Genomic DNA, 72,089 nt, shown 5'->3' with positions numbered 1-72,089 from the left:
ATATAAACATTGGTGGGCAGTGCGCCCCCCCCCCCAACACCCCAGTATAATAAATATATAAACATTGGTGGGCAGTGTGCCCCCCCCCAACACCCCAGTATAATAAATATATAAACATTGGTGGCGCAGTGCGCCCCCCCCAACACCCCAGTATAATAAATATATAAAAATTGGTGGGCAGTGTGCCCCCCCCTCCCTAGTATAATAAATATATAAACATTGGTGGGCTGTGCGCCCCCCCCTCCCTAGTATAATAAATATATAAACATTGGTGGGCAGTGCGCCCCCCCCCCCCCAACACCCCAGTATAATAAATATATAAACATTGGTGGGCAGTGCGCCCCCCCAACACCCCAGTATAATAAATATATAAACATTGGTGGGCAGTGCGCCCCCCCAACACCCCAGTATAATAAATATATAAACATTGGTGGGCAGTGTGCCCCCCCCTCCCTAGTATAATAAATATATAAACATTGGTGGCGCAGTGCCAATGAGGGTTAAAAAAAATAAATAATTAACTCACCTCCTCCAATTGATCGCGTAGCAGCCGGTCTTCTGTACTTTCTTCAGGACGCAGGACCTGTGGTGACATCACTGTGCTCATCACATGATACATCACATGATCTATCACCATGGTAATGGACCATGTGATGGAGCTCAGTGACGTCACCACAGGTCCTGAAGAAAACAGGAGACCGGCAGCTACGCGACCAATTGGAGGAGGTGAGTTAATTTTTATTTCTTTATTTTAACCCTCATTGGCACTTCCCACTGCGCCACCAATGTTTATTATACTAGGGGGGGCGCACTCAATGTTTATTATACTGGGGGGGGGGGGGGGGCGCCACCAATGAAGATAACTGAGCTGTTAATACAAATGCAGGAGGCGGGTGCCGGAATCAAATAGCCGGCACCCGACCTCTATGACAGGGAGCTGCGATCAGCGGCAGTTAACCCCTCCGGTGCAGCTCCCTGTCATAGAGGTCGGGTGCCGGCTATTTGATTCCGGCACCCGCCTCCTGCATTTGTATTAACAGCTCAGTTATCTTCATTGGCCACAGCCCCTCCCCCTGTCCCTCTTCTTATTGGCCGCGGCAGCAGCAGCAGCAGCAGACAGGGAGGAGGGAGAGACTCTTCCACTGCGCTGCTGATAATAAATAATATTATTCTGCGGCGGGCCCCCATCCCGCCCGGGCCCTCGGACCATGCCCGAAGTGCCCGACCGGTCAGTCCGGCCCTGTCTATATGTTGCAGACTTCAGGCTGTAATTGACTGCAAAGGATTTGCAACCAAGTATTAAAAAGTGAAAGTTTGATTTTTGATTATTATTCTGTCCCATTACTTTTGGTTCCTTAACAAGTGGGAGGCACATATGCAAACTGTTGTAATTCCTACACCGTTCACCTGATTTGGATGTAAATACCCTCAAATTAAAGCTGACAGTCCGCAGTTAAAGCACATCTTGTTCGTTTCATTTCAAATCCATTGTGGTGGTGGATAGAGCCACAAATGTTAGAATTGTGTCGATGTCCCAATATTTATGGACCTGACTGTATGTTATGCTTTCTGAGTGTTCTTATCAGTGCGTACTTTATATTTACAATGGGCAATAGGGGTATTGCACTGTTTATTATATGTATACAAGCTGTATTGATAACCGGGAGAGGAGCAGGAGGATGTGATGCAAAACAGTCCAAGTAGAGTTACTAGTACAGTTGTTGTTGTGGGTTGATCTCGTTTTGGCTTCTAGTAGCCGATTGCCACCTCCCGCTATTCCGGGCGACTAGCTCTCTAGCTACCTGGCCTTGCTGACAGGCGGTTCTGTTTGGATCCCGAGGACCTCTAGCGGGGTGTATTTCATCTGGGCCTGTCGGGGAGGCCAGCGCCTTCATATTTTCAGTTTAAGTGTTATTAGCCTAATTTAGGCACTGTTTTTGGGGATTATTAGGGGTTACTATCATACGATCAGGGCTGGCCTTAGGTGTTCAGGCGCCCTGTGAGAGCTAATCTCGTGGAGCCCCTCCCTGTTCACCTAAACATACACAAAGAGGAAAACAATCTTTGTAACAAACAGTTTTCTTTAATTACAGATAATTTAAGTGCAAGTGCAAACAAGTACAATCATACCCAGTGTCACCCAGAGCCAGTCCCCTGCCCCCCTTAATCATACCCAGTGTCACCCATAGCCAGTCCCCTGCCCCCCTTAATCATACCCTGTCACCTTTACCCAGCCCTTCTTAATCATACCCAGTGTCACCCTTACCCAGTCCCCTGCCCCCTTAATTAGACCATGCCCCCCTTAAATTAAGGGTGACAGACACTGGGTATGATTAAGGGGGAAGGGCACTGGATAAGGGTGTCACTGGGTATGACAAAGGGGCAGGGGACTGGCTTTAGTTGACACTGGGTATGATTAAGGGGGGCAGGGGACTGGGTAAAGGTGAAAGGGTATGATTAAGGGGGGCAGGGGACTGGCTATGGGTGACACTGGGTATGATTAAGGGGGGCAGGAGACTGGGCAAAGGTGACACTGGGTGTGATTAAGAAGGGCAGGGGACTGTGTAAAGGTGACAGGGTATGATTAAGGGGGGCAGTGGACTGGCTCTGGGTATGATTAAGGGCCTTAATCATACCCAGTGTCACCCATAGCCAGTCCCCTGCCCCCCTTAACCATACCCTGTCACCTTTACCCAGTCCCCTGCCCCCCTTAATCATACCCTGTCACCTTTACCCAGTCCCCTGCCCTTCTTAATCATACCCAGTGTCACCCTTACCCAGTCCGCTGCCCCCCTTAATCATACCCAGTGACTGTCAAGGTGTCACCCACCTTATCCAGTCCTCTTATCCCTTAATCATACCCAGTGTCTGTCACCCTTATCCTTATCCAGTCCCCTGCCCCCAGGCCCCATTTAAAGAAAGATATTTGAAAAAAAAAAAAAAAAAAAAAAAAAAAAAGAAGAGTACCGCACCATACCTGTTACATCCAGTGACATCTCCTGTGATGTACACTTTCCTCAGCATCTTCATTCGGAGATAGGACCGTCATGATAACTTCTTTCAGCCGCGTCTCATCTCTGTAGAGTTTCACAGAAAATGTTGTGGATTTCTCACTTTACTATCATCCTCAGATTACAGACCTCCCCTCCCCCGTAGTGCCCATAACTATAATGCCCTCTGTATAATTATAATATATACTGGCCCCTCTATATTATTATTATTATTTCCTCCTCTGTATTATTATTATTAAAATGGCCCCTTCTGTAGTATTATAGTAATAATTATGCCCCCCCCTCATACAGTCCCATGTAAGATACAACCTTCCCCCTGCCTTCAGCCCCTCCAGCATACAGTCCCATGTAAGACACATCACTTCCCTGCCTTAGCCCCTCCAGCATACAGCCCTATGTAAAATAATATCACCCCCTTGCCTTCAGCCTCTCCAGCATACAGTCCCATTTAAATAATATCACCCCAACTACCCTCTCTTCAGACCCCTCTAACATAGTCTCCAGTACAAAGATAATTCCTTCTCCCTTCAGCCCCTGCAAAAAGCCCCCCCCAAGTAAAAATAACAGTCACTATTCTCCTCCACATACTTACCTGCAGACTTTGCTCCTGCTCTGTAGAATCTCCTGCACATCGTTAGGCCCCGCCCCCTGGATGACGAGACTCCGCCTCTTTCCCGGACATCATACCTCCTAGGATCAACTACATTCTAGACACTACGCTCGCTCTACTGCCTCATAGGCTTCAGGCGCTGAAGCCTATGAGGAAGAACGGAGGGGACTGGAGCCATAGGCTCCCATGATCCTCATTTTAGTGTTTGCTGCCTGGCGCCCCCTGCAATTTTGCGCCCAATCTCGGCTCAGGTCGGGCCGACTGCGAGCTGTGTCGGCCGCCGGGCGCCCCTGTTGCCATGGCGCCCTGTGCGGCCGCACAGCTCGCACACCCCAAAGGCTGGCCCTGCATACGATCTGCAGTTATAGGGAAAGAGTCCATGTGGGGATTGTATATGTTAGCTGTGATGATGAATAACTATAGGTCACAAGTACTCCCCCAAGGGGGGAAGGGAGTGGTTTCATATACAGTCAGGTCCATAAATATTGGGACATTGACACAATTCTAACATTTTTGGCTCTATACACTACCACAATGGATCTGAAATGAAACGAACAAGATGTGCTTGAACTGCAGACTGTCAGCTTTAATTTGAGGGTATTTACATCCAAACCAGGTGAACGGTGTAGGAATTACAACAGTTTGCATATGTGCCTCACACTTGTTAAGGGACCAAAAGTAATGGGACAGAATAATAATCATAAATCAAACTTGCACTTTTTAATACTTGGTTGCAAATCCTTTGCAGTCAATTACAGCCTGAAGTCTGGAACGCATAGACATCACCAGACGCTGGGTTTCATCCCTGGTGATGCTCTGCCAGGTCTCTACTGCAACTGTCTTCAGTTCCTGCATGTTCTTGGGGCATTTTCCCTTCAGTTTTGTCTTCAGCAAGTGAAATGCATGCTCAATCGGATTCAGGTCAGGTGATTGACTTGACCATTACATTACATTACATTACACTTCTTTCCCTTAAAAAAACTCTTTGGTTGCTTTTGCAGTATGCTTTGGGTCATTGTCCATCTGCACTGTGAAGTGCCGTCCAATATGTTCTGAAGCATTTGGCTGAATATGAGCAGATAATATTGCCTGAAACACTTCAGAATTCATCCTGCTGCTTTTGTCAGCAGTCACATCATCAATAAATACAAGAGAACCAGTTCCATTGACAGCCATACATGCCCACGCCATGACACCACCATCACCATGCTTCACTGATGAGGTGGTATGCTTAGGATCATGTGCAGTTCCTTTCCTTCTCCATACTCTTCTCTTCCCATCACTCTGGTACAAGTTAATCTTGGTCTCATCTGTCCATAGGATGTTGTTCCAGAACTGTGAAGGCTTTTTTAGATGTTGTTTGGCAAACTCTAATTTGGCCTTCCTGTTTTTGAGGCTCACCAATGGTTTACTTCTTGTGGTGAACCCTCTGTATTCACTCTGGTGAAGTCTTCTCTTGATTGTTGACTTTGACACACATACACCTACCTCCTAGAGAGTGTTCTTGATCTGGCCAACTGTTGTGAAGGGTGTTTTCTTTACCAGGGAAAGAATTCTTCGGTCATCCACCACCATTGTTTTCCGGGTCTTTTGGTGTTGCTGAGCTCACCGATGCGTTCCTTCTTTTTAAGAATGTTCCAAACAGTTGTTTTGGCCACGCCAAATTTTTTTGCTCTCTCTCTGATGGGTTTGTTTTTTCAGCCTAATGATGGCTTGCTTCACTGATAGTGACAGCTCTTTGGATCGCATCTTGAGAGTTGACAGCAACAGATTCCAAATGCAAATAGCACACATGAAATTAACTCTGGACCTTTTATCTGCTCATTGTAATTGGGATAATGAGGGAATAACACACAGCTGGCCATGGAACAGCTGAGAAGCCAATTGTCCCATTACTTTTGGTCCCTTAACAAGTGGGAGGCACATATGCAAACTGTGGTAATTCCTACACCGGTCACCTGATTTGGATGTAAATGCCCTCAAATTAAAGCTGACAGTCTGCAGTTAAAGCACATCATGTTCGTTTCATTTCAAATCCATTGTGGTGGTGTATAGAGCCAAAAATGTTAGAATTGTGTCGATGTCCCAATATTTATGGACCTGACTGTATATCAACCTTAGATGACCATGACTAAACCAACAAGTTTCTTAAGCTGGAATGTCAGAGGGATTAAAGAGAATAAAAGAAAGGCCATAATGGAAACTTTGAAACTTTACCAGCCCCTGGTATGCTGCTTGCAGGAGACACATTTAACGTCGGATCAGACCCAGCTACTTAAACCTCAATGGGCGAGTCATGCCACTTACTCCACCTACAGGGAGTGCAGAATTATTAGGCAAGTTGTATTTTTGAGGATTAATTTTATTATTGAACAACAACCATGTTCTCAATGAACCCAAAAAACTCAATATCAAAGCTGAATATTTTTGGAAGTAGTTTTTAGTTTTAGCTATTTTAGGGGGATATCTGTGTGTGCAGGTGACTATTACTGTGCATAATTATTAGGCAACTTAACAAAAAACTAATATATACCCATTTCAATTATTTATTTTTACCAGTGAAACCAATATAACATCTCAACATTCACAAATATACATTTCTGACATTCAAAAACAAAGCAAAAACAAATCAGTGACCAATATAGCCACCTTTCTTTGCAAGGACACTCAAAAGCCTGCCATCCATGGATTCTGTCAGTGTTTTGATCTGTTCACCATCAACATTGCGTGCAGCAGCAACCACAGCCTCCCAGACACTGTTCAGAGAGGTGTACTGTTTTCCCTCCTTGTAAATCTCACATTTGATGATGGACCACAGGTTCTCAATGGGGTTCAGATCAGGTGAACAAGGAGGCCATGTCATTAGATTTTCTTCTTTTATACCCTTTCTTGCCAGCCACGCTGTGGAGTACTTGGACGCGTGTGATGGAGCATTGTCCTGCATGAAAATCATGTTTTTCTTGAAGGATGCAGACTTCTTCCTGTACCACTGCTTGAAGAAGGTGTCTTCCAGAAACTGGCAGTAGGACTGGGAGTTGAGCTTGACTCCATCCTCAACCCGAAAAGGCCCCACAAGCTCATCTTTGATGATACCAGCCCAAACCAGTACTCCACCTCCACCTTGCTGGCGTCTGAGTCGGACTGGAGCTCTCTGCCCTTTACCAATCCAGCCACGGGCCCATCCATCTGGCCCATCAAGACTCACTCTCATTTCATCAGTCCATAAAACCTTAGAAAAATCAGTCTTGAGATATTTCTTGGCCCAGTCTTGACGTTTCAGCTTGTGTGTCTTGTTCAGTGGTGGTCGTCTTTCAGCCTTTCTTACCTTGGCCATGTCTCTGAGTATTGCACACCTTGTGCTTTTGGGCACTCCAGTGATGTTGCAGCTCTGAAATATGGCCAAACTGGTGGCAAGTGGCATCTTGGCAGCTGCACGTTTGACTTTTCTCAGTTCATGGGCAGTTATTTTGCACCTTGGTTTTTCCACACGCTTCTTGCGACCCTGTTGACTATTTTGAATGAAACGCTTGATTGTTCAATGATCACGCTTCAGAAGCTTTGCAATTTTAAGAGTGCTGCATCCCTCTGCAAGATATCTCACTATTTTTGACTTTTCTGAGCCTGTCAAGTCCTTCTTTTGACCCATTTTGCCAAAGGAAAGGAAGTTGCCTAATAATTATGCACACCTAATATAGGGTGTTGATGTCATTAGACCACACCCCTTCTCATTACAGAGATGCACATCACCTAATATGCTTAATTGGTAGTAGGCTTTCGAGCCTATACAGCTTGGAGTAAGACAACATGCATAAAGAGGATGATGTGGTCAAAATACTCATTTGCCTAATAATTCTGCACTCCCTGTATGCGAGGGGGGTTAGCATACTCATTCATAGGAATATAGCTTTTCAATATATATCTGATAAGATAGACGATAATGGGTGTTACGTCTGCATATATGGCACAATTCACAGTACACCCTGCGCTATAGTCGGGGTCTATATACCACCTCCATACTCACCATTGCTCATTAGAAAAGTTCTGTCATTTCTTGCTGATATACCCACTGTTCCAACGATAATTATGGGAGATTTTAATTATGTGATTAGCCCGGCATTGGACAAAATGGGTACATCCACCCATTTGATGTCAGAGGAGACTACCTCATTTGGAAGGCTTCTAACTGAAGCATCCCTGTTAGATCATTGGAGGCCGAGGAATCCATACACAAAACAATACTCATGTTACTTCAGTGCTTACGAATTGCTATCCAGAATAGATCTAATTCTAGGAAACGCTCAAATGGGCCGCCTCATTGAGGATATACAATACTTACCTAGACGACTCTCTGATCACTCTCCAGTTTTAGCGACTGTTAATTTTCTTCCCCCAACATTGGTTAGAGGTAAATTATGGAACTTCAACCCATACTGGCTCTCTATTCTACCTGACCTGTCGGGAGTGGGAGAAAGGTTGAGGGAATTTTTCCACTATAATCTACCTACAGCATCCAGGTTAGTAGTGTGGCATACCATGAAGGCATACTTGAGAGGGCTGCTCATAGCAGAAGTTAACGCGAAACGTAATGAAACTAGAGCAACCGTACAGAAACTAGTGATGGGGGTGGAAAAGGCAGAGTATGTGGAGCACCCTTCTCTGGAGAACGCAACACTATGGAAGGAAACGCAGCAAGCTCTAAATGAACGCTTGATCCGTAATGCGACGAATAAACGCATTTTTTCAAAAGCAGTTGTATTATGAGGAGGGGGAGAGAACGGGGAGGTTATTAGCACGTATAGCTAAGGCCCAACATCCATCAGCATACATACCTGCTCTGCGTAATTCAGCTGGGGTCTTGTGCACGGCTACAGATCAGATCCTAGAGGTCATGCATGAGTTTTATTCCTCATTATATAAATCAAAGGTAGACATTGCAGACGCAGAGATTACAGGTTTCCTAGATAGATTGCAACTCCATACTTTAAATGAGGAGCAGCGAAATTTCCTGGACGCTTCTATAAATATAAAGGAAATGGAAGATGCCTTGGGGACTATGTAAAATAATAAGGCACCAGGCGGGGATGGGTTGCCGTTCGAAATATATAGAACTTCTGCCTCTACACTATTACCTCAAATGTTAGAGGTCTATGAATGGGTCTATGAATGAAGCTATTATTGTAGTCATCCCCAAACCAGGGAAGGATAGTTTGGAGGCAGAATCATATAGGCCTATATCCTTGCTACAGGTAGATGTTAAAATTTTAGCTAAAATATTGGCAAATAGGTTAAATTCAATGATAGCCTCGCTTATACATACTGATCAGGCAGGTTTAGAAAGTCTGCCGTTTATTTGGATTCTTGCCGTGGGGCAATTATACATTAACTATATCCATTGAACGAATATTGGTCCAACTCCCATTTTCTGGAGCACCAGCCATAAATATTGCCATTCCACGCTATCGAATGCTTTGGCCGCATCAAGAGATGCGACTGCCGCATTCAAGGCATGGATCTGGCTCCCTTGGATATTCAGGAATAACCTCCTAATATTCACAGCGGTTGACATGGCTGTGAATATTAGGTTATTCCTGAATATCCAAGGGGGCCAGATCCACGCCTTGAATGCAGCAGTCGCATCTCTTGATGCGGCCAAAGCATTCGATAGTGTGGAATGGCAATATTTATGGCGGGTGCTCCAGAAAATGGGAGTTGGACCAGTATTCGTTCAATGGATACAGTTAATGTATAATTGCCCCACGGCAAGAATCCAAATAAACATCACACTTTCTAAACCCTTTAAATTATTTAGAGGAACCAGGCAGGGATGTCCTCTGTCTCCGTTGCTGTTTGCAATGGCAATAGAGCCCCCAGCAGAAGCTTTAAGGAGAGCGGTGACAGTGAAGGGACTTCGGTATGGATCATTAATGGAAAAAGTGGAGCTATATGCTGATGACCTTCTCTTGTTTTTAGATGACTGGAGTTCTTCTCTTCTGGAAGCCATGAGCATTATATGAATGGTTTTGGGAAGTTATCCGGTTTGACTATAAATTGGACAAAATCGGTACTGATGCCGCTCTCTAATAATAATGGAGGGACCTCTCCAGCGCAAGAAGCAGATTTGCATATAGTTTTTACCTTTAAGTACCTAGGCATCCAAATTCCGAACAATGTGCAGGAATATGAGAAATCTAACTTGACACCGTTGATACATAGGTTTAGACAAAAGTCCAGGCTTGGAATCGCTTGCCCCTTACCATGATTGGGCGTACGAATCTACTCAATGATTTTCATGCCCCAACTTCTATATATGCTACATAATGCCCCAATTTGGATTCCCCTCCGCCTTTTCTATACCGTAAATGCGATATTCAGAGACCTAATTTGGAAAAAGGGAATACCGCCTATAAAGCTAGCTACCTTGTGTAGACCTAAAACTCAAGGAGGTTTGAATGTCCCAGACCCATGGATCTATTATCTGGCAGGTCAGCTGCAGCATATCAGGGGATGGGGAGTGGATGATGGCCTCAGTACAGCAGGCAGGATTGTAAAACACTGGACTAATAATAAAAACCTATTGTCAGCCATAGAGGACTGTACATTCCTGGAAATAGGGAAGAATGTTGGTTTTACTCAACACTTAACACAGAGTATGGTGGAAGGCCAAAACTGTAGTAGGGCTCATTGGGTATACTCAATTCACTCCCATGGAAAAGGTTCATATCTTCATCTGTATGGAAAGCTATGTATACCAGAAAAGAAACAGTCCAAAAAAAATTGAGAAGATATGGAGACCGTGGTTGCAGCATTATAACATTGTTCTATAGGTGGCTGGGATAACTCCTAAAGAAATATGGAATACTCTAGGGGTACTAGTTCTCTCATGCCAAAATTAATGTATAACACTATGTACGGGAGTGTTTGAATGAAGGTGTTGAAAGTATACTGGCTCTGAGAAGACAAATGCTACATACAAAGAAGTACTACCCTGTGACCAAATATATTTCATTTTACAACATTAAAGGGATTCTGTCACCAGGATTAACGATATAAATATCTCCATATGTGCCCATTAGTCTTAATACAGGGTTTCCAATCATCCCTCTGATTATTACCTGTGTGCCTTATATTCCTATAAAAATCGATGTTATTCACATGTCAATCACCTCTGTCAGGAGCCCAAGAGGTTATCCCACGATCTCCTGGAGCCCGGCCACGCCCATCGATCCGAAGCCCAGCACTGCCTACTACTTGATATTCACTGCACTATCTGACGTCATGTTACCTCTGCGCCGTAGTCTCGCGCAGGCGCAGTGGACACTGTAGTCTGCGCCCGTGCGGACTACTGGCATCGGCTTCCACTTGTCCACTGCGCATGCGCCGAATCCCAACTATTTGTATCTGTTTTTCTATTTGAAAAATGCCATTAATAAAAATGATCTGATTTAAAAAAAAAAAGAGTGGACGCTGCCATAGCCACAAAAGGCTCCCTAACTCCATATTAACGATCAAGGTTTTGGAATGGGATGTCCACAAGCTTGTATAGGTGTGATGGTCGAGCTTCCACATCATTCTGCTCATTCTAACCATGCAAGACATACTCTACTGCTCCATATGGGCTGCCGAGCCTATAGTCATGCATATGCACCACATCTCTGTGCTGATTAGGTGGTCAGAAGGTACCAGAGTCCCCTAACACTTATTCCCTATCTTTTGGGTAAGGGATAAGTGCTGTTGGGGGAGAAAACCCCTTGCCATTTCCATGAACTGGCTCTTTAGGATCCTCCTTTAAAGAGGTATTACAGCTTCAGCAGATAAAGCTTATGCTTGTCCATTAAAAAAAGTTATAGTTTTCCAGTATGCAATCTGTCAATGTCTTGTGGTTTTCAAGAACTTTGCTTGCAGTCATTCAAAGGGAACCTTCATGTCCTGTACACACGTCTCCGATAACCGTACTGTAATGTCTTCACCCTTGTAAAAGGACACTCTACACAATGAATAGTTGGAATCATTACCATTTATTGTTTCGATCACTTTATAAACACTCTCTCCAAAAAATAAAATAATAAAACATGCACGTTCTAACCTTTCAAGCCATTTCATCGATAAATACTTCAAAATACCTGGTAAGACACAAAAGGAAATGGGGGGGGGGGGGGGACAAGGACCTCCAGCACCACATGGTTTATCACACACATTTCCATCATTATGAATTGCATAATCAAAGTTACATGTAGGTGAAATGCGTACACAAGTTTCCAGATGCACGACGACAGGTATGAACTGAATGTGCAAAATGGAAGAGAAAACCTTGGGGCCACGTTTGTGTTACAGCAATGGAAGCACACGTGAAGGCAGTTAAAACGCTGGACATTTTGGAACAGAGAAGAGGCACAGCACAGGTTGTCAGGAACCACAGCTGAACAACCTGCAGACACCCAAAGCTCAGAGCCCTCCCGCTACTAACTAGACATGTCACAAATCTGACCAAGAGTTTTCATGCCTGGACAAAGGTGTTGGAAACAGATTTCTGTTCAGAAGAGTAGATATGTTGTGTGTGGATTATTTATATGTACAGTTAGATAGGAATCCTGACGGCCTAATGTGGGTGCAGTTTAGCTTTCATATTAAATCAGGAAAAAAAATACCAGCATCTTAGACTACTTTCCCATCTGCAGCACGTAGATCCGGCAGATTCTCTGCATTTTTGCTGAATGCTGCTGGATCTCTCCTATTATACTTAATGGGGCCGGGGGGCATTCTGTTTACATCCAGCAGTGCCGAATCCGGAGAATTCCAGCAAACTGTTCTCTGCCGGAACGACCTACCACCTGTGAGTGATCTTAGTTCAATAGTAACCAGTGACATCAATACATGGAAAGTCCATGGTCTCCAGTAAACTTGATTTTACTTTTATTACAGCAAACTTGTACTACGCTGTAATGTGGGCAAATTTTGGTGTCTGTATTGCAGCTGCAAATCACGGCCCAACTGTGAGTCTAATGACTCCAACCACCAGCATCATAGGGATGCACAAATTGGACCTCCAAAGTGCTAATCAAAAAGAGCAGTGATCTTACCCACTGGCATTAATTAGAGTCTGATTTTTCATATTGTAAAAGTATTTTGCTGGTCCAGGAAGGCCAGATTCACGTGTCCAGATTCAAGACCAACTGCGGCTTGAGTCACCTGAACTCACAGCACCATAGGTATACATGATGCAGCGCGTTCAGGTTATTAAACCAGCGGACGGGCCAGGACGTACATCTGTAATCTGAATTCAATTATTCCCTGCTGATGGAAATTAAAACCTTTCAATCTCTCTGCTTATGTTATCTGCTTGGGCTTAGCTGTTCTCAATCAGATTTATAATCAGGCACAGCACACAAAGTGGACTCACTCGGAATATATTATATATCATGTGTGTCACAATCAACCATTTCATACACAGTGTGAAAGTCATGACTATCGAGCACCACCTCCTTAACGTGTAGCAATCCGATTACCGTATATTACAGGGTTATCATGGATGGTTATCTAGCTGTTCTGTTAACAGGCGAAACATGGCATAGCTTAAATTACTGCATCAGAAGATTTCAAGCTTCATAAACACTGACAGGGCGGTGGTCACTGAGGTAATCTGAAAAAACATCGGAACTTAAACCACAAGTTATACATGTACATGCTAATATAAAAGTAAATAAGGTAACAGCAGTGTGATCTACGCCACATATAAGGTCTCAAGTGAAAAGTCATAGCAATATCCATAACTATAGGTCGTTTCCCTGCATTCACCAATCACTCCAGGAACTGTAGGACTTATTCCAAAGTGAGCATTAGGAGATGATGATAAAGCAATATTCACAGTGCAGTTCTCATTTTGGAAGAGCAAAATAAAAAAGAATCTTTCTGCGGCCAGTGTGGAGCGTATGTAAGCACATGATGCATGTCATGGCTGTGACCAGCGTAAAAGTGCAAGCTGGTGAATCACTCCGAGCAACTGCCGAGGGCACGGGTGTTAAATTACAAGAGATAAGTACAGCTCCTCTGCCTTAGGCCTCATGCACACGACCGTTCTGTTTTTTGCGGTCCGCAAATTGCGTAACCGCAAAACACGGAAGCTGCCCATGTGCCTTCCGCAATTTGCAGAACGGAACAGGCGGCGCATTGTATAAATGCCTATTCTTGTCCGCAAAACGGACAAGAATAGAACATGTTTTATTTTTTTGCGGGGCCACGGAACAGAGGAACAGATGCAGACAGCACACGGAGTGCTGTCCGCATCTTTTGCGGCCCCAATGAAGTGAATGGGTCCGCACCCGAGCCGCAAAAACTGCGGCTCTGATGCGGACCAGAACAACGGTTGTATGCATGAGGCCTTTAGCATGCTATTTTCATCAACCACAGCACACATATATGCCTACAAGCTGATGGCAAGTCTTTATCTGCCCAAGACCCACACAAAAAAAACTGTACAATGTCACATGATCTGGTACAAGATAGCACGCCAGGGGCATTTGTGAATAGGGGGAAGTCTTCCTGTACGAGGGGTTTTCCGAGACTATATTACTGATGACCTATCCTCTGGATACCAAGGACCCCCACTGAAAGGCTGTTTGAGAAGGCACTGCCCTCCTGTAAGCACTGCGGCCTTCTCTGCATTATATAGTGGCTGTGCTTGGTATCTCGCTCAGCCCCATTCACTTCAATAGGGCTGAGCAGCGCCTAGGTCATGTGACCGATGAACATGTCGTCACTGGCCTAGGAAAAGCTGAGAGAAGGCAGTGGGGCTACTGAGAGCGCTGCTACCTTCTCAAACAGCAGATCAGCGGGGGTTCTGGGTGTCGGACCCCCACTGATCAGATACCGATGACCTATCCAGAGGATAGGTCATCAGTATTAAAGTCTTGGAACACCCCTTTAACTTTGGATGGCAGTTCAGTTGAGCAAGATACTTCATGTTATGTGCAACCACAGGAGGATTCAATAAAAAAAAAACTAAATACAATACTGAATATGTGGTAAGCCACAATGGTGGAACTTACAACCGATACACTGATTAGATACTTGACAGACCTATATATATTGTACAGAGGAGGGAATGATACTGAACATGAAGGCCAAGTGCTGCTAAGCTCCTTGAACCAGTGATCAGCTTATTTGCTTACCACTGCAGTCACCATTATCACGGGGGCCAGAAATCTAGTAGATATCAAAATAGACTGGAGGGTGATGTGAATACAATTTTCTCCTAACATTATGGTCAAAGACTACACACATCTTTGCAACTATCTAAAGAAGTAAATTTGCAACGTCTTCATCTAGAGCACCTATGCATCGGGACGGTACAGGACTACAAGCAGAACCCCGTATATTCTGCAGTCATACTGTCCACTCTGCCCCCTATTCTTCCTAATATACATTTGCAAGGTTATCTAAAAGTAAGAAACGTATGGAAAAAGTATGACTAAAAGAATTAGACTACAGCAGATTTAGGTTGTAGTCTGTTACCATGGTGACACATAGGTATGCATAGGAGCTATAGACCATCTTTTTTTCAAAGACTATTTGCAAAAGTGTTTCATTTTAGTTGCACTGGAGAAATAAATGGTTGCTAAGATGGACATCGTCTTTAACTGCCCAGTAAGAAGGGAGGAAAATCAGAAACCATACAAGCTATTCCTCATCCAAAATGTATGACCAGCTCATTTACACAATGTGACTATAGCTCACTTCCAGTTATAAGGTCCATACACATTAGTATATTGTCGGCTGAACCAGCTGACAATCTCATGTGTATGGGGAGCTCCCCACTGTCCCCAAATGAGAAAGGAGCCGGGAGAGATAGCGGTTACTGAAGGTGTACAGACACATAAAGGTGAACCTGTCACATTTACAATACGGTCATAATGTTATGCAGCTAATTTTGTGAGAGAATAGCCAAAATAACTTAAAGGAAACCTGTCACGGTGAACATGGTGTCTGAGCCGCAGGCAACATGTTATAGAGCAGGAGGAGCTGAGCAGAGTCATTTATAGTTATGTGGGGAAAGATTCAGTATAACGTGTAATTTATACATTTAATTCCCTGCTCATTCTGAGCTTTGAAGTCCGGGAGACGGTCCTATCAATGACTGACAGCTTTCCCCTATGACGGTCCATACAGAGACAGCTGTCAATCACTGCTAGGACGCCTCCTGGACTTCAAAGCCCAGAATGAGCAGGAATGAAAATGAATGAAATACAAGTTTTACGGAATCTTTTTCCACAAATCTACATATTAATCTGCTCAGCTCTTCCTCCTCTATAACAAGCTGCCTGCAGCGCAGACACCATGCTCACCATGACAGGTTCCCTTTAACAACCAGCTGTCTTTAAATGGCTAGGATAGCCCCCACTGAACTCCTAAGCACAGAAGCGGCAGGGATTTCAAACAGTAACTTACAAGTTAAACTGAATATATCCCCATAAAACTCTACGTCAATCTGCTCAGCTCCTCTTGTTCTATAACATGATTCTGTCAGAAAATATTGCATATTCAAAGTGACAGGTTCCCTTTAAGAGTTCGTAACAGTAACTGCCCAATGTACATCATCAACTATTGTTCACCATTGTTAATAGATAAAACTTTGATTCTCCCTTGCATCATCTTGATTGTCATCCATGTTTGCAAAGTAACTTACAGACAATTGTACGTATATGGGCCGCTAAACGAAAAACAGCAACATACACTCCTTGCATGTGTCATCTGCAAGCAAGGCAGTGGTGGACAAATTACTGCAGACATTCGCCGCCGGTTCCGATTCTCATTCACACACAGAACTACCCCAATACCTCGAGGCACATTCACGTCATGGCTCCTGGGATCTGTCCAGCCGTGGTAAAGTATATTTATGCCACCGGAAACATATTACTGAATGAACAGAGAAGTGAGAGGAAAATAACTGAATTATGGGCATCTTTTCTATAATACTCCCATTAACGCATTCCTTTTACTGGAAATTATTTTCTATGGGAAATGATACAGAGACTAGGGTTGCACCAGGTATCAAAGTCTCAATACATTTTCGATACCCAGGTTCAGTTCAATACCGACATTTTTCGATACTAAGTGCACAGCGCAAGCAGTGTTCTCATCAGCAGCCGCACAGTGGAGAAGGAGGTAGTGCATCCCTCCCTTCCTATTGTGACGTGGCCGACCACTGCCACCAATGAAAACGAGTGCAGACTGAGGGGCGAGTGTGAGGGGGCAGTGTTAGAGGGAGTGTGGGGAATAGTGTGCACATAGGAGTGAAGGGTTCAATTTTCTTCCAATGATCAGCACCACAGCCAGCCGGCAGCATAGAGGAACATTGGGATTAATGTCTTATTAATCTCAATGTTATCATTATGTCAGATAAATGATGGGGTCACTTATTGTGAGGCACATTGTATAATTACTTTAGTAACTCCATGTGCCTTATATTAATAGTAAGTAACCCCACAATGTACCTCTTCACATAATGGGCAACATGGGGTTAATGTGAGACACATGAAGGGGTTATTTACTATTAAATGTGAGGCACATGAGGAGGTCCAAATTGATAAAACCCGTAACTCCATCACATACCTCACGCATTTACCTCATGTTGTCCATTATGCGAAGGGTACTTGATGGGGTTACAATTGCTTCACAATAATAGTAAGTGATGCCATCAAGTACCCTTTCCACATAATGGGCAATCGATACTTTGTATATAAAAAATAATAATATTACACATCAACATGGGGTTAATGCGTGTTTTTTATTTTTTGCGTGGTATAAATTTAGTATCGAGTATGGCAATACATTTATTGGTATGGAAATCAAATTTAAAAAAAATGATGGTATTGTGCCAACTCTTAACAGAAACTCTGTTTAAATCCTTTTGGGACATTATGTTCATGGCTAAAGATATTGTGTGTCATTTACTATCAGTCCTTATGCCAGTTTTAGGTACAAAAAAATAAATAAATAAAAGTTCCTGTTTAGCAACTTTTTAACACCCACGTAACTGCATTTTTTCGCACGTTGCATTTTTATGCTGGCCTGGATACTGGGGAGTGGTAGGAGTGGTGTGTGGGTATCAGCTCCAGCAAATTCATGAACATTTACACCAGGAAACTCACGTAAACGATGCTCGAAATCTACTTCATTCAGGGTCTGGAGCAGATTTCACTCCAGGAGCACAAACTGGTGGAAGATGTGCCTAATTTAGGACAAGGTCTACGCCTTGTCATAAATGCAATGCATCCTCCGGTGTAAAACATCCACCACTGCCTTCCTGCAAAGTGAAAACAAGATAATACATAAATGGGGAAAATATATGTATACAAATAATAAAAAGACTAATGTCAAACCAGATATGAAAAAATAGCCAGGTAAGTAACCAGGGAGACCCTTTTGTAGTTATAGTTATTAAAACCACATCATCTTTCCTTGTCATAACGCATTTGCTTGAAATATGATCATTCCCCTGTCCTAAGAAGCACCTCTGGCTCTGATAAGCAGCAGTAAAGAAAATATCCCATCTCATCCACTTCATCTGGTGTAAGTTCAGAAAACAAGTTCACCTTTGGGTCTACTGCAGAGGGTAAATTCCCAGTCTCTAGGTAACCAACAGTTTCCCGAAGCACTTGAAGGAAACGGTCTGCCAGTGCACCCTGTGACCAGTCCTCCTCTTTTTCACAAACATGAAGAAGTATGTTGGTTAGGTGGGAGGCTGTAAGGTGGGTCAGAGGTAAATTGTATCGACATATAGCCTTTAGAATTTTTAGGCAAAGACATCGGTAACCTGAATCTTGTTGATCCCTCCCTATTAAAGCAGCGATTTCTGATCCACGCTGGCTTAGCCGCCACATGTTCCCAAAACGTGATAGTCTGTGAGCTTTAGCAACGGCTGTACGGTTCTCAAGGGCAACCAATGGCAGGAAGTCTATGAAGAGTTTCCGATCCTCCTCATACTGAACCTCTAAGATGAGGCTTTCTGATGGCACAACTGGCCTAATCACGTAGCCCAACATGCTGCCAATGGCTGGCCAGTTAATGGAACCTGCTACCACTTTCTCAAAGGTGGCTACCACAGTCTTGGGACAAAGGTAACCTCCCACCACACAGCGGTCCCAATAACTGGTCCCACGAGGAAAGTACTCAACATTCTCTCTACGCAGAAGGCAGAATCCTGGCAGATTTAGAATTGTTTCTTCGCCAGGGACACATGACCACAAATTATTTTCCACCAGGAGAGGTACCATGAGTTGAATGTGATCCGCTCTAACAACCTAAAAATTAGAAACAAAAAGCAATTATTATAAGCAGTAAGGTTGGGTTTCCATACTGCGGTAGGCGAATGTGGCCAGTACCATACCCACTTGCCATGGATGGGGTTTTCAAATGGCATATTAATCAAGAGGCAAAATTTTGGCAGCAATACCACAAACTTACTGACAAAAATCTGTGACCATTAACCCTTTTAACCCCGGGCCAGGTTTCACCTTCCTGCCCAGACCATTTTTTTGAAAATCTGACATGTGTCCCTTTATGGCCTCATGCACACGACCGAGCCGTTTTTTGCAAACCGCGGATCCGCAAAAAAAGCCGCCTGTGTGCCTTCCGCAATTTGCGGAACAGAACGGGCGGCCCATTGTAGACATGCCTCTTCTTGTCCGCAAAAAACGGGAAAATAATTATTTTAACATGGTTATAAAGGGAAAATAATAGCATTCTGAATACAGAATGCATAGTAAAATAGGGTTGGAGGGGTTAAAAATAAAAAAATTATTTAACTCACCGTAATCCACTTGTTCGCGCAGCTGGCATCTCTTCTGTCTTGTTCTGTGAGGAATAGGACCTTTGATGACGTTACTACGCTCATCATATGGTCAGTCACATGATCCATCACCATGGTGATGGATCATGTGATGGACCATGTGATGAACGTAGTGACGTCATCAAAGGTCCTATTCCTCACAAAAGAAGACAGAAGAGATGCCAGCTGCGCGAACAAGTGAATTAAGGGGAGTTTAAAAAAATTTTTTCTTTTTTTTTTAACCCCTCCAGCCCTATTGTACTATGCATTCTGTATTCAGAATGCTATTATCTTCCCTTATAACCATGTTATAAGGGAAAATAATAATGATCGGGTCCCCATCCCGATCATCACCTAGCAACCGTGCGTGAAAATTGCACTGCATCCGCACTTGCTTGCGATTTTCACGCAACCCCATTCATTTCTATGGGGCCTGCGTACGTGAAAAACGCACAAAGAGGAGCATGCTGAGATTTTCACGCAACGCACAAGTGATGTGTGAAAATCACTGCTCATGTGCACAGCCCCATAGAAATGAATGGGTCCGGATTCAGTGCGGGTGCAATGCGTTCACCTCACGCATTGCACCCGTGCGGAAATCTCGCCCGTGTAAAAGGGGCCTAACAGAATTCTTACATAACCCAAACCTGAACCTTGTACACCAAACTTGAAACACAAGTTCATCATCCATAGTTGCGACCACAGGGGTGAATAAAGGGTTTTTCTTTTCACTCATTTTTTGTGACAGTGCTGCCATTTTTAAAAATTCTTATATTGTCCTGGATTTGTTGCCGGATCCATTGGCCTGCACTTCCATATTGATATTTGGCCTGATGTGTGTTGTTATATATTATTACGGTTATTCCTGCAGTATATAAATCTTTTGCTAGAGAAGAAAAATTCTCCTCTTAACAATTTTGAGTAGTATTTTTAGCCGAGGAGGAGTACAAATTTTGCGTTAATTCACATATATAATGCATAGGCCCACATAACGTTATGAGGCTAATATTTTTGCAGGGAAACCATTGCTAGTCTCCCATGCAGAAATAAACGTAGACAATTTTACATTTATCCAATATCATACACTAAACATAAGACCGCTGCTAACATACACAGGGCCCACCTGACGCTGCCATACACAGGGCCTACCTGACGCTACTATATACATATTACATACACAGCTCTACCACATGCCCATTACACAGATAGTTTACTATATACACATTGCACACACAGCCCTGATACATGTCCATTACACAAACAGAACTACAGTGTGCACATTACACACAGAAAACTGTACAATAGACTGGTTACACTGACATAGCCCTGCGCTATACACACCATCCATACATAAAGTACCTCTGCATTCTCCACCAGCACAGTCCTACACAGAGCCTGTGTTCCCATAACTCCTCCCACACACATAACTGATCACATGACTGTGACATCACCACAGGTCCTGTAACCACAATGTAGTCGGGAGCTTCTCCTGGTGAGAGAGATGTCTGCGAGGGGAGGGACTTCTCGGAAGAGAGGCGGGGCTTCATGTGTGCCAGACCTGGCAGCTTCGGATACAGCGCTCCTGAGTGGGTGAGGAGGAGGAGGAGGGAGAAGGAGACAGGTGCGGGCTCCCTGTGCACACAGGAGGAGTTACAGAAAATCCATCAGATGACACTGAGAGCAGCCTGTTGTGCATAGGAAGCACAGCAGGCTGTAGAACGAAAACGAAAAAAAGCTAAATAGAACCAATTGGAGAAATTATTTTCTCCACAAAATAAATTAGTGTAAATTTTTTTTTTTACAAAGGTGTTCATATCCTTTAACAGTAATGTTAATGGCCAGGTGGATTTGCAAGTTAAACTGCTGTATTACTGGCAAAATCACGGAGCACGCTATTTGAAAACCCCGTCCACAGCTCATGGCTGTGGTTTTGACAGCATGCAGTAATTGCCACGTGGAAACCCCTCCTTACGCAGGAAATGATCACAATCAACCTGTTAATTTTCTGTAATTACCTTATAGCTTTGAGCTCAATTAGATCAAAACAGCATTAAATAAGCATTCTCGGGGCAAACATTAAGAGCATTGCACTTTGATTTGCGGGATATTAATTAGGGCTACCTTGCAGGTGCTGGCAGTGTAGGACGGGTGTTTTCACACTCTTGAAAGAGCAGAAGAAGGGCTGTTGTGCTACCTGTCAATCAGGGTGTTTCAGTTCCAGCTGTACTTGGCTATCTCCGGCGCTCCCATAGAAATGAATAGAGCGGCAGTGGACTTTTCAGACCAGCTGCTCCATCCATTTCAGGGGGAATCCACAACCGCTTCAAACAGTTAATAGGTGTCCCCCACTGCTTGGATATTGTGATCTATCCTGTTTCACTGTTGCCATATTCTGAGAGTCTTAACTTTTTATTTTTCTGCTGAAGGGGAAGTGTGAAGGTTTTTTTTTTGTTTTTTTTTGCAGACAGGACTAGTTAACATTTTCATTGGTTCCAAATTGTGGTAAATATGACTTTTTGATGGATTTTTTTATTCGGTTTTTGGGAAAGATGAAAAGTAAAGAAAAATAATTTTCACCACCTGCTCTATGCAGGTTTAATAACTTGATAATAAAATAGTTTGTAGACACAGTAACACTGATTATGTGTGTTTTTTTCTTGTCTGTTAATATTTTGAAACTTTTTTTATTTTTTATTAGGGGACTTTGTATAATATATTGCAATACTTCTGCAATACACTGGCATGTCCTAACAACAGTACTAAGATAGCATTCCTGAGAGCTATTACAAACCATCTGCACCTTGCAATTGTGCCAATGACGACAGATGAGGCGAGAGTGAGTCACATGCAAGTTTAACCACCTAGATGCCGCAGTTACTATTGACGCCAGCATCTAAGGGTTAAGCTGCATTCTTTGCAGTGGGAGACCAGCTGTCAGTCACAACTGGGCTCCCATGAGGATTACACAAGTACAGCTTCTGTGACTGGTGTACATGTATATAATTCTGCAGCAACAAGAATCCTGCAGATTATGCAGATAACCGTCATGTCAATGTTTTTCCGGATGCAGTAAGCGCTCTCTAGGGTCAGCTGTACGTTTAACTGTGTCTCTGCAGTAGTTGAGAAGGAAAAAGGCCAGAATAGGCCAAAGTTTAGGTGGTTCTGAGATACTGAATACCCTAAATGTTAGCAGTCACACATCTAATGATGAAAATGAGCGCCAGTGAGAGATCCGAATATGTGGAAAACCTACAGAAAAAACATTACCTGTAAGTCATCATACAAGCTTCCGCTCAGGTGCATGTCTCTGAGGGGCATGTCTGGGAACTTGCTGTGTATGAAGTTGCGTAGCTCGGCACAGATCTCTATAGCGGCCTGCTTGGCATGGCTCTGCTCTGCAGGTGGAATGGCAACAGACTTTTTGTAGTAAGAAAAGAGCTTCTCCTGAAGTGATAATTTCAAGCGTGTCTTCTTCAAATCAGACTGGGACTTGCGACTTGGGGCTTTGGGTCGAATGAAATCTAGAGAGAGTTTTTTTTTATTTATTAGGCAATAGGATTGTATCCATTCTTCAAGCAAACTAGTCAATTCAAATACAACGTGTGCCTTATTTGTAAAGACTACTAAATAAAACACAGTAAATTCAGCAGTTCTTAGAAATTCATGGCATATCCACAGGATCTGCCATAAATGTTTGATAGATGCAAGTTCTCTAGACCCCTTCCCACCCATTGAGGTGGCCATTGGCAGCAGCATCCAGGCAGAAAACAAATCGTGCTCGACTGCTTCCATGACTTCCACACACAGACGAGCAGCCACTTCTCCACTCATTCTCCGCCAGGATGTTGCAGCCAACAGGACCCCTATTCTGGAGATCGAACCCGCAACCTTGCAATGTATTCAGTATTCACCCTACTCTGTGTTTATCCTATTTTGTTGCATTACAACCAGAAACTAGAATGGATTTTAATTTCCATTTTCAGTAAATAATTCAAACTACTACAGTAAGTAGGTGTCCCCCCCATATGAAACCTCTAAAATCTGGTCCAACCAATTAACTTCTAAACTCACATAATTAGTTGAATAAGGGTGCTGACACACATTCTGGTCTTCAAAAACCTTTGGCTTCAAAAACTGCTTAAAAAAGCCTGAACGTGTGTCAGCACACTAAGGACCCCTGTTATACAAAGTATCACATGATGTGAAAATACACCTGTTCTGAAAGGTCCCTGAGCTGTAGAGAAGTAGATATCAGGGTTGGGTAACAAAAAATACGCCAAACCAAATATTCAAAAGAGCATTATTAACCCCTTCCTGACCTCCGCCGTATATGTACGGCAGAAGTCGGGTCTTTTAACATAGCGTCCACTCATAAGTTGAGCAGGTACCATAACCGCCGAGAGCCTGCTGTTTTACACATCATACACACAAAGGCAATGTCTACGATAGGCAATAACGACGATCATGGACATTTAACCCCTCACTTGCCGTGGTCAACTGCGACCACAGCATCAGAGAGGTCTTTAAAACTGGAGCGCTCCGCTGCGCTCCTGGGGCCAAAATGGCTTACCCATGCCGAGATTGAGGGAGCCGTTGCTGTGGCAGATTCAGGTAGGCAGGTAGTAAAAAAACTAAAAATTGCGGGGTCTTAAAGGGGTTAAATCCTTTATAACCAACTGAAAATCTTATAACATAACTACAAAACTAACAAAGGCTGCCATCAAAACTCACAGACTGGGCAAGGAGGGCATTAAACAGAGGTTTCTATTACTTAACCAATCATCAAATTTCCCCCCCCCCACTGTTTTGGGGAACATAGGGTACGTTGTTAAAGCTACTTGCACAGTTGTGCGGTTTTTAGTCAGGAGAGAGACTTTTTGCATGAACAGGAAACAGGTTATTTCAGTTCCCTGTCAAAGTACAGAATCAGGCTTTTCAATGGCAGAGACTAACATTAGCCTGTTAACTATGTGGGGTAGGTGAAAGTAGGTAAACCCCACAAATTTTGTGTTATAAGATGCCAATTCCCCACCTTGTTCAAATCCAGAAGGATCAGTTGAAAGGGTCTGCAGGCTGCGGCTCACAGACGTCTTCATATCTTTGTTCAACAGTCGTGTGGATGAGCCCAACCAACTTGGTTCCTCCCAGCTCCGCTTGCTAGACTGACTAGATCGAGATGGACTAGCAGGAGCGCTAATAGCGCGATCATACATCTGGAGAAATATGAGAAGATTCATATTAGTTTGTTGGTACCATGGACCTTGTATCAGTTCTCCTGTAAAGTGACAATGTACGCAAAATTAAAAAATTACCTGTTTGGTACTGGTAACAAACTCCTGTCAATGAAGCAATGCATCCAACAGGGTACCAAATAATTCCTCACATGGGTGAATACTACCGTACCCATGCTGGGTAGCCTATTTAGTACATTCACCAGCAAATGACAAAGATCTGATTACAAGACTGAAGTTGGTTTTGTCATGACATTATGGAGCAAGTACATCTATCTCCTTCTAACTTTTACGAAGAAAAAAAATAAAATTGAAGGATGCACCTGGTGTTGAGTGCCATCTTGGAGTATGGTTCACAGTGCACTGTAATGACACGCTGGTCACACGGCAGGAATAATCAATATACCCCTTGCTTTTTAGGGCACTACCACCAAACCAGAGTAAAAGCACCTGTGTAGAGTATAGGTGCAGCTTAGCAATTAGCAGTAACTGGAGTGCAGTACCCGCACATATGATAGCACCCATAAAGTGTTTTCCAACTCAATGTTTTTTTTGCAAACAGCTTACAATGGTATAAAATAACAAACGGAGCAGTGTTCACCTTACCAATTCCCTGCTGCTCCTCTGCCGATGCTTCCCTGGTCACCAGCCAGTCTGTTTCAATGGCTGTAGCAGCAACATGTAACTACCACTGATGTCTCAGGAGCTGCCAGTGATTGGCTGCAGCAGTCATGTGTCGTGTCGACGCAACACTGCTGGACCCAGGTGAACAGAGACTGACAGGGGACCAGGGAAGTACTAGAACAGGAGAGGTAAGAGGAGCAGGACTCATTTTGTTATATTATAAAACCATGAGGCTGGAATATCCCTCAGACTTTTGCCACAGCATGTTTTATTCTTTTGGGCCTTTTTGGCTTTTTTTTTTTTTTTTAACACCCACAGGGGGGGGGGGGGGGGGGGGGGGGGTGGGGGGCGACTCTAACTGTATCATCATCCTAAGGCCTCGCTCACATTTCTGTGCCTTCCTTTAACGTCCGTGAAAAAAATGTTTCATCTGTGAAGATGTCCATGTGTCCATTTTTTGTTCATTTCCAAAGCATATCCTATCAGTGAAAAATGTCCTAATTTTTTCACAAACCCATACATTATAATGGGCTTTGTTGTCCACATCTCAGATCAAAAAGGTAGTGCATGTCTCACCCACGGACAGTAAAAAAACTATAAAGTAAAAAAAATAAAAAAATAAAAAAGATAGGTGAACAGACATCAACCAAAATCAATGGGTTCATAGAAAATGCACTTCAGTGAAAAACGGAAACGTGAACACAACTATATACAGTGGGATGCGAAAGTTTGGGCAACCTTGTTAATCGTCATGATTTTCCTGTATAAATCGTTGGTTGTTACGATAAAAAATGTCAGTTAAATATATCATATAGGAGACACACAGAGTGATATTTGAGAAGTGAAATGAAGTTTATTGGATTTACAGAAAGTGTGCTATATTTGTTTAAACAAAATTCGGCAGGTGCATAAATTTGGGCACCACAAAAAAGAAAATAAATCAATATTTAGTAGATCCACCTTTTGCAGAAATTACAGCCTCTAAACACTTCCTGTAGGTTCCGATGAGAGTCTGGATTCTGGTTGAAGGTATTTTGGACCATTCCTCTTTACAAAACATCTTTAGTTCATTCAGGTTTTATGGCTTCCGAGCATGGACAGCTCTCTTTAAGTCACACCACAGATTTTCAATTATATTAAGGTCTAGGAATGAGATGGCCATTCCAGAACGTTGTACTTGTTCCTCTGCATAAATGCCTTAGGGGATTTTGAGCAGTGTTTAGGGTCGTTGTCTTGTTGAAAGATCCAGCCCCGGCGCAGCTTCAGCTTTGTCACTGATTCCTGGACATTGGTCTCCAGAATCTGCTGATACTGAGTGGAATCCATGCGTCCCTCAACTTTGACAAGATTCCCAGTCCCTGTACTGGCCACACAGCCCCACAGCATGATGGAACCACCACCATATTTTACTGTAGGTAGCAGGTGTTTTTCTTGGAAAGCTGTGTTCTTTTTCCTCCATGCATAATGCCCCTTGTTATGGCCAAATAACTCAATTTTAGTTTCATCAGTCCACAGCACCTTATTCCAAAATGAAGCTGGCTTGTCCAAATGTGCTTTAGCCCACCTCAAGCGGCACTTTTTGTGCTGTGGGCGGAGAAAAGGCTTCCTCTGCATCACTACTCAGCATCTCCTTGTGTAAAGTGCGCCGAATGGTTGAACGATGCACAGTGACTCCATCTGCAGCAAGATGATGTTGTAGGTCTTTGGTGCTGGTCTGTGGGTTGACTCTGACTGTTCTCACCATTCGTTGCTTCTGTCTATTTGAGAGTTTTTCCTTGGTCTGCCACTTCGAGCCTTAACTTGAACTGAGCCTGTGGTCTTCCATTTCCTCAATATGTTCCTAACTGTGGAAACAGACAGCTGAAATCTCTGAGACAGCTTTCTGTATCCTTCCCCTAAACCATGATGGTGAACAATCTTTGTCTTCAGGTCATTTGAGAGTTGTTTTGAGACCCCCATGTTGCTACTCTTCAGAGAAAATTAAAAGAGGAGGGAAACTTACAATTGACCCCCTTAAATACTCTTTATCATAATTGGATTCACCTATGTATGTAGGTCAGGGGTCACTGAGCTTACCAAGCCAATTTGAGTTCCAATAATTAGTTCTAAAGGTTTTGGAATCAATAAAATGACAACAGTGCCCAAATTTATGCACCTGCCTAATTTTGTTTAAACAATTATAGCACACTTTCTGTAAATCCAATAAACTTCATTTCACTTCTCAAATATCACTGTGTGTGTCTCCTATATGATATATTTATCTGACATTTTTTATCGTAACAACCAACGATTTATACAGGAAAATCATGACGATTAACAAGGTTGCCCAAACTTTCGCATCCCACTGTATAATTTTGCAAATGACGCCCGTGTGGCATCCACTTTTTTGTCAACCTATTGTCAATTGTTCACATTTTGCAGCCAAGAATATGACATGGTCTATCTTTTTGCAGACCAGACATACAAATGCGGAAAGCACGTCATCTGTATTTTGCAGATCCGCGTTTTGTGGACTGCAAAATACATAAAGTCATGTACATGAGCCCCAATAGCTTTATTTTCTCACTAGATAGAAATAATGGCAACATTAATGCACCAAAATGTTACTGTTATCCTACCCATACATACCCGCTTCACTGCAAGAGTTGCTATTCCCAGCATTGCCGCTCCACCAACTCCAAGCACCAGACGAGCATTGGACAGCACAAAATCTATGGCGGTCCCAATGCCATTGTCATCTTTCTTCCCTTTCTTCTCTCCAGCCCCTGCCATGTTTCCTGTAAAAACAAGAAATTACAGGTCACTACAAAAGATGTGGTAGTCAGTAAAAGACTAACGTTCAGGGCTCTTGCTTTCCAAAATATTACATACTTGATCATCATGATATCATATGAGCTTGCTTGGAGCGGAGGTTGTGTAATCGTACACATGCTAAACTAGGTTCAAGAAGCCACTGTCTATTAAACAATAACCTATTACACTGGCTGTGTAAATGACTCAGCCTGAATAATTAATTGCCTCCGAAAGCAAATGCTTAGCGAACGCCATAGTTATGAAATATCCAGAATGTTTACCTGTAGAGTAAAACGAGGACGAATCGCAAGTTTTACACCAACCCTCCCAGTTTGGTCCTCAGGAAAAACTGTCCTTTCTCCAGCTGTTTTTCTTTGGCTTCCTGCTTTGTAAGGCTCTGATTTTTCCTAAATTCTCGGCGCACATATGAAGCGTAGTAGTCACGATCAGTAAACTCTAGTTTCCGCCCTTGGCGCAGGAGGGCTCGGTAAAGAGTCAAAACTGCCTCACGAGACCAGCCTGCCATGGCAGGTATCGACAGAGAAGAGATGGTCCAGCCAGTCTACGGACAAGAAGGAAAGACAAATGTTATACAGGAAACCAAGTCGTGAAAAAAAAAGGGTTTCCAGACCCATAATATTTTTTCTTACAAATAGCTGACAATGGTATAAAGCAGGGATGGCCAACCTGAGGCTCTTCAGCTGTTGCAAAACTACATCTCCCAGCATGCCCACAGCTATCAGCCTACAGTAGGGCATGGTGGGAATTGTAGTTTTACAACAGCTGGAGAGCCGTAGGTTGGCCATCCATGGTATAGGTCATCAGTATCTGATTGGTGGGGGTTCGACACCCGGCGATCAGCTTTTTGAGAAGGCAGCGGCGTTCCTGTGAGCGATGCTGCCTTCTCGCTGCTCACCAAGCACAGCGCCATACATTGTATAGTGGCTGCGTTTTGTATTGCACCCAGTCCCATTCACTTGAATGGGGCTGAGCTGCTCCTAAGCCTCATGTCATCACTGGCTTAAGAAAAGCAGACAGAATAGCTGATCGGCAGGGGTCCCGGGTGTCAGACCCCCACCAGTAAGAAAATCTCAGAAAACCCCTTTAGGCCCCTTTCACACGAACAAGGCCCACGCATTTGACTCGAATCATGTGTCAGAGGGAGCACCCGTCCTGACCTCCCAGCACTGCCGGGGTCACATAGAATTATATTGATTTATGATGCTATGTAACCCTTAGGCCCCTTGCAGGCCCCTCAGCAACGCAGCTCCCGGCCTGACCTCCCCAGCATTATATTGATTTATGATGCTATGTAACCCTTACAGTTCTGGAATGTATTGGATAACACTGGCATAATGCTGTCAGTGTTATCTACGGTAATACATTACAGAACTGTAAGGGCTACATTGCATCATAAATCAATATAATGCCATGTGACCCCGTCGGTGCTGGGAGGTCAGGACGGGAGCTGCTGCATACTCATGCTGCGAGTCGGATGCGTGGGACTCGCTCGTCTGAAAAGGGGCCTTAAGAGCCTGTACACATGGCATCATTTGCTGTACTGTTGTCATGAATTTCACACTAAAATTCTGGCGCCCATGAAGAAAAAAAACAAAACACTGACAGTTTTATGGGTTTCATTTTTACTGCGTTTTTCATGCTGTAAAGCTGACCTGTTACCTTTGTCTCCTGTCCAGTACAATTACTGCGATACCACATTTATATAGTTTTTCTTGTGCTTTAATACTGGAAAAAATTATTTTTTCTTTGCATTGCCATATTCTGCCCCCAATAATTTATTATGTTTAAATCTATGGAGCTGTGAGAGGGCTAATATTCAGCAGGGCGAGCTGTGGGTTTTAGGGATACCATTTTAGAGTGCGTATGACCTTTTGACCACTTTTTCTTTTTGGAAGGTGAAATAAGTTTTCGCATTTTTGGACGTGGTGATGCCCATGATCTTTTATATTGTGTATTTTTAAAATGGAGTAAGGGGAGGAATGATTTGAATTTTTATATTTAAAACTTTTTTTTTATCTGATCACTTCTCCCATAGACTGCAATGATTTAACTTCCTATGGAGCCCTGCCACAGGCACAGCTCCGCAGAAACATCTCTGTACAGTCATCAGATGCTTCAGAGGGCTCGAGGCTGCCACAGCAACTGAGCAACTCCATCAATCTTGTTGCAGGGCAGCCATTTGGGCCCCTGGAGCACAGCGAGCCCAGGGAACCACCGCTCAGATGCCTGAGGAGTGAAATGTCTTCTCAGCATTATCGCACACCATGGACAATGCCTTTGGGTGTCTGATGTGTAAAACAGGCATCTGGCGGCTAAGGCGTCCGCTCAGCTTTTGAGAGGGCTCCATATTTAAAGAACAGACTACTTCTGTACATGTACGACGCAGATCCTTAAAGGGCTTGTGGCAAGTTTTTAAGTTATCTGTTATCTACAGGCATCAAACTGGAAGTTTACATCCATGGAGCCCAACAGAGCAGTTGAGGCCGGAGAGCAAACGAGCCAGGCAAGTATGCTTCCCTTCAAAGAAGCCAGGTAAGTATGCTTCCCTTCAAAGGAGCCAGGAACCAGGTAAGTATGCATCCCTTCAAAAGGAGCCAGGAACCAGGTAAGTATGCTTCCCTTCGCAGATCTGCCTGTGGCCGGCAGGGGTTTTGCTAACCTCCCCCTCTCAAAAGGGTGCACAACCCTTTTAAAAACTTAAAGGTGTTGTCTGGGCTTTTACTATTGATGACCTATCCTCAGGATAGGTCATCAACATCAGATCAGTGGGGGTCTGACACCCAGCACCCCTGCCGATCAGCTGTATGAGGAGACGGTACACACAGTCTCCCTTCTCCTCCTGTTCACTGCTGCTGTCTATAGCAAAGACCATAGATAGAAGCGGTGAACAAGAAGAGAGACGGCACATGTGCACTCCGTCTTCTCATACGGCTGATCTGTGGGGGTGCTGGCTGGCGGACCCCTGCCGATCTGATATTGATGACCTATCTTCAATTTTCAAAGTAATTGGTATTTTAGTACATCTCATATACGATACTGAGGGCTGTACATACAATGCACTCACAGCAGCGGTGGATAAAAGGCTTGTCAGTCTCAGGTTCTACACTGGGGGGCCTATGCTCAGCCTATCGGACTAGGAGGTGCTCTCTGGCCCTCTCACAGATGGGGGACTGCCCTCTACTTCCCTCATCTCATACACACTATGGGGAATAGGAGGACTCTGGAGCAGACACTCACCAGCAGGGAGACCACAGGCACTAGACCTCCCCATGTCCACTGTAAGCCCCATACTCGGCCTCTGCCCTCCCTACAGGACAGGGGCTGCAAATACATATACAAGAGGGTCAAACGTCCAGGAATAAGGAAGCAACCGCCATGTTTATTCTACAGCTCAGCCCTTTCCCGGTCACCAGGTATCTCCAGGGGGCACTTGTGTAAAGGCACTACCTGTGCCAGGCAGGGACATGTGCTGCCCGCACTGTCACCTCATATAATGACCATACAAAACAGCTGCGCCCCGCCACTGACCCAGCCGTCTCTCGGGAACAACCCTTCGGCGGTTCTATGCACGTTACCTCTCAGGGTCGCCGGTAATATGTCGGAACTTCCGGTATCAGAGGGGCGGTAATACTCTTCCGGTTACCCAAACCATAGAGGAGAAGCCTCGCGTAGTCAGGTGACTGCAGGAAGATTAGTGAAGAGCGTCACTGGCGGAGTGCATGCTGGGATACTGGCGGAGACCAGCTGCGACCGGTCTTTAACCCCTCAAGGACCGGGCTTTTTTTTCTGTTCATTTTTCGTTTTTTGCACCCAGCCTTCCTAGAGTTGATACTTTTTTTTCCCGTTCACATAGCCCTCTGAGGGCTTGTTGTACTTTTTTTTTTTTTTTTTTTTACTTTTGTCTGTTTTATTAAAGTATTGTTTGCAAAAAATTATACAGCAGTACTGTCAATTATTTTCATTGTTTTACATGAATCAGAAAAGAAGTAGAAAAGAAACAATGGTAGTCTCAGTTATAATATCAGCTTAATATACATATCAAATTACACAGAAGAACGTTAGTTCTATAAGGTTATACAATAACTATATATAAGAGAAAAGAGAGGACATGACACAAAGGGGAGAGTGATCAGGAATAAATGCAATAGCTCTCTATACACGTCAAAGTATTCATCCCATAATTGCCAAATTTTATCAAACTTATCCATCTTGTTAGGATAGCTGAAAGGTGTTCCATTTTCCTAACCTCCATAACATTAGCAATAAGGTCTAGTTGGGTGGGTGAAGTAGTCTTCTTCCAAAAACTCGCTATAATGCGTCTAGCTGCTGTCAGTACATGTAGAGGCAGGAGCTAAAATCGTAAGTATGCTAACAATAATTTGTTTTCCCTTAGTCCTAACAGCCCACACGATAGAAGACAGGAAAAAACGGAACCTTTGTGGTGGTTCTGTCAGCAGAAGTCAGATACAGGTAAGTATCGGTAAAACAATACTATTTATTTACAGTCGACGCGTTTCAGGTCGAAGGGCCCCCTTCATCAGGACAATATACAACATAAAACAACATTGACATGTAGCGGTTATTTAAAGGGATTCTGTCATGAGATTTTACCCCTATACCCTAAACATATGCTCATGTCCGGAGTAATAAGAAGAATCCTAAACTGGCCTTATTAAACTTCACTGTGGCTCTATTTGCCCCCAAAAATTTATGCATACATACTGTAATTAATAATTTTCGTTCAGCAGATTCTATTAAAAACTTACTTTCAAAATATGCAAATTACCTTGCTACCAGCAAGTAGGGCGGCTACTTGCTGGTAGCAGCCGCATCCTCCTATCCTAAAGACGCCCCCTCCGCATGTTGATTGACAGGGCCAGCGGATGGGATCTTTCTCTGCTGGCCCTGTTTGCATTCAAAATCTGGTGCCTGCGCCGTACCTGTCTTCAGTCGGCGCAGGCGCACTGAGAGGCGGACGCTCGCTCGGTCGCTCCATCCTCATTGCGCCTGCGCCGATGACGTCACATCTACACCCGGCGCAGGCGCATTGAGGATGGAGCGGCCGAGCGAGTGTCCGCCTCTCAGTGCGCCTGCGCCAACTGAAGACAGGTACGGCGCAGGCACCAGATTTTGAATGCAAACAGGGCCAGCAGAGAAAGATCCCATCCGCTGGCCCTGTCAATCAACATGCGGAGGGGGCGTCTTTAGGATAGGAGGATGCGGCTGCTACCAGCAAGTAGCCGCCCTACTTGCTGGTAGCAAGGTAATTTGCATATTTTAAAAGTACGTTTTTAATAGAATCTGCTGAACGAAAATTATTAATTACAGTATGTATGCATAAATCGCATTATAGGCATTATAAGTAACCAAAAAATATATAAAACTGTTTAGTGGGGTGACAGAAGCCCTTTAAGGTGCCCAAGGGGAGGTCCGTTAATACAGGTTGCCCAGCCGCACCCCTCGCCGTCCGGTGCCCAGCGCCGCCTTCCCTGTCTTCTGCGCAGCCTTCTACAGCTCAGCGCCGCCTCCGCAATCCTACCCGTCCCGCTGCCATCTCCCGCGCCATGAACTAACCCCTCAGATGAACACGGTGCCAAAACAGCAATTTTTGGGCAAATTTTCCATTTTAATCAGTTTTTTTTCCAGTAACAAAGCAAGGGTTAACAGCCAAACAAAACGTAATATATTTATTACCCTGATTCTGCAGTTTACAGAAACACCCCATATGTGGTTGTAAACTGCTGTATGACCAAACGGCAGGGTGCAGAAGGATAGGAACGCCGTATGGTTTCTGGAAGGCTGATTTTGATGGCCTTTTTTTTTTAGGCACCATGTCCCATTTGAAGCCCCCCTGATGCACCCCTAGAGTAGAAACTCCATAAAAGCGACCCCATCTAAGAAACTACACAGTTTAGGGCAAATGGAGATTAAATTTCAGAATTTCTATTTTTGGTAACCTTGCCTCACAAAAATGTAATATAGAGCAACCAAAAATCATATGTACCCTAAAAATAGTCCCAACAAAACTACCACCATATCCCGTAGTTTCCAAAATGGGGTCACTTTTATGGAGTTTCTACTCTAGGGGTGCATCAGGGGGCTTCAAATGGGACATGGTGTAAATAAATCAGTCCAGCATAACCTGCCTTCCAAAAACCACACGGCGCACCTTTCCCTCTACGCCCTACTGTGTGCCCGTACAGTAGTTTACGGCCACATATAGGGTGTTTCTGCAAACTACAGAATCGGGGCATTAAATATAGCATTTTGTTTGGCTGTTATCCCTTGCTTTGTTACTGGGAAAAAATGGATTAAAATGGAAAATTTGCCCAAAAATTTCTGTTTTGGCACCGCTTTTATTTTATTTTTTTGACTGTGTTCATCTGAGGGGTTAGTTCATGGGGTATTTTTATAGAGCAGATTCTTACGGATGCGGCGATACCTAATATGTCTACTTTTTATTTATGTTTTACACTATATTATCTTTTTATAAACAAAAAAAAAACATTTTAGTATCGCCATAGTCTAAGAGTCATTTTTTTTTTTAGTTCTTAGCCGATTATCTTAGGTAGGGGCTCATTTTTTGCGGGATGAGAGGACGGTTTTATTGGCACTATTTTGGGGGGCACATGAGTTTTTGATCGCTTGCTATTACAATTTTTGTAATGTAAGGCGACAAAAAAAACTTTTTTTTTGCACCGTTTTTATTTATTTTAGTTTTACTAAATATTTTTGCAAATTTTTTCTTTTAGTTTTAGTGACTCAAGTCTGAGAACCATTTTTTTATCCGATTGTCAGTGGCTAAATTGGGATATAAATTTAGTACTCCATGGAAGTGTGGTACTCCCTGAAGCAACCAATAATGCAGAGGCCCGGATGATCGGGCACGTGTCACATTGAGTAGTGGTGTCCTTCCGTATCCCCCTCTGCGACACACTCTGCACTTCTTTTGGGTCTGTCCCTTCTTTCCAGTATGGGAGACCACACCTGGAAAGTGTTGGCCAGGGACGATCCGGACGCCTCCAGTTCCCGAGGTACTCCGGCCTGCTCTTTCCCGGTCAGAAAAGATCAGGTCCTTGAGGACTGCCTCATAGAACTGAAGGAATGTCCCTGTGTTGCCAGTGCTCTGGGACAGCACAAAAGAGTTGTACAAGGCAACCTGCACCAAGCAGACTGCAACTTTTTTGTACCATGCCCGGGTTTTGCGCATGGCGTTATATGGCTTGAGGACTTGATCAGGGAGATCAACTCCTCCCATATACCGATTGTAGTCCACGATACAATCGGGCTTGAGGACCATTGCCGCGGTACCTCGCACAGGGACAGGGGTGATGCCGTTACCGTGAATTGTGGACAGTACAAGGACATCCCTCTTGTCCTTATATCTGACCAGCAACAGGTTTCCACTGGTAAGGGAACGGGTCACACGCCTGGGGATAGGTACCTGGAGGGGGTGGGTAGGGAGTCTGCGTTGATTTTTCCGCACGGTCCCACAAGCGGACGTGGATCTGGCGGCGAGGGACTGGAACAAGGGGATACTAGTATAAAAGTTATCCACGTACAGGTGGTAACCCTTATCCAGCAGTGGGTGCATAAGGTCCCACACAAGTTTCCCGCTAACACCCAGAGTGGGGGGACATTCTGGGGGTTGAATACGGGAATCTCGCCCCTCGTACACACGAAACTTGTAAGTGTACCCTGAGGTACTCTCACAAAGTTTGTACAGCTTCACGCCATACCTCCCCCGCTTAGACGGAACATACTGGTGGAAAATGAGTCTCCCCTTGAAAGCAATGAGAGACTTATCAACCGCGACCTCCCTTCCAGGTACATAGGCCTGCACAAATTTAGCCCCAAAGTGATCGATGACCGGCCTGATTTTGTACAGGCGGTCATAGGCAGGATCCCCTTGGGGGGGGTGGGGGGGGGGGACATGCTGCATTATCTGCATAATGCAGGCATTTCCGGATGGCCTCAAACCGGGAGCGTGTCATGGCCATACAGTAGAGTGGGGTCTGGTAGAGGACGTCCCCACTCCAGTACAGCCTGACACTTGGTTTCTTGACTAGGCCCATGTGCAGCACAAGGCCCCAAAACGTCCTGATCTCGGCTGCACTGACCGGAGTCCAGCCACCGGGCCTAGCCAAAAAGGAGCCCGGGTGTTGAGCAATGAACTGTTGGGCGTACAGGTTTGTTTGCTCCACCATCAGATTCACAAAGTGGTCACAGAAAAATAGACTAAAGTAGTCATATTCAGTGAAGCCCACTGTGGAAATCTGGATTCCTGGTTGGCCAACAAAATCAGGAATCACAGGCTCAAAACGCTCTGGGGTACACCAGACAAGTTCACCGGTAGGGGGCTCCGGAGGACTTAACTAGTGGGCCGGAAAACTAGTACGAGCCCCAGAGCTGCTCGTACTAGCATGGCGGTCCCCTTGCTCCGCCTTGGTGGCTCATCATCATCGCTAGATGATGAGGAGGACGCGGATGACAAAAGGAAAGTGGGGTCATCCTCGTCCTCACTGGGGCTCTCGGACTTGGAGGCAAGCTGGGCGTATGCCTCCTCAGCAGAGAACATCCGGCGGGCCATAGGGGAGTGTGTGTGTGCGTGATAAACTTTATTTGGTGTCCGTGGGGGCACGGGTGTTCGCGAACTTACCCTAAACCTAACAGACAAAAAATAAAAAAAAATAAAAAAAAAGGCCAAAAAATGTGATTTATTATTTTTTTTTATTCCAACTCGCTGATCAACCGTCCGAAGTTAATCAGCGGTGGGGTGTGCGATGCACTAACAGTGGCCGGATGCTAAGAGTGCTGGCCACAGTCAACGTATGCAGAAAAAAATAAATGCTTGCACCCCAAAAAAAGTTCAGCAAATCAAGCGCGCAATATCTCGGAAACCAAAGCGGCGCAAACGTTCATTTTTGCAGCACAAACCAGCACAAACGAATGGTGTATTTCTTTTTGAAATTTAAGAACATGAGGTGGAAAGTGGGCGGGGTTTCAGCAAATCAAGCGTGCAATATCTCGGAAACCAAAACGGCGCAAATGTTTATTTTCGCGACACAAACCAGCACAAACGCAGCACAAACGAATGGTGTATTTCTTTTTGACATTTAAGAACATGGGATGGAAAGTGGGCGGGGTTTCAGAAAATCAAGAGCGCAATATCTCAGGAACCGAACCGGCACAAACGTTCATTTTTGCGGCACAAACGCAGCACAAACGAATGGTGTATTTCTTTTTGAAATTTAAGAACATGGGGTGCTAACTTCACACAGGTACGTACTGCAGGCAAGTACTCAATGAGCACGATAGTGCCGTGCAGGACCTGGGACTTAGTCATTAGACAGGCCTGCCGGGGACACAAGGGGGGAGAGATAGAATGTCATGAAATTACAGTGGTTTTCAAACACAATATTTGGGAAAAAGTATATAAATGTAGCAGTTTATATCTTAAACGAAAAACAGGGAGAATCGTAGCTAGGCCAGTATAGCACAAAACCTGACATGTCAAGGACACCAGGAGCGGTGACATGTCATGTAACTATAGTGATTTTATTAGTTTTCAATAGTTTTAGCTATAGTAGTTTTTTGTAGTGGTTTTTTTTTTAACACAAAATTTCTGATTATATATATATATACAGTGGGATGCGAAAGTTTGGGCAACCTTGTTAATAGTCATGATTTTCCTGTATAAATCGTTGGTTGTTACGATAAAAAATGTCAATTAAATATATCATATAGGAGACACACACACAGTGATATTTGAGAAGTGAAATGAAGTTTATTGGATTTACAGAAAGTGTGCTATAATTGTTTAAACAAAATTAGGCAGGTTTTTAAAAATCATCTGTTCCATTGGTGGGTGACATTAACCCATTTTTGACGATGAAAAACCCCTGCTCTGCATAGGTGACAGGGAATTAAATTTAAAAAATTTGTCTTTAATTGACGCGTGCCCCCTCCTTTCATTTGATGCTTCAACTTTAACAACTTGTCCCACATTTCTGCTCGATCACATTGGAGCCATTGACCTCCCTTTGATGTGGTATCTCTTTCTCACGCTCCCTCTCCGGCGTGGAACCCTGATTCGTTGTTAACCGTGATCAACATGGTAGGCGCAGAAAAGAACATCGAAAGTTGATAGAGAAGATATCCAAATGGATGGTGGACGTCACGGGGACGTGCGATCAGGCAGAAGTTATCTAGAGTCAACAAAGCAGCAGCAGGGCCTCTCCTGTCTAACGTTTCCATATCCAAAATACCCCAGTGACATTCTCTACAATTTTTTATTAATCATTCCAATAACAGGGCATCTTAAGAGTCCTGTATTGTTATTTATCGTCACTACCTCCCGGTGTCGGGAGTGGGTAATTGCCGCGCGCCCCCCCCCCCCCCTTTACTTGGAAGCTTCGGCTTCAATAATTTGTCCCACATTCCCGCTCGATCACATTTAATTTCATACATTGACCTCCCTTGGATGTGGTCTCCCTTTCTCACGATCCCTCTCCAGCGTGGAACCCTGATTCCCCGCCACCCGTGATCAACATGGTAGTGTCACGGCCATGCCCATGACCGTGACTCCTTTACCGCATGCGGTTGCCTGCGGTTTTTGTATGGGCGTTCAACCACGGGTGAGGGCCGCTTGTCTGTGGCCTCACTTGTGGTTGCCGCGGGCAACCAGTGTTTTTAGCAGCAGAGCAGCCTGAGCGTCGCTAGGTAGCTTGCTGCCCTGGCATGTGGTCACACCTAGCAACCTTCTGTTAGGTGTGTGTGTTGTGTGCACCGTGTTTTATGTTATTGTGTGCACGTCCCCTTTAAGTTGTGTTTCCCTTCCCTGGTGCTGGAAGGGTTAACTCCCTTCCCAGTGTGTGTTATGTCACTGGGTGTGTCTGACCGTTGGGTGTGGCCTCTTAGGCCTATATAGCCTTGGTGTTTGGCAGGGCTCAGGAGGTTGCTTCAGCATGCTTGCTGATAGCAGCCTCCTGTGTTTTCCAACTGCCTGTGAGAGCCACCCTTGTGGTTCATAAAAGCATTATGTCACATTTACTTTATGTTAGGTTGTGTGTGATGTCTATGTGATGTTTTGTTGGCACTTTCTTATGTATATTTGTGCAGCTTATGGATCTGGATTCCTGTGTGTGCACAGGGATCCAGTCAGCAAGGCTGTGGCAGGTAGGTGGAACTATTTAGTTCGCCTGCCATATCCATAAGTCTGTTTTAGTTCCCTTGTTCCTTGCAGCTTGGCCATTGAGACCCCTGTTCCTCCGTATTCAGAAGGAACAGGTTGTCTTATCTTGACTCCTAGTCCAGGGACCTGCCGGAGGGTGAGACAGGGATCCGAGGTTCCTGCGCACGGGTCCTCCTACCTTAAAGGTTGGCCCGTGCAGCTAGGAGTTAGGGTCAGGTTAGGGACGCTGTAGGAGGTGACCTGCTCCCTATCCTGTTGTCCTGGCCGAGCAGCCATAACATCATCTGGCATCGCACGGCTGAGGATTTCCCCCATCCTCAGCCGTGACAGGTAGGCACAGAAAAGAACATCGAAAGTTGATAGAGCAGATATCCAATTGGATTGTGGACATCACGGGGACGTGCGACATGGTGGGGCAGTATGTGTGCACGCCTACACGTACTGACTGATGGGTCTGCCCCCTTCAACTTTTGGGTCTCCAAATTGGGCACATGGCCTGAGCTTGTCCTTTATGCCTTGGAGGTGCTGCCCTGCAGCCAGTGTATTGTCTGAACGTTTGTTTAGCACGGCTGGAGGGGGTTATCACAGGTTCTATTTCCCAATGTTTTGGAATGTTTGGGGCATACCCTAATTTAAACCCCAAAAAATAAATTAAAACCAAAAAACCAGTGTTGGCTACCTCCTACTCCTCCACCGCCGCTTCCACCTACACCGCCACATCCTCCGCCTCCTCAACCTCCTAGTCCATATAGACTTCGTCCTCCCACAGTCGTGGCCAAAAGTTTTGAGAATGACACAAATATTAGTTTTCACAAAGTTTGCTGCTAAACTGCTTTTAGATCTTTGTTTCAGTTGTTTTTGTGATGTAGTAAAATATAATTACACGCACTTCATACGTTTCAAAGGATTTTATCGACAATTACATGACATTTATGCAAAGAGTCAGTATTTGCAGTGTTGGCCCTTCTTTTTCAGGACCTCTGCAATTCGACTGGGCATGCTCTCAATCAACTTCTGGGCCAATTCCTGACTGATAGCAACCCATTCTTTCATAATCACTTCTTGGAGTTTGTCAGAATTTGTGGGTTTTTGTTTGTCCACCCGCCTCTTGAGGATTGACCACAAGTTCTCAATGGGATTAAGATCTGGGGAGTTTCCAGGCCATGGACCCAAAATGTCAATGTTTTGGTCCCCGAGCCACTTAGTTATCACTTTTGCCTTATGGCACGGTGCTCCATCGTGCTGGAAAATGCATTGTTCTTCACCAAACTGTTGTTGGATTGTTGGAAGAAGTTGCTGTTGGAGGGTGTTTTGGTACCATTCTTTATTCATGGCTGTGTTTTTGGGCAAAATTGTGAGTGAGCCCATTCCCTTGGATGAGAAGCAACCCCACACATGAATGGTCTCGGGATGCTTTACTGTTGGCATGACACAGGGCTGATGGTAGCGCTCACCTTTTCTTCTCCGGACAAGCCTTTTTCCAGATGCCCCAAACAATCGGAAAGAGGCTTCATCGGAGAATATGACTTTGCCCCAGTCCTCAGCAGTCCATTCACCATACTTTCTGCAGAAGATCAATCTGTCCCTGATGTTTTTTTTGGAGAGAAGTGGCTTCTTTGCTGCCCTTCTTGACACCAGGCCATCTTCCAAAAGTCTTCACCTCACTGTGCGTGCAGATGCGCTCACACCTGCCTGCTGCCATTCCTGAGCAAGCTCTGCACTGGTGGCACTTCGATCCCGCAGCTGAATCCTCTTTAGGAGACGATCCTGGCGCAAGCTGGACTTTCTTGGACGCCCTGAAGCCTTCTTAACAAGAATTGAACCTCTTTCCTTGAAGTTCTTGATGATCCTATAAATTGTTGATTGAGGTGCAATCTTAGTAGCCACAATATCCTTGCCTGTGAAGCCATTTTTATGCAACGCAATGATGTCTGCATGCGTTTCTTTGCAGGTCACCATGGTTAACAATGGAAGAACAATGATTTCAAGCATCACCCTCCTTTTAACATGTCAAGTCTGCCATTTTAACCCCTCAGCCTGACATAATGATCTCCAGCCTTGTGCTCGTCAACATTCTCACCTGAGTAAACAAGACGACTACTGAAATGATCTCAGCAGGTCCTTTAATGACAGCAATGAAATGCAGTGGAAAGTTTTTTTTGGGATTAAGTTAATTTTCATGGCAAAGAAGGACTATGCAATTCATCTGATCACTCTTCATAACATTCTGGAGTATATGCAAATTGCTATTATAAAAACTTAAGCAGCAACTTTTCCAATTTCCAATATTTATGTAATTCTCGAAACTTTTGGCCACGACTGTTGATCAAGATTATTATTTTAAATTTTTATGTATTTTATGTTATTTTAAGTCATATCCCTATTTATTTGCAGAGCACTTGCCATGCTCTTAACCACATTTTGATACCATTTGCAGCCCTCTAGCCCTTTCCATGACTTTTTTAGAGCCATTTTAGTGCTCCAAAGTTCAGGTCCCCATTGACTTCAATGGGGTTCGGGTTCGAGGTCAAGTTCGGGTCCCGAACTTGAACTTTTTTGTGAAGTTCGGCCGAACCCGTCGAACCCGAACATCCAGGTGTCTGCTCAACTCTAGTTGGCAATAATACCAAGGCTTGCAATAGGTGTCACTATATTTATATTATAGTTAATAGTTCCATGTATTTTGCCGTTAAATACTGCTGTTATATTGTGGTTTTAAAAAACACCCATCTTGTGCTAGATACTACATTTGCGGCCTTTGCTGCATTTCTGACAGTCCAATACAAGCGTTAAATACTGCTGTTAAATTTTTGTTTGAAAAAAACACCCATCTTGTGCTAGATACTACATTTGCGGCCTTTGCTGCAACTTCTGACAGTCCAATACAAGCCGTTAAATACTGCTGTTATATTGTGGTTTTAAAAAAAACGCCCATTTTGTGCTGGATACTACATTTGCAGCCTTTGGTGCATTTCTGACAGTCCAATACAACCGTTAAATACTGCTGTTAAATTTTTGTTTTAAAAAAAACACCCATTTTGTGCTAGATACTACATTTGCAGCCATTGCTGCATTTCTGACAGTCCAATACAAGCGTTAAATACTGCTGTTACATTGTGGTTTTTAAAAAACACACATCTTGTGCTAGATACTACATTTGCGGCCTTTGCTGCATTTCTGACAGTCCAATACAACCGTCAAATACTGCTGTTAAATTTTTGTTTGAAAAAAACACCCATCTTGTGCTAGATACTATATTTGCGGCCTTTGCTGCATTTCTGACAGTCCAATAAAGCCGTTAAATACTGCTGTTATATTGTGGTTTTAAAAAAACACCCATTTTGTACTAGATACTACATTTGCGGCCTTTGTTGCATTTCTGACAGTCCAATACAACCAGTCAATACTGCTATTATATTGTGGTTTTTAAAAAAACACCCATTTTGTGCTAGATACTACATTTGCAGCCTTTGCTGCATTTCTGACAGTCCAATACAACCAGTCAATACTGCTGTTACATTGTTGGTTGACAAATTACATTTTTTGTGACCATGAAGTAATTGTATAAAATTCGCCTGTCACACTGTTGTGTGACCTCAATACATTTTTTCTCTTTATGACACCGGCACAGCCTTACTGTCAGTGAACTTAATTGTTGACTATTGGCGGTTACATTGTCACCTGACATAAACCATCTGTTAGATGCCAGAACAAGTACAGTCGAGAGTAGATTGGTTTGGCACTTGATACTGGCACATGGGTGGGTTTGGCATTATGATACTGGCACATGGGGGGGAGAGGCACTTGATACTGTCACTTTTTTGGGGGGGGAGGGGGGGAGATGGCACTATGATACTGGGACATGGGGGGGAGAGAGAGGCACTTGATACTGGCACATGGGGTGGTTTGGCACTATGATACTGGCACATGGGGGGTGGGAAGGAGAGAGGCACTTGATACTGGCACATTGGGGGGGGAGATGGCACTATGATACTGGGACATGTGGGGGGGGGGAGGTGAGAGGCACTTGAAACTGGCACATGATGGGGGGGCATCTATGGGGACACTTACTGGCACATTATTGGGGGGCATTATGGGGGACACTAGGCCGGCAGCCTATCAGAGGCCGGACACTGAGGGGCATCTACTGGGGCACTATATATGGGGCATTTTATACTGGTACATTATGGGGGGCGCTAGCAGGAAGGGGGGGGGGGGGAGCACTATGGTGGAATTTACTGGGGGCACTATATAGGGGTATTTTATACTGGGACATTATGGGGGCACTATGGGGACATTAGCTCAACTGGGGGCATTACAAGGGGGTATTTTTGCACTGTCACATTATAAGGAGAATTATTTCTACTGGGGGGGGCATTATGGTGGGCTTTATTACTCCCCCATGGTATGACCCCCCTAGTAGCAGCACCAGCCTCTCCCTGCTCTGCTATCCCTCTGCCCCTTCTCCAAATCCTTATTATGAAATCTTTCTCATTAGGATAAAGCACAACATCAGCTCCGCCGAGCCCCCGGGCAAAGTGTTGAAGTGGCGTCCGAGATCCCCAAGGGCCAAGTCAAGTAATTGTAAGTTTTCATATGAAATATGTTTGTTATACACATATAGCCTACACTGTGCCACACAATGTACAGTATACCGCTACTCTGTGCCAAAAGAGTGGGGTTTACACAGGAGGAGGGAGGTGTGAAGCGCGCTGGGGGGCCCCTTACAAATATTTGCTGTGGGGCCCAGTCACTTCTAGTTACGCCCCTGCAATAGCCCCTCCTTTATCGGCTGGGCATATTGTGATTTCATTGTTGGATTGTAATTTTTGTATGGCCTTTATCTCTTTTTTGGTGAGATTATTTTGTATCCTATGGTCCTTTATTTTCCTTAAGTAATTTTCCACATTCTTTTTAAACGTAGCTATTTGGTGGCTTATCTCCTGTCTTGGATATTTTCTCGATCTCGCTTTTAGGTCTGTATATTGATACCTATCGGGATCCGGATCCGTATTGGTCTCACTGGTCATTGGGTTTTTAATATAGTATTTTCTCAAACAGATCTTCCTTATAAATTTCTCCACTCCTATATAAGTGGAAAATGTATCTAGTTTAGTGGTAGGGGGCGTATTTGAGACCCTTATTGAGGAGGGTTATCTGTGAGTCAGTCAATTGTACTTTGCTTAAATTAACTATGTTTGATGTGGTTGCTGTTGGTTGTGATTGTTTCCTTTTTTCGAGTGTCTCCCTCTACGTATCTTCCTTCGTTTAGGTGTTGCTGTGGTGCTGTTAAAATATGTTGATGATTTGCTTCTTTGCGCAGAGTCTCTCCCGGTGTGTGAGCAGGCTACTTTATCCCTGCTGATTTTTCTGGCAGACAACTGGTGCAAATCTTTTCGATAAAGTGGTATTTCTAGGTCATTGTTTTTCACATGGGGCTCGCCACCTCACAGAAGACAGGAAAGAAGCGGTGGTCAAGATCCAGGTCCCCAGAGGAGCACAAGGATTAAGGGTGTTCCTAGGTCAGTATCATATTGTCATCCCTGGATCGGAAATGTTTCTATGTTGATGCAGCCATTATATGATTGCCTGTCCACAGAGCCCTTTAATCTCACTGAGGAAGCTGTGAACAATTTTCATACACTCAAACTCTGTATCCTGTCAGCCCCTGCATTAGGCATTCCAAAATATGACAAAGAATTTAATTTGTTCTGTTCTGAGATGCAAGCGCACAGCACTGCTGTCCTAACCCAGAAACATGGTGACCGTCAACACCCTATGGCATATTTTTCAGCCCGCCTTGACCTGGTCGCTAGAGGCGCTCCTTCTTGCGTCAGGGCGGTGGCAGCAGTGCAGACAATGGTTGAAAAAGCTTCAGAGATAGTGTTAGACTATCCAGTTATTGTACAAACTCCTCATGATATCCAGGGCATTCTTACACAGGTGCAGCCAAAACACATTTCCATGGCCAGACAACTTAGGCTACAACGTGCCCTCCTCATGCCGGATAATATTTATTTTAAAAAGGTGTACTACTCTGAATCCTGCTACTTTGTTACAAATTACAGATTCAGAAATGGGGAAGGATAGTGGGACTAGTGAATTTTTGCAATATGTATTTGAAAAAGATCCACATGACTGTGTGCAGTTAATGCAACAAGAAACATCTGGTTTTGATTATGTGCATGAGAAACCCCTTTATAACCCTGATTTTGAGTATTTTGTAGATGGAAGCAGGTTTATGGGAGAGGATGACAGGTTCCATACTGGATATGCAGTGGTCACACCACATGAGGTAGTCATTGCTGAACCACTCCCTCCACACATGTCTGCGCAGGAGGCAGAGCTGAAGGCACACGCTGAGGCGTGTAAACTAGCTCTGGGGAAGAAGGCAAACATCTACATGGATTCCAGGTATGCTTTTGGTATTGTGCATGATTATGGACCAATATGGCGGGCCAGAGACTTTTTGACATCAGCAGGCCAGCCAATTAAGAACAAAGACTCTGTGTTTGAATTAATGAACTCTTTGTTACTACCTGAAGAAGTTGCTATCATAAAGGTAAAGGCTCATACCAAGCACCTCACGACAGAGGCAAGAGGCAATGACTGGGCAGATAAGGCAGCCAAGCAAGCTGCACTCCAGCCATTGAATGCCAAAGCCACCCCGGTAAGAGCCTTGAAACCCATGAAAGTGTCCAGAGAGACTCTAATCAAGTTCTTTGAGCAAGCCTCACCTGAGGAAAAAGACTTGTGGACAAAGCAAGGAGATAGCCCTGATGGTGAGGGTCTGTGGAGAAATAAGGGCAGAGTGTGTCTTCCCTGCCCCACGTATCCAGCTATGGCACAGGAGGCCCATGGGCCTACTCATCTGTCAAAAAGTGCCATGGTAAGTGTGGTAAATGAAGGGTGGATTGCCCCAGGGTTCTCCACAACAGCTGCTCGATTTGTGCAAGGATGTATGGTCTGTGCATTGAACAATCCCGGCCAGGTGGTGAAGACTCCAAGCAAGCACACCCCCAGACCACTTTACCCATTCCAGAGACTGCAGATAGATTATATACAGCTGCCTAAGGTAGGTGTATATGAATTTGTTCTTGTGTGTGTTGATCTCTTTTCAGGATGGCCAGAAGCCTTTCCCATAGCAAAAGCAAGTGCTAAGAACACTGCAAAGAAACTGGTCAGTGAACTGATATGCAGGAATGGTGTTCCTGAGGGCATTGAGTCAGACAGAGGTTCTCATTTTACAGGAGAAGTTATGAGGGAGGTCATGCAGGCATTAGGGGTGACCTAAGCCTTTCACATGGCCTATCATCCGCAAAGCAGTTGAGCGCTTGAATGGCACTTTGAAGCTGAAGATCCAGAAAGCCATGCAGGAGACTCACCGGCCCTGGCCAGAATGCCTACCCCTAGCATTGTATTCAGTCAGAACAACACCAAACAGAAAGACAGGATTGTCCCCCTTTGAGATACTGTTTGGCAGTGCCCCGAAGCTAGGGTTGTACTTCCCTCAACAGTTGCAGATGAATAATGATAGTCTGACTAGTTAGATGCAGGCCCTCACAAAAAGGTTAGAACACATGCATAAACAAGTGTTTGCTTCACTTCCAGATCCTGACTCAGTAGAAGGAACTCACAGTCTGCAATCAGGTGACTGGGTGGTGATAAAGAGGCATGTGAGAAAAGGCCTGGATCCCAGATTTGATGGTGAGTTCTGCAGACTACACACACAGCGGTGAAAGTGGAGGGAAAACCCAACTGGATTCATGCCTCACACTGCAAGAAGGTGCCGAGTCCTGAAGATGAGGATGTCCTTGTACTGGTAGTCCTGTCTCTGAGCATCCAAGCTCTGCATGTGAACCTGAAAAATGACTGGGACAATGCTCTTATCAAGCATCATCAAGTCCTGTGAGTTCAAATACTATGCCTTATCTGGCTATTCCAGTACCGTGGTCAGAGCTAGCCAATATGAACTGCAAAAACTTCCTATCGATCAGGAGGCCAGAAAGTGATAGCCTCAACTTTAATTCTATAGCAGTCACTGCGGCTGCCTATATTCTCCTTTGTACTCTGATCGACTATCAGAACAACCGTGACCTAAGCATAGCAGTAGAGGCATGGCGGAACTGCTGTAAAGGGTAGCCTAAAGGGGGCCACCCTATATGGAAGGATAAAGAAAGGGGTTGGGTGGGAGGGGCACACGCTGCAGTGCCGGGAATCGTGACGACAGCTGCCAGGGGGGAGGGCACGGAGGTGCCTTAAGTAGTAAGTGCGGGAGCCTCCCCTCCCACAAATACGGCAACTACGTTGCCTACACTTGTACTCAGATCGACTATCAGAACAACCGTGACCTAAGCATAGCAGTAGAGGTGTGGCGGAACTGCTGTAAAGGGTAGCCTAAAGGGGCCAAAAACACACGACACAGTAATGTGAACAAAGTACTGTATTAACACACATCACAGTAACAAATTCCGGAAAGCTAAAGACATCTCGCGTTTAGGGTTGGGGATGTCGCGAGTGTAGCATAATGATTTCCAACGCCCTAATCTCTTTATAATGTGACCCGGTACATTGTTTTTAGAGGCGGCTGATGCTGCGCCTATCCGGAAGGAATGGCCGGTAATGCTCAAAGGATCCACACCCTGTCCCGGCAACAATGCGCGGATGAACCTAAGGAAAGTCTGGATAGTGAGTGGGCCGGAATCGTAAGACAGCAAAGGGGAGTGAGGTGCGTCATGTTTGATCACCACCGACCATTCATTAAATACAGCTACTGGGCACCATGCATTGCCCGTGGGAAAATACTCAACCTTGGTGGTCTCGCCGGGTCTGGTCGTTTTGGTATGATTAAGTGTGAGCACATAGTGGGAGCCTAAGTGTTGTAAGTGTTGTTTCCGAATGAAAGTATTGCGGGAAATAGGGCACGTGAATTCCCCGGGTCGTAGGAAGCCGTAGAAGCATAGATACAGGGCGGTTTTAACTAAGGCGCTAGTCCTTAATCCGAAGGGGTTGGTATCTAGGACGGCCGCTAAGGACTTAAACATGTCCCCGGAGAAGCGTCTCCTGGAAATTGTGCTGACGGCTGCTGAATTCTGGATCCCCTTGAGGATCGTTTTAATAGGGTGAGCGGAGAATAGCGAGGGTCTATCTGGGTAGGAGATGTGCCAGCAATGTTGTATACCGGCTAGGTATGACTTGATTGTGCCGTGTGCTAGTTTGAGGTCTGAGTGGCAAAAAGCTATAAACGCGAGTAAATACGTAATATCGTCCATGCCCAGTTGTGGACACTTTAGCTGGAACCTAGTGAAATGGGACCATGCCGTCTTGTACATCCTGGCCGTATTCTCGGACAATGACCTCTGCATGAGGAGCCTGGCTGTGACCAAGTGCGTGTTCAAGGCATGACTAACAGGCTGTGCGATGGTGTAGGGGTTGTTACGGGGTCTGCCTCTGGTGAAATCTGAAAGAAAAATTGCCGTTTACCTCTAGATAGAGCATCTGCTGCCACGTTTACCTTGCCGGGAATATGTGCACATTCAAAATGAAATTGGTGCTGTAAAGCCAACCAGATGAACCGTCTCATGAAGGCCATGATTTCACTGGAGTCTGACCTACCCTTATTGATCAGTGCTGCCAGACCTTCGTTATCGGTCAGAATCAACACTGTGTTCTTGCACCAGTAAGCTCCCCACGCCTGTGCTGCAGCGACAATGGGGTAGATCTCTAACAGTGAGGATGACTGGGAAAACCTAGGTATGGAAGTGACCTCGGGTGGCCAAGCGCTGGCCATCCAGTGGTTGCCGTAAATGGCGGCGAAGCCCAGAGCTGATGAAGCATCGGCGTGGAGGACGGGGGAGTGGCTGGACACTGAGGGAGTAAACAATGAAATACCGTTCCAGTTGGAAAGGAACTGGTCCCACATGACTAGATCGGCCAGAGCTTGTTGATCTAGCCTCACCTGGCTATCTTGGTCGGTGGTTGATGGAAGAAGGCTAAGGAGTCTGGAGATGAAAGTCCTGCCTTGCGGGATGATCCTCATGGCATAATTGAGCATGCCGAGCAGACTTTGGAGCTCCACTCTGGAACAAATGCCTGCGCAAGCTAACTTGTGGATATTATCTCTGATTCTACATAGCTTGTCCGGAGGCAAGCTAGCTTGCAACGTGACGGTGTCTAGTTGGATACCTAAAAAGGTCAAACTGGTGTGTGGGCCCTCGAGCTTATGATTCGCTACTGGAACACCGAGTTTGCTGAACACTTCGGTCAAGACTCCTAGATCACCTGGAGGCCGTGACGGAGGTTCGATCAGCAGAAAGTCGTCTAGATAGTGGATGACGTGATGGGCACTGAAGGTGTGCTCAAGGATCCAGTGTAGACTGCTGGCAAACTGATCGAACAACCAAGGGCTTGATTTTGAGCCAAAAGTGAGACAGTTAGCGAAATAATACAGCCCGTCCCACCTAACGCCATGCCACTGCCATAGTTGGGGGTGAATGGGCAGCAGTTTAAAAGCGTCTGTGATATCTGCCTTTGACAGCCACGTGTGCTGCCCCAAAGACAGTATGACCTGAATTGCCTCGTCTATGGACGCATATTTCATGCCGAATTCCTCTGAGGGAATGAGAGCATTGAGGCTAGGCACGTCAGAAGAATGTGGAGCTGACAGGTCATAAATCAGGCGTTTTTTATTGGAGAACTTGCCAACAACCATGCCTATCGGACTAACTCTCCAGCAATCGAAAGGGGGCTGACGCAGAGGACCTATCAGGTAGCCCTTTGCCAACTCTGCTTGAATGAGGCCACTGACTGCCTCGGGGTTCCTGACAGCAGACAGCAAATTCCTGCATTCGTACGTGGACTGTGGTAGGGATATCTGGCCTGTGTGGAAACCTACGGTGAAACCGTTTAGGAGGAACCTCACCCACTGCTGGTCTGGATGATCAGCCAGGAATGTGGCTAGCGTGTCAACATGCACCCTGCCTAGTCATGCCGGGTGAAGGCCTTTCTGGGGGCACGCTGTCTTGGGGTGGGCCCTGAAGCAGTTGGTGCATAAATGCAGCAACCGGCATTGGCTGTAGAAGCACCCTGTGTAATTGAAGTTATTGCAAATTTGCGATTTGCCTAAGTACTTGATGGGCCTGCCTAATTTATCAACCCCTGTGGCGGATTTGGGCATGACGCTATCGGGTGCCTGCCTGGTCTGGGAGCTGCCTGACAGAGGATTGCTGGAGGAGCACCACTCTGCGGTGTGGGAGTGTGAACTGCAAGTGGAACAAGCGGGGGCTTTAAAGCCAGCAAAATGGCGGCAAAGCTCGGTGTCCGTCACTGCCCAGTCGACGGTGTGCTGGAACTGTGTGAGTAAGGCTGCTGCCCTTGCGGAAAAAGACCTGTGATACTCGTAGAAGGCCGTGCCACCGTATTTGTGGCCTAGGTCTACCACTTTGTAGAGGTACAGGTCTAATTCCTCACGGCGGCTGGGCGACACGGAACAGATGACGTCCCGGTATAGTCTAAACGCCAGCACAAACTCGGTAATACTGAGTTTGCGGTTTAGCCTGATATCCCGTGACTTGAGGATGACAGACCCCTCCCCGCAGGCGATGGTCTTATTATCAGGTACCTCGTGTGTAGCGATGAGCAGACAGGCTACATTGACATCCTTACCGTCTAGAATATCCTGCCTAACGTTGGCCGGAATGAAATGCGATGGCGCGACATTAGGGAAGTTGGGGGGGGTCGCCGCAGACGTGGAGGGAACTGACGGAGACATGTGTGTTGGGACGCCAGCGCTGGATGTGGATGCCCTGTTCTGAATTGCCTCTAGACTGGTATGGAAGCCAGACATGGAGGACGCCATGTTGTTAATTGCCGCGTGTAACTGGGTAATGGAAGTTTGTATGGTATTGGACGTAAACATCTCTTGACTCGAGCCTGGTTCGGACTGTAGTAAGCGAAAAAGTTCAGCCTTCCTGACAGATGCAGGGAAAGGAATCCCTCTGCGTAACAGTTCCGTGGTAATTCTCGATATGGTCCATGACCTTAGGGAAGGGGTCATGCCTCTTTCTGACTGTACGTCCCCGCTGGCTTGGGATGACGCAGATGCAGTCGGAACCTGGTTGTGTGGCAGCTCCATCTAGAATATATGAAATGCATGACATGATGGCTAGCTAAACGTGACGATTGCCCGTACCATGCACCCTGGTGAACTAGTTTGGGAAGGAAGACTAACCATGCAAGCTGTGCCTGAGGGAAATTACGCGCAACACCCGTGTGCCCTGACACCCCCTGCCACCTTGTGACCCCCGAGACGGGGCATGTACAGCCGTGACAGCTGATGACCGTGGGGCCCACAACTGCGTGTGAGTGGGTAAAAGTGGATGCGTGTGAGACAGGAGACCTGTACACTCGAACTGTAAGCCGTACCGAGCTGGGACTATACTGGTGCCTGTAGACGTGACAGGACTTGCGTCATCTCTGAAGACGTGACAGAGTTGCGTATGCCTGAAGTCGTGTCAGGACTTAGACTGAGTCTGAGGACGTGACAGACTTGACGCGTGTGCCTGAAGACGTGACAGGACTTGACCGAGTCTGAAGACGTGACAGACTTGACGAGTTTGCCTGAGGACGTGACAGGTCTTACGTTGAGTCTGAAGACGTGACAGAACTGGCAAATGCTGAGACGTGACGGAATTGGCGTGAGAGTCTGAGCACGTGTCAGAAGTGGGGTGGCTGAGAAATGCCGTGACTATCAACTGAGTCTGAGGACGTGACAGACCTGCCGAGGCTGAACGTGGTGGGACTGCGTGTGAGTCTGAGGATGTGACAGACTTGCCGAGGCTGAACGTGGCGGGACTGCGTGTGAGTCTGAGGACGTGACAGACTTGCCGAGGCTGAACGTGGCAGGACTGCGTGTGAGTCTGAGGACGTGACAGACTTGCCGAGGCTGAGCGTGGCGAGACTGCGTGTGAGTCTGAGGACGTGGGGAGAACCCCCCTTTTTTTTTTTTTTTAAATGGCTGTACATGAAACCCCTGGTGAGAAGTGGAACCCCTGGTGAGAAAAGAGCAAGGAAGAGAGGAGAGAGAAAGGGGGGAGAGAAAAATAAAATAAATTTCCCTTTACCGGATCGTGATGGATGAAGTATGTGACTACTTGACTGTGAACAAAACAGAGCACCAGGTCAGCTAAGAAAAATTAAGCCTGACCTAACTATGTTACTGAAATCTACCTGCACCAGGATTTGTAGGAGTTTGATACTCTGACCGTGCGAGCCCTTGAAGCCTGAGATGACACTATTATGGGATAAAATGCAACAATGATATTGACAGTAGCAACTACCGACTGGCAATAGTGAGCAACCTGAGGAGCATAAAACACCGGACGTCTATACAGTATGTGCCACCCGTATGCTGCGTGGGTGAGCCTTGAATTTCGTACTGGCTGGTGCGGTATCGCGACCGTGGACGACACCGTATGACGGACGCATGGGATACGGAATATGGCGATGCCATTCCCTGTGCGGCCTGCATGGATGCTGTCACGCTGGGTGTATGAACCTGAGCATGCCGGAAGCGAGCACAGAGTTTAAACGTTAGGGGCCCGCAGCCGGGAAACGTGACTGGTGACAGTGGTGACAGTGGTGCCGACACCAATCTCCGGCGGATCGGGACGTGCGTGGAGGTAGGCGGTACCGCCGCTAGGCGGATGCTGACGATTAAATGTGCAGCGTGCGCCCGGCTTACCTGGCTGCCCGGCGGGGGAGGGAAGTGGCGCACGGCTGCCGAACCCTCCGCCGCCTGGACGTGGGGCACGCGACCTTTGCCTGGCCGGGATGCCTGCCGGACAGTAGCGGGAGGCGGAGGTGAGCGCTGTGGGACGGCGGTCGTCGGATGCTGATGCGCCATGTGACCCGGAAGTGACGCGGCAGTCGCTGCTGCACCGGGAATCGTGAAGGTGTCTCCTCTAAAGTGGCGTGCGGCTACCGAACCCTCCGCCACCTGGACATGGGGCATGAAGCCAGAGGGTACCCAACCGTTACCTGTGCCGGGATACCTGCCGGACAGGAGCGGAAATCGGATGCGGAGGTTAAGCGCTGTGGAACGCAGGAGACCGTCGGAGGCTGACGCACCACGTGACCTGGAAGTGACGCGGCACACGCTGCAGTGCCGGGAATCGTGACGACAGCTGCCAGGGGGGAGGGCACGGAGGTGCCTTAAGTAGTAAGTGCGGGAGCCTCCCCTCCCACAAATACGGCAACTACGTTGCCTACACTTATCATTTGACTTATAACTATACTCTTCCTGGTGATCTTTATTTTGCTTGTGGCGTGGCAGCATATAAGTGGATTCCACCTGGAGCCCCTGGAGTCTGTACTCTTGTCCGGTTGACTCTTGCCAGATTTATGTTGTCACATGATAAGTTTAACATAAATACTGTGCCTAAACATACACTATATACAGGGTGGGCCATTTATATGGATACACCTTAATAAAATGGGAATGGTTGGTGATATTAACTTCCTGTTTGTGGAACATTAGTATATGTGAGGGGGGAAACTTTTAAAGATGGGTGGTGACCATGGCGGCCATTTTGAAGTCGGCCATTTTGAATCCAACTTTTGTTTTTTCAATAGGAAGAGGGTCATGTGACACATCAAACTTATTGGGAATTTCACAAGAAAAACAATGGTGTGCTTGGTTTTAACGTAACTTTATTCTTTCATGAGTTATTTACAAGTTTCTGACCACTTCTAAAATGTGTTCAATGTGCTGCCCATCGTGTTGGATTGTCAATGCAACCCTATTCTCCCACTCTTCACACACTGATAGCAACACCACAGGAGAAATGCTAGCACAGGCTTCCAGTATCCGTAGTTTCAGGTGCTGCACATCTAGTATCATCTGAAGGCAATCGTCTATGCTGTGAAGATACGAGATGTGCAGCACCTGAAACTACGGATACTGGAAGCCTGTGCTAGCATTTCTCCTGCGGTGTTGCTATCAGTGTGTGAAGAGTGGGAGAAGAGGGTTGCATTGACAATCCAACACAATGGGCAGCACATTGAACACATTTTAGAAGTGGTCAGAAACTTGTAAATAACTCATGAAAGAATAAAGTTATGTTAAAGCCAAGCACACCATTGTTTTTTTTTGTGAAATTCCCAATAAGTTTGATGTGTCACATGACCCTCTTCCTATTGAAAAAAGAAAAGTTGGATTCAAAATGGCCGACTTCAAAATGGCCCCAATGGTCACCACCCATCTTGAAAAGTTTCCCCCCTCACATATACTAATGTGCCACAAACAGGAAGTTAATATCACCAACCATTCCCATTTTATTAAGGTGTATCCATATAAATGGCCCACCCTGTAGAAGAGCTGCAGATAACAATCCTAGACCTAATGGAAGACCTCATGTAGTGGAGATGAGTAGGGATGAGCGAACCCGAACTGTAAAAGTCCGGGTTCGGGTTCGGTGTTCGGCGCTTTCTTGGCGCTTTTTGAAAGGCTGCAAAGCAGCCAATCAACAAGCGTCATACTACTTGCCCCAAGAGGCCATCACAGCCATGCCTACTATTGGAATGGCTGTGATTGTCCAGTGCAGCATGTGACCCAGCCTCTATATAAGCTTGGGTCACGTAGCGCTGCACGTCACTCTGCTGTTACAAGTGTAGGGAGAGGTTGCAGCTACGACGTTAGGGCGAGATTAGGCAGTGATTAACTCCTCCAAAACACTTAAGACAGTGATCGATCTACAGCTGTGGATCATTGAACTGCTGCTATTCAATTGCTCACTGTTTTTATGCTGCCCAGAGCGTTTTTCAGTCACTTTTTTCTGGGGTGATCGGCGACCATTTTGTGGCTTGTGGTGCGCCAGCACAAGCTGCCACTAAGTCCATTTAACCATCAATAGTGTGGTTATTTTTTGGCTATATCCTACATCAGGGGCAAGCTGTCACAAAGTCCATTTAACCATCAATAGTGTGGTTATTTTTTGGCTATATCCTACATCAGGGGCAAGCTGCCACCAAGTCCATTTAACCATCAATAGTGTGGTTATTTTTTTTCTACATCCTACATCAGGGGCAAGCTGCCACCAAGTCCATTTAACCATCAATAGTGTGGTTATTTAAATCTATCCCTAAAAGGGTATATTAGATTCAAGGTGCTGATAGGGTCATTCTCAATAACTTCACACAGACGCTACTGTGCAATTCCAAGTCTAATTCTGTCCGTAAACGTATACCTGTCACCCAGCGCCTAAAAAATAGGCCTCAAATTTATATTCATCCAAATCTGTCATTATTGCTTTAGCTGGTCAAGTTATTTAGTGTCCGTCAAAGCACAGTTTTTGTTCTGGGTTGAAATACAATTCCCAATTTCGCAATTCTCTAAATTAGTGGTTTCTGCTGTATCAGGCCTACTTTAAATCTATCCCTAAAAGGGTATATAAGATTCAAGGTGCAGATAGGGTTATTCTCAATAACTTCACACACACGCTACTGTGCAATTCCAAGTCTAATTCTGTCCGTAAACGTATACCTGTCATCCAGCGCCTAAATAGTAGGCCTCAAATTTATATTCAGCTAAATCTGTTGTTACTGCTGTGCCTTTATTAGTGTAATACGGTACCTAAATAGATAGCCAGATAGTGTTAGGTGTCTGCAAAAAAAGGCCTAAATTTGAATTCAATACATTGGGCCAAATAATATTTTTCTTATTGTGGTGAACGGTAACAATGAGGAAAACATCTAGTAAGGGACGCGGACGCGGACATGGTCGTGGTGGTGTTAGTGGACCCTCTGGTGCTGGGAGAGGACGTGGCCGTTCTGCCACAGCCACACGTCCTAGTGAACCAACTACCTCGGGTCCCAGTAGCCAGCAGAATTTACAGCGATATTTGGTGGGGCCCAATGCCGTTCTAAGGATGGTAAGGCCTGAGCAGGTACAGGCATTAGTCAATTGGGTGGCCGACAGTGGATCCAGCACGTTCACATTATCTCCCACCCAGTCTTCTGCAGAAAGCGCACAGATGGCGCATGAAAACCAAGCCCATCAGTCTGTCACATCACCCCCATGCATATCAGGGAAACTGTCTGAGCCTCAAGTTATGCAGCAGTCTCTTATGCTGTTTGAAGACTCTGCTGGCAGGGTTTCCCAAGGGCATCCACCTAGCCCTTCCCCAGGGGTGGAAGAGATAGAATGCACTAACGCACAACCACTTATGTTTCCTGATGATGAGGACATGGGAATACCACCTCAGCACGTCTCTAAAGATGACGAAACACAGGTGCCAACTGCTGCGTCTTTCTGCAGTGTGCAGACTGAACAGGAGGTCAGGGATGAAGATGATGCAGGGGACGATGAGGTCCTAGACCCCACATGGAATGAAGGTCGTGCCACTGACTTTCACAGTTCGGAGGAAGAGGCAGTGGTGAGACTGAGCCAACAGCGTAGAAAAAGACAAAGAGGGAGCAGTGGGCAAAAGCAGAACACCCGCCGCCAAGAGACTCCGCCTGCTACTGACCTCCGCCATCTGGGACCGAGCACCCCAAAGGCAGCTTCAATGAGTTCCCTGGCATGGCACTTCTTCAAACAATGTGCTGACGACAAGACCCGAGTGGTTTGCACGCTGTGCCATCAGAGCCTGAAGCTAGGCATTAACGTTCTGAACCTTAGCACAACCTGCATGACCAGGCACCTGCATGCAAAGCATGAACTGCAGTGGAGTAAACACCTTAAAAACAAGGAAGTCACTCAGGCTCCACCTGCTACCTCTTCTGCTGCTGCCGCCTCTGCTTCTTCTGCTGCTGCTTCCGCCTCTGGAGGAACGTTGGCACCTTCCGCCCAGCAAACATGGGATGTACCACCAACACCACCACCTGCGTCACCAAGCATCTCAACCATGTCACACGGCAGCGTTCAGCTCTCCATCTCACAAACATTTGAGAGAAAGCGTAAATTCCCACCTAGCCACCCTCGATCCCTGGCCCTAAATGCCAGCATTTCTAAACTACTGGCCTATGAAATGCTGTCATTCAGGCTGGTGGACACAGACAGCTTCAAACAGCTCATGTCGCTTGCTATCCCACAGTATGTTGTTCCCAGCCGGCACTACTTCTGCACAACCAAGTATCCGATAAAATCAAGTGTGCACTGCGCAACGCCATCTGTGGCAAGGTCCACCTAACCACAGATACGTGGACCAGTAAGCACGGCCAGGGACGCTATATCTCCCTAACTGCACACTGGGTAAATGTAGTGGCGGCTGGGCCCCAGGCGGAGAGCTGTTTGGCGCACGTCCTTCCACCGCCAAGGATCGCAGGGCAACATTCTTTGCCTCCTGTTGCCTCCTCCTCCTACTCAGCTTCCTCCTCCTCTTCTTCCACCTGCTCATCCAGTCAGCCACACACCTTCACCACCAACTTCAGCACAGCCCGGGGTAAACGTCAGCAGGCCATTCTGAAACTCATATGTTTGGGGGACAGGCCCCACACCGCACAGGATTTGTGGCGGGGTTTAGAACAACAGACCGACGAGTGGTTGCTGCCGGTGAGCCTCAAGCCCGGCCTGGTGGTGTGCGATAATGGGCGAAATCTCGTTGCAGCTCTGGGACTAGCCGGTTTGACGCACATCCCTTGCCTGGCGCATGTGCTGAATTTGGTGGTGCAGAAGTTCATTCGCAACTACCCCGACATGTCAGAGCTGCTGCATAAAGTGCGGGCCGTCTGTTCGCGCTTCCGGCGTTCACATCCTGCCGCTGCTCGCCTGTCTGCGCTACAGCATAACTTCGGCCTTCCCGCTCACCGCCTCATATGCGACGTGCCCACCAGGTGGAACTCTTGCACATGCTGGACAGACTGTGCGAGCAGCAGCAGGCCATAGTGGAGTTTCAGCTGCAGCACGCACGGGTCAGTCGCACTGCGGAACAGCACCACTTCACCACCAATGACTGGGCCTCCATGCAAGACCTGTGTGCCCTGTTGCGCTGTTTCGAGTACTCCACCAACATGGCCAGTGGCGATGACGCCATTATCAGCGTTACAATACCACTTCTATGTCTCCTTAAGAAAACACTTAGGGCGATGATGGAAGAGGAGGTGGCCCAGGAGGAGGAGGAGGAAGAGGGGTCATTTTTAGCACTTTCAGGCCAGTCTCTTCGAAGTGACTCAGAGGGAGGTTTTTTGCGACAGCAGAGGCCAGGTACAAATGTGTCCAGACAGGGCCCACTACTGGAGGACGAGGATGACGAGGATGAGGAGGAGGTGGAGGAGGATGAGGATGAAGCATGTTCACAGTGGGGTGGCACCCAACGCAGCTCGGGCCCATCACTGGTGCGTGGCTGGGGGGAAACGCAGGACGATGACGATACGCCTCCCACAGAGGACAGCTTGTCCTTACCTCTGGGCAGCCTGGCACACATGAGCGACTACATGCTGCAGTGCCTGCGCAACGATAGCAGAGTTGTCCACATTTTAACGTGTGCGGACTACTGGGTTGCCACCCTGCTGGTTCCCCGGTACAAAGACAATGTGTCCACCTTACTTCCTGCACTGGAGCGTGATAGGAAGATGCACGAGTACAAGCGCACGTTGGTAGACGCGCTACTGACAGCATTCCCAAATGTCACAGGGGAACAAGTGGAAGCCCAAGCCGAAGGCAGAGGAGGAGCAAGAGGTCGCCAACGCAGCTGTGTCACGGCCAGCTCCTCTGAGGACAGGGTTAGCATGGCAGAGATGTGGAAAAGTTTTGTCACCATGCCACAGCTAACTGCACCACCACCTGATACGGAACGTGTTAGCAGGAGGCAACATTTCACTAACATGGTGGAACAGTACGTGTGCACACCCCTCCACGTACTGACTGATGGTTCGGCCCCATTCAACTTCTGGGTCTCCAAATTCTCCATGTGGCCAGAGCTAGCCTTTTATGCCTTGGAGGTGCTGGCCTGCCTGGCGGCCAGCATTTTGTCTGAACGTGTATTCAGCACGGCAGTGGGCGTCATTACAGACAAATGCAGCCGCCTGTCTACAGACAATGTGGACAAGCTGACGTTCAATAAAAATGAACCAGGCATGGATCCCACAGGACCTGTCCATCCCTTGTGCAGATTAGACATTAACTACCTCCCCTTAACCATATATTATTGTACTCCAGGGCACTTCTTCATTCAATCCTATTTTTATTTTCATTTTACCATTATATTGCGGGGCAACCCAAAGTTGAATGAACCTCTCCTCTGTCTGGGTGCCGGGGCCTAAAAATATCTGACAGTGGCCTGTTCCAGTGGTGGGTGACATGAAGCCTGATTCTCTGCTATGACATGAAGACTGATTCTCTGCTATGGGACCTCTCTCCTCTGCCTGGGTGCCTGGGCCTTAATATCTGACAATGGACTGTTCCAGTGGTGGGTGACGTGAAGCCTGATTCTCTGCTATGGGACCTCTCTCCTCTGCCTGGGTGCCTGGGCCTAAATATCTGACAATGGACTGTTCCAGTGGTGGGTGACGTGAAGCATGATTCTCTGCTATGACATGAAGACTGATTGTCTGCTGACATGAAGCCAGATTCTATGTTATGGGACCTCTCTCCTCTGTCTGGGTGCCGGGGCCTAAATTATATGACAATGGACTGTTCCAATGTTGGGTGACGTGAAGCATGATTCTCTGCTATGACATGAAGACTGATTGTCTGCTGACATGAAGCCAGATTCTATGTTATGGGACCTCTCTCCTCTGTCTGGGTGCCGGGGCCTAAATTATATGACAATGGACTGTTCCAATGTTGGGTGACGTGAAGCATGATTCTCTGCTATGACATGAAGACTGATTCTCTGCTGACATGAAGCCAAATTCTCTGCTATGGGACCTCTCTCCTCTGCCTGGGTGCCTGGGCCTAAATATGTGACAATGGACTGTTCCAGTGGTGGGTGACGTGAAGCATGATTCTCTGCTATGACATGAAGACTGATTCTCTGCTGACATGAAGCCAGATTCTCTGCTATGGGACCTCTCTCCTCTGTCTGGGTGCCGGGGTCTAAATATATGACAATGGACTGTTCCAGTGGTGGGTGACATGAAGCCTGAATCTCTGTTATGGGACCTCTCTCCTCTGTCTGGGTGCTGGGGCCTAAATTATATGACAATGGACTGTTCCAATGTTGGGTGACGTGAATTATGATTCTCTGCTATGACATGAAGACTGATTCTCTGCTGACATGAAGCCAGATTCTATGTTATGGGACCTCTCTCCTCTGTCTGGGTGCGGGGCCTAAAAATATCTGACAGTGGCCTGTTCCAGTGGTGGGTGACATGAAGCCTGATTCTCTGCTATGACATGAAGACTGATTCTCTGCTGAGTCGCTGACATGAAGCCAGATTCTCTGCTATGGGACCTCTCTCCTCTGCCTGGGTGCCTGGGCCTAAATATCTGACAATGGACTGTTCCAGTGGTGGGTGACGTGAAGCCTGATTCTCTGCTATGACATGAAGCCTGATTCTCTGCTATGACATGAAGACTGATTCTCTGCTGACATGAAGCCAGATTCTATGTTATGGGACCTCTCTCCTCTGCCTGGGTGCCGGGGCCTAAATATCTGACAATGGACTGTTCCAGTTTTGGGTGACGTGAAGCCTGATTCTCTGCTATGACATGAAGACTGATGCTCTGCTGACATGAAGCCTGATTCTCTGCTATGGGACCTCTCTCCAATTGATATTGGTTCATTTTTATTTATTTTATTTTAATTTTAATTCATTTCCCTATCCACATTTGTTTGCAGGGGATTTAACTACATTTTGCTGCCTTTTGCAGCCCTCTAGCCCTTTCCTGGGCTGTTTTACAGCCTTTTTAGTGCCGAAAAGTTCGGGTCCCCATTGACTTCAATGGGGTTCGGGTTCGGGACGAAGTTCGGGTCGGGTTCGGATCCCGAACCCGAACATTTCCGGGAAGTTCGGCCGAACTTCTCGAACCCGAACATCCAGGTGTTCGCTCAACTCTAGAGATGAGTATTTCAAACAAGTTTCTTAGTACTCTGTTTATGTAACAGTCCTACAGGCTCACCTGAGTCAGAGGACCGCTGGCTGGAGGTAGGAGTGGAGCCCAGTGGCAAGGACCGCAGGCAGGTAGTAGGTGCAGGAAGTCTGGCAGAGGCGTAGTCAGTAGGCAGGCGGTGGGTCAGGGCAGGCGGCAGTAAGCGTAGTCAGACAATCCGGATGGCAACGGTGGTAGCAGTTCAGTAGGTAGGGACAAGCAGAAGAGTAGTCGGTAGGCAATTCCTGGTCAGCAGTGGACTTTCAATAGTAACAAGAGCAGCAGATGAGGAGAAGCTTGATCAAGGCTCAGGAGCTCAATAATCAGCAAACTGGAGTGCAAGGGGCTGGACTTATATAGTGAAGTACCAGGTGTGGGGAATCAAGGGTAATGAGCAAGGCTTGGCAAGACTGAGGTTAACTAATAGGCTTCAGGGAGGAATGTCCAGAGAGGACGGTAGCCTAGTAAGCAGGGCTACCGCCTGGGATGTGGCTGGTCACGGGTTCGAATCCCGACAGTACTCCCCCCCTTCCAAGGTGACCTCTGGGCACCGCAGGGGCAGGCTTACCGGGGTGCCGTTGGTGGAACTCTTTTACCAGTCTGGGGGCGTGGACATTTTCTTCTCGCTCCCAGGAGTTATCCTCAGGAGGGTAACCCTCCCACCCAATTAGGTATTGTAGTCTTCCCCGGTGGATCCTGGAGTCGAGAATCTTTGCGACAACGTATTCTTCTTCACCCTGTACCCTCACGGGTGGTGGAGGGGGAGAGTGGCGGCCTGTGAAGGTGTTCTCCACGTATGGCTTGAGGAGAGAACAATGGAAGACAGGGTGCACCCTAATGGAGTCCGGAAGGTCGAGCCGGAAAGTGACCTCGTTGATTTGTGCGGTGATCCGGAACGGACCCATGTATCTTTGGGCAAATTTTTTGGAGGGGACCTTCAATCTGAGGTTCCTGGTGGACAGCCACACCTTGTCTCCCACATGGAAGCCCGGGGTGGGTTTGCGACGTCTGTCTGCTCCCTGTTTAAAGCGCCTCTGGGCAAGCTGGAGGTTGTCTATAATGTTCTTTTGTGCCTCCTGTAGGGTTGTTAGGCGTTCGGCCACTGCTGGGAGGGTGGAGGCGACGGGTAGGTGGGGAATGAACACCGGGTGCGAGCCTGTGTTAGCAAAAAAGGGGCTGTGCTTGGTTGAGCTGTGCTCAGCATTGTTGTAGGCGAACTCGGCCGTGGGGAGATGATCCAGCCAGTCATCCTGCAGGTGGGAGCTGAAACAGCGTAGGTATTGCTCTAGGGTCTGATTAGTTCTCTCCGTCTGCCCGTTTGACTGAGGGTGGAAAGCAGAGGACAGGTTCACTTTAACCCCGAGCGCCAGGCAGAAGTTCTTCCAGAACTTTGAGGCAAATTGTACGCCTCGGTCGGAGACCACGTCGTCCGGGATCCCATGCAGCCTGAAGACCTCTCTGAGAATAAGATCGGCCGTCTGTTTGGCTGTGGGTAGGCCTTTGTAGGGGATGAAATGGGCCATCTTGGTGAGACGGTCGACCACGACCAGGATGGTGTTCATCCCTTTTGAAGAAGGAAGGTCTACCACAAAGTCCATGGAGATCGAGCCCCAGGGGCGGGAGGGAATCGGGAGGGGTTGTAACAGACCCACGGGAGAGGAACGAGGAGTCTTATTGCGGGCACAGACCGTGCACGAGGAGATGTACCTCTTGATGTCCTCCTTGTATGTTGGCCACCAGAAGGAGCGGGAGAGAAGCTCCTGGGTCTTTCTTGTGCCAAAATGACCGGCCACCTTGGAGTCATGGTTGAGTTTGAGCACTTCGAGCCGTGTGATTTCTGGTACATATAGTTGTAGGTCCTGATGAAACCAATGACCGTTCTTAAACGTAAGGCTGACATTGCCTGTGGGGTGGGAGAGGAAGGGGTCATTTTCATATCCTTCTTTGATTGTGCCCAGGAGTTCTTTAGAGTAGGTGGCCCCTACGACCCTTCTCTCGGGTAAGATGTTATTTTGGCCCTTGTTACTCTGTGAGGGCTCGGAAAACATTCTGGAGAGGGCGTTAGCCTTGCCTTTTTTGATCCAGGGCGATAGGTGATGAGATAGTTGAAGCGGGAAAAGAATAGGCTCCATCTGGCCTGTCTGGCTGAGAGTCTCTTAGCGCTGCGGATGAACTCGAGGTTCTTGTGGTCAGTTAGTACGATTATGGGGTTGGTGGCTCCCTCCAGCAGGTGTCTCCACTCGGAGAAGGCATCCTTGATCGCCAGTAGTTCTTTGTTCCTGATGTCATAGTTCTTCTCGGAGGGGGACATCTGGCGGGAGAAATATGCGCACTGGTGTAATAGCATCCTCTCCCCTGTCCGTTGTGACAAAACTGCCCCCACCGCAGAGTCTGATGCATCCACTTCGACTCTAAATGGGAGCTCAGGGTTCAGGTGGATTAGGATTGGGGCAGAAGTGAAGAGGAGTTTCAACTTGGTGAAGGCCTCCTGGGCCTCGGGTGTCCAGGAGAAGGGGACTGCCTTCTTGGTGAGTTGGGTGATTGGTGCTATGACCTTGGAGAAGTTCCGGATAAACTTCCGATAGAAGTTGGCGAAGCCAATGAATCTTTGTATCTCCTTCTCGTTTTTTGGAACGGGCCAGTTCATCACAGCTTGGACCTTCCCCGGGTCCATACTTAGGCCCTCTGGGGAGATGATGTATTCGAGGAACTGAGTGGTGGTTTGCTCAAACTCGCATTTCTCTAGCTTGATATAGAGAGAGTTCTGTCTGAGTCTCTGCAGTACCCTGCGGACGTGTTCGCGGTGCTGCTCGAGGTCTTCAGAGAAGATCAAGATGTCGTCCAGGTAAACGACTACAAACAGATCCAGCATGTCCCTGAGGACGTCGTTAATGAAGTGCTGGAAGGTGGCGGGAGCATTGCAGAGTCCGAAAGGCATGACCAGGTACTCGAAATGACCATAACGTGTCCGGAAGGCGGTCTTCCATTCGTCCCCAGGGCGGATTCGGACGAGGTTGTAGGCCCCTCGAAGGTCGAGTTTGGTGAAGATCTTCGCTTCCCGGAGTCTCTCAAGGAGTTCGGAAATCAGTGGGAGCGGGTACCGGTTTTTTACGGTTATGTCATTAAGCTTTCTGTAGTCTATGCAGGGACGCAAGGAGGAGTCTTTTTTCTCTACGAAGAAAAAGGGGGCTCCCGCGGGGGAGGTGGAGGGCCGGATGAACCCCTTCCTCAGGTCCTCGTCCAGGTACTCTTTCAGAGCCTTGAGTTCAGGCTCTGAGAGGGAGTAGATACTGCCAAAGGGTATTTCGGCCCCGGGCAACAGTTCTATAGGGCAGTCGTAGGGTCGGTGTGGTGGCAGCTTGTCTGCGTTTTTCTTGTCGCAGACATCCTGGAACTCGCGGTATTGAGGGGGTAGCAGATCCTTGACGGATAGTTTAGAGATGGTGGTGTCTTCGGGTGGAAGGACGGGTTTGTGGGAGCAATTTAGCGTGCAGAACTCGGATGGGAATCGTATGCAGCGGGTTTCCCAGTCCACCAAGGGGTTGTGGGTGGCCAACCATGGGATGCCCAAGATCACTGGGAACTTCGGGGAAGCGATCAGAGAGAAGTGGATCTTTTCACGGTGATCTGGTTCTATGAGGAGTTGTAGTTCGGTGGTCTCGTGAGTGGCCGGCCCCGAGGAGAGTGGGGATCCGTCGACGGTTTCCAGGTCAACGGGGGCTGCCTTGATTGTCCGTGGAATGTTCTTTTCGCGGGCGAAGGTTAGGTCCATGAAGTTGCCTCCCGCCGCGGAGTCTAACATCGCTGAACAGGGGAGTTGTCGCCCCTCAATGTCGATGAGGATGGGGATGATGAAGTGGGATCCATGAGCCGCCGTGTTGTTATTTTCAGGGGCTGCTGGCGGGGTTGGAGTTTGTGGTTGCTCTTTTAGCTCCGTGACGGCAATAGTCTTTCGGATCTTATGAGGACATTTGATGGCAAAATGACACGGCTCCCCACAGTAGAGGCAGAGGTTTTCGGCCAGCCTTCTCTCCTTCTCAGCTGTGGATAGAGACCTACGTAGAGCGTCGACCTGCATAGGTTCAGTTACTGACTGGGGGTCGCGCTGGGCGGTGGAAGAGAAGGAGTAAGTGGGTCTGTGGTCCGAGGACCAGAGTCTTTCTTTCTTCCTCTCGGAGAGTCTTTGATCTATCCGGATGCATAACTGAATGAAGTCATCCAGATCGTCCGGGGCCTCAACTCTGGCGAGTTCGTCCTTTATTAATTCTGACAGGCCTCGTCGGAATTGGCTTCTCTGTGCCGCTGGGTTCCAGGTGGTGTCCGTGACCCAACGGCGAAACTCGGCGGTGTATTCGGCGATGGAGCGTCTCCCTTGCCGCAGACCATGTAGTCGCGCCTCGGCTGTCGCACAGCGGTTGGGGTCATCGAAGACTTGGCTCATGGCGGTGATGAAGTTGTTTAGGTTGTCCAGGAGCTGACTGTTAGTCTCCACATATGGTGATGCCCATTCTAATGCTTCATCCGTCAGGAGATTGACCACGAATAGCACCTTCTTTTTCTCGGTGGTGAAGGGGGCCGGGTACATCTGAAAATAGATGCGGCATTGGTTTAGAAACCCCCGATACTGGCGTCTGTCGCCGCTGAATCTTGATGGGAGTGGCATGCGGGTGTCTGCGGGCGCGCCGCGGACGTCCAGGAGTTGCCTCTGTAGTTCAATAATCTCCCTCTGTTGGCTTTGGACTACGCCTTGGAGCTGGGCAAATTTCTCCTGATATGTAGTACCAAATTCTTGAAGTTCGGAGACCTGCTTACGCAGAGTGGCCATTGCGGACTCCATAGTTTTGGCTGATTATTCTGTAACAGTCCTACAGGCTCACCTGAGTCAGAGGACCGCTGGCTGGAGGTAGGAGTGGAGCCCAGTGGCAAGGACCGCAGGCAGGTAGTAGGTGCAGGAAGTCTGGCAGAGGCGTAGTCAGTAGGCAGGCGGTGGGTCAGGGCAGGCGGCAGTAAGCGTAGTCAGACAATCCGGATGGCAACGGTGGTAGCAGTTCAGTAGGTAGGGACAAGCAGAAGAGTAGTCGGTAGGCAATTCCTGGTCAGCAGTGGACTTTCAATAGTAACAAGAGCAGCAGATGAGGAGAAGCTTGATCAAGGCTCAGGAGCTCAATAATCAGCAAACTGGAGATCAAGGGGCTGGACTTATATAGGGAAGTACCAGGTGTGGGGAATCAAGGGTAATGAGCAAGGCTTGGCAAGACTGAGGTTAACTAATAGGCTTCAGGGAGGAATGTCCAGAGAGGACGGTAGCCTAGTAAGCAGGGCTACCGCCTGGGATGTGGCTGGTCACGGGTTCGAATCCCGACAGTTTATCTATCCAATGATAATGCAGATGTGGGACAAGTTGGTGGTAAACCAGACCAATGATGTCCAGTCCCAGCTAATTGTGGTAACCAACCAGCACACCCTAGTCTTGGATTATTTTACTGCCAAGGAAGGAGGAATGTGCCAGGTAATAAGTCCCACCTGTTGCCATTATATAGACCCCCAAGGTAATGTCCCGGTAAGAGCAGGAATAGAGAAAATGAAGGAGATGCGTGAGAAGTGGCTAGAAGCACACAGTATCAAGAATGATAATTGGTGGGGTGACACATTTTCATTCCTAAATCGTGCAAATTGGTTCAAAGGTCTTGGAGGTTGGTTCATGGGAAGTATACAAGCAATAGTGCAAGTAGTTATAATAGTTTTAGTAATATATATATATATATATATATATTATTATTATTATTATTATTATTATTAAAGTTGTTTTAATATATGTCAATAAAATGTGTATAAGAAAGGGACAGTATCAAGATTATTGAGACAATCTGGATGACCACGTCACCTTTAGGGAATCCAGGTTTTACACTGGCAGGTGGGATTAGCCCATCTGAAGTACCTGAGGTGAGACTTGCGGTCCCCAGATATCTTAAAATGGGGAAATTGTTAGAGATGGGAATCCATTTTTGTCTCTGCGTACAAAGGGTCTTGGTGGGAAAATACAGAATGCTGACATGGCACTCACATGCCCCATTGTTCTGTTCCCTGAAAATAACATTTTCTTTCAAGTTTCATGACCTTGTATAATAACTTTTCTTAAAATTGGTTCTTCTGACAACGTACGCAAACTGACTTGTGCCTTTGGATAACAGCCAATAAACTTGCTATAAGAAGTGTGTGTTTTGAAACAATAAACAGACTACTTGATTCAGCCATTTTGCCTGTGTCAGTTTTCTCTGTGCGCACATAAAACTCTGCAGTCTGATTTGGACCCTGGCAATCATAGAGTGGCTGTTGTAGTACATTTCTATGGATAAAACTTCACTGTGGGACCATATCCATGGTCTACAGCCAATGTGACAAAACATCACTGTGAATGCAACATCACTGTAGCAAGAAGCTTAATATAGAAAAAATGGAGCCCTGAGCGCTATAAAAAATATACAGGTGAAACTCGAAATATTTGAATATCGTGCAAAGTTCATTTATTTCAGTAATCCAACTTAAAAGGTGAAACTAACATATGAGATAGACTCATTACATGCAAAGCGAGATATTTCAAGAAAGAAGCATAAGTGAAAAAAAGTGACTTGTTAAAAATACCTTTAATAAATAATCAAGTGGGTATAGGTATAAATATACCAACTGTGAAAAACTACGTTGGCCGAGATAACTCAGTAAGGGAGTAGCGGTCCCTTAGACAAAAAAACAAACATAATGACACCGTAAGCACAATATTGAAGTTTTTATTGCACAAAAAGATATAAAATATAGACCTACATTTAATAATACTCCGTGTGGTCTCCTAGTCATTGGAACGGAGACCGCACAGAATTTAACAAAGATGAGGGGATCAGATAATAGGATCACCTATATAGTAAGATGCTTTACGCATCGATTAGGACAGTTAAGAGGGCAGTATACCTAAATAATAAATACAAACTAGACACCGACTCAAGAAACATATTAAGGACAGGGAATAACTAGATGAAACATGTAAAATTTAATCTTTCGTTAAGGCCATGAGGGGATTGGGACTGGAACCGGTAGATCCATGAAGCCTCTTTCTTCAGAATCTTTTTGTCCCAGTCCCCTTTTCTTTCCGGTAATAGGAGTACCTCTAGTACGGAGAAACGAGCACAAGCCACATCTCCCCTGTGGACGTTGTTGAAATGATGGGCCACTGGGGTATCTTTTTTCTTCCTAATGTCGTTTAGGTGCTCACAGACCCTTCTCCTGAACTCTCTTTTGGTTTTACCAATGTAGTCAAGAGGACAACTACACTGACAGATGTACACGACTCCTTTAGTTCTGCAGTTAACAAAGTACCGGACGGTAAAGGGACGTTGTGTCACAGAGCAGATAATTGTTTTTGAGGTATTGATAGAGCTACAGGCTTTACACGATCCACACCTGAAGACGCCCAAGGGCTTTCGATCCAGCCAGGTGCCTTCTTTTTTGGGGCCCTCGTAATGACTCTGGACCAGGCGGTCCCGCAGGCTTCTCCCTTTGCGGTAGGTCACCTGGGGGTATGCCCTGATTGCCTGCGTTAAATCTGGGTCCATTGTGAGTACCGGCCAATGTTTTTTCAAGATGGATATTATTTCTTTATTGCTGGAATCAAAGGTGGAAATCAGACGAATCTGACCCTCACCCAGGGTTTCTTTTTGTCTAGGTAGTAATAGATCCTCCCTTTTTATTGATTCCGCATGATGGAAAGATTCTTTTAGTAGTGGCAAAGGATAACCTCTCTGCAATAATCTGTTTTTCAGCTTATTAGATTCAAAGTAAAAATTACTTCCTGAGGAGCAGTTTCTGCGAACCCGCAAATATTGACCCCTGGGAATACCCCTCTTGACAGCCAAGGGGTGATGACTCTCCCAGTGCAAGATGCTGTTGGTCGCCGTTGGTTTACGGAATACTGAGGTGATCAAAGTCCCCTCAGACTTCGTCACTACTACATCAAGGAAAGTAATCTGTTCCATCTGCGTCTCAAAGGTAAAGCTTAAACCGATATCATTTTGGTTAAGAGCATTTATAAATTTATGAAACGCAGGTATGCTGCCCTCCCAGATCAGAAATACATCGTCGATGAAGCGAGTCCAAAACGTAATGTTCTCGCCCCACCAACGATGCTGATCTGGGAAGACATAATGGTCCTCCCACCAACCCAGGAGGAGATTGGCATAGGTGGGGGCACATGAGTTCCCCATTGCCGTCCCCCTGAGTTGGTGGTAAAAGGAACCATTGAACAGAAAAAAATTATGTGTCAAGGTGTAGTCAAGGAGCTTCAGAATGAAATCATTATGCTGATTAAACTGAGTGCCCCTGGTAGACAAAAACGAAGAAACAGCCTCTAAACCTCGATCATGTGGAATGGATGTATAGAGAGACCCTACGTCTATGCTTGCCAAAATACTATTAGGGTTGATGGATAACGTCTCGATTTTTCGAAGGAAATCCATCGAATCCCTAGTATGGGACGGTAAAGTTGTTACGAAATCGCGGAGTACTTTATCAAGGTAGATACCAGTATGATGAGTTAGGGAATCGATACCTGAGACGATGGGTCATCCCCTCAGGGGCTGTAACCCCTTATGTATCTTTGGCAAGCAATAGAACGTAGCAGTCTGGGGAGCCTTGGGAAGCAGAAAGTCAAATTCGGTTTTATTCACAAGGCCTTGTTGTAGACCCTGGGCCAGAATTCTGGTAAGATCAGCCAGAAAGACTTCTGTCGGATCAGACGACATTTTTTTATAGCTTTTTTTGTCGTTCAAAAGTGTAAGACACATTTTTTGATACTTAACATGATCCAATAGTACCAGGTTGCCACCTTTGTCCGATTGTTTTATAATTACATTTTTGTTCTCTTCCAAATTACGTAGTGCCCTAAACTCAGGCCCAGATAAATTGGAATGAGACGGAACAGTCATTTTTAGCTGCTCAATCTCAGAGGTCACTAACCGCAAGAAGATGTCAATGTGCTCGGTACTGACTAAAGGTGGCAACCTAGTGCTCCGAGACCGTAACTCCGTGAAGGGGCCTTTTCCCGGTGTTCTTATGCCCTCCTCACAGAGTTCCATTAGATTTTGGAAATCAGTAAAGTCTTCTGGATTGATCCCAAGGTCCATACATGTTTTACTGTTACAGTTTTTGAAAAACTTGTGCCACTTTAATTTTCTCCCGAAGAGGCTCAGGTCTTTAATCCAGGTGAAGGTGTCGTGTTTTGTCGTAGGTACAAATGATAAACCCTTTTGTAAGAGGGTCATCTCAGTGGGAGTCAGATTATGATCAGATAAGTTTATTACCTGAAGCTTATCACTTAGTTGTTCCTGCTGCGGTCCCTTAGTTGATAGGAGGCCGCGCCTTTGGCTAAAAAAGAAGACGAAGAGGAGGAAGGAGAGGAAGGTGTTGGCAGTGAGTTTGACATAGATAAAGCGGTAGGGTTGACTACATTTTGTTGTGAGGTTTGTTGGGGCATGGTATCTGTTCGAGGGCGACTCTGAGGCCCTGAGTTCGGCGGAGGGCCTGAATGGCCATCCCCCCACTCCCCCCTGTAGCCTCTCTGTTTCTTTTGACCCCGCCATCTCTGACCACCTCTACGCCCCCTCGAGTAGCGACCCCCCCTAATCGTCCCTCTAAAATTAGGAACGAAACCTCCCTCAGAGTCAGAATAATCAGGTTCAGGGGAAGATACCTCTGAATCAGAAGGTAAGTTATTACTTTTGGCAAAGGTATAGGCCCTGTTTTCCCTGAATTCTCCTAGATCTTTCACAAATTGTTGATGTTTCCTCTCCTTGATGAGGTTCTGGAATCTATCAACCGCTGTTTGGAGTGACGATTCTCTTTTATCAAAGTCTGGGTCGGATTTGATTTTTAGGGCAGAGTCTATAAGTGTTTTCAGTTTCTCTGAGGTATTTTTTAAAGGTTACTTTTTCCTCATCAAGGAGAAGTGACATTAGTCTAAGGGAACTACAGGTAATTTCTTGGTCCCACTTAGCTAGGAGTTCAGGGGAAGTAATCCGCTCTGCTGGTCTCAGAGGGATACGTAAACCTCTGGGTACTATTTTGTGCTCAAGATAGTTTTCAAAAGATTTTACCTCCCACCAGGCCTTAATGTTGTCTTTATAGCCCTGGTAGAGGTCTTAAAGACTGTTTTACAGTTACCGTATTTATCGGCGTATAACACGCACTGGCGTATAACACGCACCCTTCATTTTAAGGGAAATTTCAGGAAAAAAAATTAAATTTCAAATTGTACTGCTATGGGGTGGGGGGATCTGTGGATGGAACTGTTATGGGGGGGATCTGTGGATGACACTGCTATATGTCATCCACAGATCCCCCTCATAAGTGTGTCCATTTCAAATTGTACTGCTATGGGGTGGGGGGATCTGTGGATGGAACTGTTATGGGGGGGATCTGTGGATGACACTGCTATATGTCATCCACAGATCCCCCTCATAACAGTGTCCCCCAATACACCGGGCCTCTGCTCACCGAAGTATTTATAAACGTGAATCCTTATCCTGTTATTAAGCTGCCCTCTCCCATGTTCCCATGTCCCCCCTGTATCCCCATAGCACTTACTTAAGCTTCCATAGCAGGCAGGGCGGACAGCAGCAGTAACGTCACTCACTGACGTCGCGCGTCTGCTCCGCCTGCTTCATTCATAAAGGGGGCGGAGCAGGCGCTCAACGTCAGTGAGTGACG

At 46.2% G+C, this 72,089-nt stretch overlaps 2 protein-coding genes across 5 annotated transcripts; one reads left to right on the top strand and one right to left on the bottom strand.

Moving 5' to 3' along the window:
- Positions 1–17,420: 17,420 nt before the first annotated feature.
- MIEF1 (mitochondrial elongation factor 1) lies at positions 17,421–31,818 on the bottom strand. Of its 3 annotated transcripts, none has more exons than XM_040408100.1 (6): positions 31,689–31,818; positions 28,387–28,654; positions 27,928–28,082; positions 24,477–24,657; positions 22,712–22,965; positions 17,421–18,917 (listed from the first exon to the last, which is right to left on the bottom strand). In XM_040408100.1, the coding sequence occupies exons 3-6, from the start codon at positions 28,069–28,071 to the stop codon at positions 18,105–18,107; spliced, it is 1,392 nt and encodes a 463-aa protein (XP_040264034.1). In that variant the 5' UTR covers positions 28,072–28,082; positions 28,387–28,654; positions 31,689–31,818; the 3' UTR covers positions 17,421–18,104. The 3 variants fall into 3 exon arrangements, with proteins under 3 accessions (XP_040264034.1, XP_040264035.1, XP_040264036.1); XM_040408101.1 differs by lacking the exon at positions 31,689–31,818 and adding an exon at positions 31,351–31,670; XM_040408102.1 differs by lacking the exon at positions 31,689–31,818 and adding an exon at positions 31,178–31,220.
- Positions 31,819–45,549: 13,731 nt separating this feature from the next.
- On the top strand, positions 45,550–47,092 carry LOC120979527. Of its 2 annotated transcripts, none has more exons than XM_040408330.1 (2): positions 45,550–46,196; positions 46,919–47,092. In XM_040408330.1, exons 1-2 carry the CDS (start codon positions 45,633–45,635, stop codon positions 46,931–46,933), a joined length of 579 nt encoding a protein of 192 aa, XP_040264264.1. In that variant the 5' UTR covers positions 45,550–45,632; the 3' UTR covers positions 46,934–47,092. The 2 variants fall into 2 exon arrangements, with proteins under 2 accessions (XP_040264264.1, XP_040264263.1); XM_040408329.1 differs by having other exon boundaries at positions 45,550–46,382.
- Positions 47,093–72,089: the final 24,997 nt, after the last annotated feature.

The sequence above is a fragment of the Bufo bufo genome, chromosome 9 (genome assembly GCF_905171765.1).
Source record: "Bufo bufo chromosome 9, aBufBuf1.1, whole genome shotgun sequence".
NCBI lineage: Eukaryota > Metazoa > Chordata > Amphibia > Anura > Bufonidae > Bufo > Bufo bufo.
Note: the sequence above shows the minus strand (reverse complement) of the source record. Positions and strands in the feature narration are given on the sequence as shown.

Bases quoted from the DNA above. Each gene is read 5' to 3' on its own strand.
- MIEF1 (XM_040408100.1), bottom strand. From the start codon at position 28,071: ATGGCAGGGGCTGGAGAGAAGAAAGGGAAGAAAGATGACAATGGCATT. The intron at 22,966-24,476 runs GTGGGGAATTGG...AACTCTCTCTAG, and splicing joins TCCTTCTGGATTTGAACAAG to ATTTCATTCGACCCAAAGCC. The intron at 18,918-22,711 runs GTAATGTTTTTT...TCTAATTTTTAG, and splicing joins GCTTGTATGATGACTTACAG to GTTGTTAGAGCGGATCACAT.
- LOC120979527 (XM_040408329.1), top strand. From the start codon at position 45,633: ATGTCTGCGCAGGAGGCAGAGCTGAAGGCACACGCTGAGGCGTGTAAA.